Genomic DNA, 53948 nt, shown 5'->3' on the forward strand with positions numbered 1-53948 from the left:
CCTCCCATTCAGTCATGCATCCCTGAGGTCATGATCCATGACCTCGTCCCAGGTCTTCTTCGGTCTGCCCCTCGCATCCCTACCCAACACCCACATTTCTCACTTTCCGCACCCAATTGTCATCATCCTCTCCACATACCCAAGCCATTTCAGTCTGCCCCTCATCACAACACCAATACTCTCCAGTCTTATCCTTTCCTTTAACTTCCATCGTAAACCTAGCACCCGCAGGCCTCGCTTTCAAGGACGCACTGCACATCTACCTGATCATTATTATTTCTGTACGTTTGAGCCTCCGAATATCCTCTTTAAAATGCCCGCGACCGGACCTTCCGCCCCGCCACCCCCCACACCACCGGGCCACCACCACCCCACCACCCGAGGAGGAGATAACGGTCAGGTTAGTGACCCGGGACAAGAGGGTCATCCAACCACCACTGACCTGTGCCCCTTCTTCCCGCAACTACCTCAACACCAGGTGAGCCTAGACCCGCAACAAGTTACACGGCGGGTTAACCATCGACAGCAGTGGGGTGGGACTGATACAATATCAGTCCCTAGTAATTTTGTGGTGACGACCACAGCTTCACCCCAACGGGACAAGAGGTCCCTAGGTGAGCCACGAGGTGTTTACACCTACTGCCACCGCGAGCCACGGGGAAGTACCATCCTCTGCCGCAACAACCCTGGTGAGCCACGAGGGGCTTGTATCCTCTGCCACCGTGAGCCACGAGGGCGTAATACCCTCTGCCACAACCAGGACAGGAGGTCCTTTGACGAGGGAGAAGAGCCCTCTATAACAAACAGGGCAGGAGGCCCAATAGTGGACTATACGGGGCTCACACCCCTAGCCACACCAAGGGTAAGAGACCCTCACACAAAGCCACAAGTGGGTCCCAGGACCGATCAACCTGGTGCCACTGCAGTTGTGAAGACAAGAGAGAGAGTCGCCTCTGTGCGACTCTCTCTCTTGTCTCCATAAGTGCAAAAGAGACCACGGCCTCCGTGTTTACTCTAAAGTCAGCTAACTCCTGCAGGAGTAGCTGGACACCACCCGGGAGAGTTGCCCCGAAAGTGTCACCCGAACAGAGGCCCGGTCCCAGTCGGGACCTACCTCCCACCCCCGGGAAATTCTTGTCTTCCCCAGGTACCAGCAGGAGACGAGGCCGCAGCCCACACCTGACGGCGCATCTCCCAGCAGACCTCCGCAGCCCTCGGACCCCCAGGCGAGCCCAGCAGCCCGTCGACGCCGACCTCCCCCTGCCGCAGACCCTACGACGTCAGGCCCGTCTGCTACACCTGTTTGGCCCCAGTCCCTAGGGCCAACCTAGACAGGCCTCCCTTCACCGTGACCAGAGGAGGGCCTACAACAGGTCGAGACCCCAGGCAAGAGGGTCTCCCTGCACCGTGACCAGAGGAGGGCCTACAACAGGTCGAGACCCCAGGCAAGAGGGTCTCCCTGCACCGTGACCAGAGTGAGGACCTACACCTTATAGTGACAGAGTGATATCGCCCCAGAAACTCGGGCAAGAATAGTGACTTTTCCTTTCCTATAGTGAGACAGAGATAGTGATCCAGTGACAAAGTGAACCAGCGGGATTACACCAAAAAGTGTCCGTAAATACCTTCCCTTGGAAAAGACTATAAGTTCTGGGCTCGTACAACTAGTGCTATTCCCAAGTCCAGTCTAGAGGAGTTCCCCCCCTTGTCAGTGTACGCGCGGGCGAGAGTTGCCGCGCCGATCCCAAACAGTGAATTATAGTGATCTGCTCCCCTTGTTCTTTTATAGTAATAATCCCTCCCCGGCTCATCAAGCCCAGACATCTCGATTGCCCCAGTACACTAAGACCTTTTGGACTTTAATGCAAGTTAGTCTCATTCACTTATGGACCCTTAACCTATTGTAAACTATAATTATAGTGTGTGTGAACATCCCGTGTTGTACTAACGTAACTTTGTATATCTGTATCCTCTGCCCATAATATCATTCTATGTAATATTGTCAAGGTGTTAGAATTAAGGTAATAGATGTGTTAAAGGTGGACTGCCTAGTTTTTATGTCCTGTTCCTTTGTTAGTGCATTACTTCCGGTCCGGAAAGAGGACCCCGCTCAGTAGCTAGTGTTTTTAGTACGAGGAGTCGGCCTAAAAACACTCAGCATAACACTCTTAATTTACTGAGCAGAGTTCACTACCACACAGCATTATACTCCTAACACATGGCGCATACAAAGGTCCCTTAACATGCAGGGAGAGCCCTCTCTGTGCCAGGCGAAGCAACAGCCCCCTGAACTTCTTCCAACCACTCCTCACTCTAGCCACAGAGTGATGAGTGGTTGGAAGCCCTATCTCCAGAGCAGAACATGTCTCCCAAGTAACAAAACTCTTCCACACACTCTAGAGACTCCTCAGCAAGATCAGTCCTTCCATGCCGGACAATCTTTAGCCTACATGCTTTCCCCAATACCTCGCACACACGAAACCAGTATTATCTTGCAGTCTACCTCTAATACCACTACATCTTTTGTGAAACCACTTTTCACAAATACAGAACAGGATAGTGTTACGTCCCACACTGTTGTGGCATACCGCACATGGCCGCTTCCCCTCTGCTTTGACAGTAGGCTACCCCCAGCAGCCTAGATATCATTACTGGTTTTATCCATATTTACTCTCCTTGTGCTCCATTCCATCTCTCCACTCCCTAAATCTTTCCTCCACCTCCCGTTCATTCTCTGCAATCAACACTAAATCATTGGCATATAACATCTCACCCAGGAGTCCATTTCTGAAGTCACGTGAGTGAGCTTTACGCACCATGACAAATAATAAGGGGCTCAAGAGTAATTTTTGATGCACACCGGCATTCACGGAAACCTCATCACTCAAATCTCCATTCATTATCATCTGGGTGTAAGCACCCACATAAATAGCCATACCACTCTAACCTGCCACTTGATCCCAGGCTTTCTCCTTGCCCACTTCACCACCTCCCTAGGGATTCTGTCAAATGCCAACTCCGAATCAACAAATACAAAATACAACTCCTTTTCTTTCCTATACATTTCTCCTGAAGCTGTCAGATGATGAATATTTCATTAGTTGTCCCATTGCCTGACATAAACCCAAACTGCATCTCATCAATATCCATTCTTTCCCTTACCATACCTTATAGGACTCACTCCATTACCGTACATTATTTGGTCCAAAAGCTTTATGCATCTATAATCTCCTCTTTCTAGGGCACCATGACCACCCTCTGTACACATTTACAATCACATTCTCCATCCAATCACCTGGGACATACATGTAATCGTAATCAAATCAGCAACTCAACCCACTTCTACATCTCCTGGGGCCTTCAGCATTTCAGCAGTCAACCTAAACACACCTATCATCTCCCCCAACTGCTTCCTGTCTATTGCCCTGCACAAAGTAGCACCATTAACCAAAGGCCAATGGCCAAACACTGGATCTGCTAACAAACCTTCTGTTCTGGTTAGATTCCTTATTTAGCAACCAGACATCTTTAATATCCTGGCTGTCCACGCACACCAAAAAAGACCGCAGAAGACAGGGCGTATGTGCTGGGCAGCTCCTCAGGACCCCCCAGGCCCTGTCTTCCCCCTTGCTATGAAAAAGCTCACCCCCACCGACCGGGCTAATACATGGCCCGGCCTTCACTATTGGTGGAGGAAATCTTGAACGAACGAACGAACTGGCTGTCCGCCACTACCTTCCCCTCATCATTCTTCACAGTGCTCACCTGGCTTGCCACCTCAAATACCACATTCTTCCTTCAACACCGTTTTAGGTTCAGTAAACGTCTGAGACTCGGACTTTGCCGTGTATATCTCCTTTCCAGCCCTATGCATGGCAGCGAAGTATTCCTGTTACCACCCCTTTTTTCACTCCCGTAAAAAGCATATTCTCTTTAACTTAGGTTTCTACACCTACCTACCACCATGTTACCTTGTCTTAGAGATCCCATTGTCAATCCAAACACTGAATCAGTTCAGCCACAACTTGTCTCATCCCGCTATAGTAGGCATCCTTCACTGCTTGGTTTTTCAACATACAGTTTCCTCCCGGGCATTTGTCTTCTCCATCATCTTAAACATATGTAGAACTTGTGTTGTTGCACACTTTTTGCTCCCAGTAACTTTTAACATCCCCCACCATCCTCCTATCAGCCCTCCCGACCAGGAAAGTCGCTTTGGTTACTGTTTATCCCCCCCCCCCCCGCCTCATTTGACTCACTTATAATCAACCTACTCTTCCTAAAACGCGTGTTGCACACATCATGTTCACTGCCTCCTCAAATATGAGTATTCTTTTCCCTTCCACATTACTTATACCACATTTGCATCCTCCGTACACCCCTTCATAGCCTTGAGCTGCTTCACCCACATGATCACATAATTTCTTTTAAATCAGAGCAGCTATAATACAGGAGATTAAGAAAACACAGTATTATGCTTTGGTTATTTTATCTCGTGGCAATAACTGTGAACATCCAGCCTCTGTAAACTCATAAAATAACAAATTGGCTAAAATTATCACAACGATATAGACGGAGTTATTTAAAATTGACCTTAAATGAACTCGGTAAACGTTATTTCACTCATATCACAAAATATACTGACATAACACATCACCATTCAGTAAAACAACTTTCTGAACTGTTACAAAGAACACATATTACATTTGGCACTGTAAATACTTTTCCAGTATTATACAAAAAGGGCTGTAGGATGTGAACCACCAGTCATTGCCTGCAGGGGACTGCAGAAGTCCCGAGCAAATACTGTATGCTGACTGCAGTGCTACATACTCAACAGTCAAAAGAGCATGTTGCCCTACAGGGTTACCCAGTTAAAGGTCAGGCACAAACTCTATCACAATTCCTTCATATGGTCCCAGGGGCACCGCATCCAGCTTGGACGATCCTAGGTCCTCGCTGAAATAATCAGAAAAGGTGAAGTTAGTATTATCCCAGACGAAATTTTCTAATTACATTGTAAGTGACAAAGCATGATCGACGAGTAACTATATCAAGAGAATGGAGGGGAAAAAAAAAAATCCATTTCCCACTTAAAGATGAAGTATGAACCAGAAACCAGAGCTGTAACGTCAACAAAATAAGCTTACTTGACTACTGTACTTCAGTAATGTTTGTGGGTATCTACTTTCTAAAAAGTACAGATGTTTATCATTACTTTTACCTATGTATGGTTTGCAAAACTGCATTTGTAGTGTACTTTGTTACATTTGAAAAATTAGCTGAAAAGTACTAGATACATAAAATTCCTGTCATGGGTTTTGACTCTGGCCATGGACCAAAACAGGCATGGAACTGTCCAAATATGGATGCTGACCAATCACTTTCAACTCTTCGTAACTGAAACACACTCGGGCTTTCATATGTTTTTGTCTTGACCCTCCATATTTCCTTCCCATTAAAAAAGCTCCCAAAGTCTCTCTCACCTGATCATCATCATCTAACAAAAGGACAGAGTGAGGTAGGATGTGAAAAGCAAAGAAGTAGAAAGACTTGATGGAGGAAGAACTAATAACATCCCCAGTAAAACGGGCAACACACTTACTTGCTGTACTATTCAAGCCTCCGGAATCCTGACTCAACATCAATGCACGACCCTCCAGACATACATTTTTAGTACTGTTCTTTTGTGTGTTTCACATTACCTGTCAGATAAAGTTTAACTGACAACAATGTATTTGAAAAGGTGGCAAACCCTGCAAATGTACAATCAAAGACAACTATCTTCCCAGTTCTGTCCAAAGAAAATTTACATCTGGCAAAATACAGTGAAAACCCTATCTCTGCTAGTGTGTGTTTCAAATGGTTCAATTTTTCTGTTATATATTCGTCAAATTTTGGGAAGATTGTTGTACCTTTCACTGTACTTCTTCACACACATTTCATCCAACCAACTCGATCACATGTCAGTTCTTTAACCTCGCTTACTCACACTCAGTAATCATATCTATCCACCTAATCCATTACAGTATATGAAATCAAAAACACACGACCTATTAAATATTGGTATCTGAAGGTTGAAACAATACTTCGTACCAAACTAACATCATAAATCTGAATCATTCTGGTACTGGTGGTAAGAGGTGGCAACCATCATCCACTCACTTGATGCAGAGCAGCCTACTTATTCCTTTACATGTATCATTCTTTTTGTGTCTGCCCTCCTCTCTTCCTGTTCTCCCATCTTTCCTGTCACTATTTATTATTACTCTTACGTCTTCGGTAGCTTTGCACTGAGTGACAAGCCTAATGGTTTCCTGTAAGCCAGGAAACCATTTACAACGCTGGTTGGTAACCATATAACCAACCCACAAGTGTTCCCTACATGTCAGCAAGTGGGTTGCCAGAGGGTTAGCACCCCTCCCAATAAAACAACAAACAGCCACCCCTTACAGGATTACGGCGTCTGACAGATTCTGGTACAGCCTCTGAATGACATTCTGTGCAACCACCCTAAACCCGTCTCAAGTCACCCACAGAGATAAGGGGGCTTCAGGAACCTGAAAACTTCCTCTAGGAAGAAAAATGAATGCGAACTACCCTAACAAAAAGATATTCTGGAAAGAGGTGCGGAAATGTAGAAGTGAAAGCGGAAAGAAATGGGATGATGTGAAGGATGCAGGTGGTAGATTATTAACCCATGGAGATGAAGTAAGGACCAGATGGGAAGTATATTTTGAAAGCCTGATGAATGGGGAGAGAGCAGAGCAGCTGTAAACATGATTGGTTTTGGGGGTCTGCAAAGTAGGAATGCAGTGCCAGGAGACGTGACACTCGCACAGGTGAAGAGTGCTGTGAAGCGGCTGAAAAATGGGAAAACAGCTGGGGTTGATGAGGTGTATGCAGAGATGCTTAAATGTAGTGGAAAGAATGGAATGAAGTGCTTGTTGGAGATATGTAAGAAGGCATGGATGAGTGAAACTGTGCCTGCAGAGTGGAAAAAGGCTGTGATTGTACCCTTGTACAAAAATAAAGGTGAACGAAGTGAGTGCAAGAATTATCGTGGCATAAGCTTACTGAGTGTGGGAGAGAAGGTATATGGAAGAATTATTATAGTGAAAGTAAGAGAGATATCAGAAGTCTTAGTGAGTGATGAACAGGGTGGCTTTAAGAGTGGCAGAGGATGTGTGGACCAAATATTTGCAGAGACATATAGTAAAGAAGGCTTGTGAGATGGACCATAAGGTGTTTATAGCATTCATGGATCTGGAAAAAGCATTTGACAAAGTGGACAGAGGAGGATTATGGAAAGCTTTGCCCATGTACAGTGTAGAGGATAAGCTGCTAGGTGCCGTCATGAGTTTTTATGATGGTATTGAAGCATGTGTCAGGGTTAATGGGCATCTAAGTCAATGGCACAATCAGTGTGGGCGTGCGACAAGGTTGTGTGATGTTCCCATGGTTGTTCAATGTATATATGGATGGGGTGATGAGAGAGGTGAAAACACGAGTAATGGAGAGAGGGATGGAGTTGGTGATGAATGGTGATGGAGTATCTCAAATTTGTTGTGTGCTGATGATGCAGTACTGCTTGCAAGTACCGGACAAGAACTTGGTAGGTTAGTGCATAGTTTTGCTGATGTCTGCAAGCATCGTTCCTTTAGAGTGAATGTAGAAAAGAGTAAAGTGATGGTTATTGAGAGAGAAGGTGACTCCCAGTGCAATGTAACAGTGAATGGAGAGAGACTGGAATTGGTGAGAGAGTTCAAATACCTGGGTACAGTGATAGAAAGGAGAGGAAAATGTGCAAAAGAAGTTGAAAATACAGTGACACAAGGAAGAAAAGTAGCTGGTGCAATGAAGGCCTTGATAAGAAACACAGGCTTAAGTGTTGCAGCTGCACGAGGCTTACATGAAGGAGTGTTAGTGCCAACTTTAACATATGGATGTGAGACAATGGTGTGGCATGAAAATGAAAAGTCAAGAGTAAGAGCAGTGGGGATGGGACTGCTGAGGAATGTATGTGGAGTACAGAGGGTGGATGGGATACGAAATAATGTGATTTGTGAAAGATGCGGAGTGAGGAAGTCGGTGGACACCAGAATTGAAGAGGGTGTATTGAGATGGTATGGTCATGTTGAGAGAATGGATAACAACAGAGTGGTGAAGAAGGTATATCTGAGAGAATTCAAAGGAGGGAGGAGGCGAGGTAGGCCAAGGAGGTGGAGAGATATGGTGGATGAACGTGTGAGGAAGAGAGGTTTGGAAGTCGGTGAGGCTAGGGACCTGACACGAGATCGAGCTGGCTGGATGAATTTTGTGAGAAGTTCATGATCAGGGATTTTTGGCACCCCTTTTTAACGTGGCAGCGTCTGGATTGACTCTGTCGGATATGATTATGTGAAGCTACAGAATGTGGTGAATGTTTTTGGTGTATCCGATAGAGCCGGGATTCCGGGGGCTTGAGTGATCAGTGAATGGAAGCGTGGCCCATTGAATTAGGCAATTTTGGGCTGTCTGGACATTGCTACTCCTCACCCTGCCCCTGGGTGGGAAAGGAGGTCCAGATGATGATGATGATGACAAACTAAGCTGGCCATCTGCTGCATTTCTGCTGACACATACTTACTGCACATTTGTTCATGCACCAAGAGCATACTTACCATACACCTGAAAAAGGACAAGTGCCTTCCTGTACTGTAAATTGCAGAACAAGATGAATGAAAAAAAAAAAATACTGTATCAAGTGCCTGAAGTACCTTCCATGAACAACATCCGATTTCCTTTTCTTACCTTAAAAGTGTGGCATTAAGTAGCTTGAGTTGGTTGATACCCTTCTCTGGCACCCCCTCAATGGAAGTGAAGTTGACAAGGGTGCTGTTGTCACTATGCAAATTGACAGCCACAGCATAGCCCGGTGTGCCTTTTAATACCCTATTTAGGAAAAATATTATCATTAACTACGGTATATTCACCAGTTTGATTAAAACACACACACACACACACACACACACACACACACACACATACACACAGACAAAGGATACAGGTAGCAAACAAATAATTTATCCATTGTATTTAGTCACAGGAGTAAGATGGGATAAAACTAAACCATTATCTCTTTAAAGCTGAAATCCATACCAGCAAGTATGATAATGCAAAGCGATTCTCATTCACTAATAGCAGGGTGAGCAATTTAGGTCAATATCTTAAGTTCTCAATAATGGGAAAGCATACAAGTAGGAAAACTTTTGGTAGCACCCCACTCATTCAGTTGTTTTAACAAACAGCTCTTTGCACTAACTCACTCTTATCAATTCTGCATATAACTCAAATTCCTTTCTATTTTTCACCCTTTCCCAGTCCTGTTTGCATCATTAAGTACAAAATAAATAGCCAAATTAATAAAATGTTGTAGTTTCAATGTTTATGATACTGCATACTGCATGCATACTGTAACTACACTGGCTATGTAACTGCCCCAGAATTAATGAATAATGTCAAGGTACTTCAGAGGGGAAAAGAAAAATTACTATGCAATACTGATCATCACACCAAGCCATGCACTTCTGAGCCATGATCAGCAATTTAATTACAGGTAAACAAATTTAAAATCTCCAGGCAGAACAGAAAGTAATAAAACTGTTAAAAGGACTACACCACAGCAAAACTCAGCAGTAAACCTCTACATAAACTTGCCAGAAGTCCATTCATAATACAGTAACCTGAAGCACAAAATCAATTTTCTGAACTGAAAATAGGTTCACAAGCCTAATGTCAACATACTGTATTTCAAATAATGGCATTCAAAGAACTTACGGGACCCTGACAGCAGGAGGGAACAATAAATTACTTTAGATCAAATAGTCCATTGTATCAAATTTCAGTCACATGCATACATGATACATAATATTCAATTCAAATGTGTTGAAGCACATACAATAAAGGCCTCATGAATGGGTATTCATTTTCATTATCTACTGTACCTGCATAAATCGTCTCAATCTACTCTGAAATAAACAGCCTTGAGTTAAACAGGTTAAGAACAATCATTTCTAAAATCTTCGGCCTGAGGGAGTTATGCCCAGTGGAATAGCCCATGGGGTGGCCAGGATAACCCTGGAAACTCAAAAGGCCACCCCAAATTTCTGGAAGAATACCATCAAACCCTCTGAAGAATTCTTCTTGGGTCACCCCATAGGTAAGCTTGGCCACCCTATTTTAGAACTCCAAGCTACACCAGACCTAAACAGATTCTCTCTCTCTCTGTGTGTGTGTGTGTGTGTGTGTGTGTGTGTGTGTGTGTGTGTGTGTGTGTGTGTGTGTGTGTGTGTGTGTGTGTGTGTGTGTGTGTGTGTGTGTGTGTGTGTGTGTGTGTGTGTGTGTGTGTGTGTGTGTGTGTGTGTGTGTGTGTGTGTGTGTGTGTGTGTGTGTGTGTGTGTGTGTGTGTGTGTGTGTGTGTGTGTGTGTGTGTGTGTGTGTGTGTGTGTGTGTGTGTGTGTGTGTGTGTGTGTGTGTGTGTGTGTGTGTGTGTGTGTGTGTGTGTGTGTGTGTGTGTGTGTGTGTGTGTGTGTGTGTGTGTGTGTGTGTGTGTGTGTGTGTGTGTGTGTGTGTGTGTGTGTGTGTGTGTGTGTGTGTGTGTGTGTGTGTGTGTGTGTGTGTGTGTGTGTGTGTGTGTGTGTGTGTGTGTGTGTGTGTGTGTGTGTGTGTGTGTGTGTGTGTGTGTGTGTGTGTGTGTGTGTGTGTGTGTGTGTGTGTGTGTGTGTGTGTGTGTGTGTGTGTGTGTGTGTGTGTGTGTGTGTGTGTGTGTGTGTGTGTGTGTGTGTGTGTGTGTGTGTGTGTGTGTGTGTGTGTGTGTGTGTGTGTGTGTGTGTGTGTGTGTGTGTGTGTGTGTGTGTGTGTGTGTGTGTGTGTGTGTGTGTGTGTGTGTGTGTGTGTGTGTGTGTGTGTGTGTGTGTGTGTGTGTGTGTGTGTGTGTGTGTGTGTGTGTGTGTGTGTGTGTGTGTGTGTGTGTGTGTGTGTGTGTGTGTGTGTGTGTGTGTGTGTGTGTGTGTGTGTGTGTGTGTGTGTGTGTGTGTGTGTGTGTGTGTGTGTGTGTGTGTGTGTGTGTGTGTGTGTGTGTGTGTGTGTGTGTGTGTGTGACTTTAATAGCACGAATGTCAGAAAATAAGAATGAACCAATCTCTGAAGTCTTACCTGGCATAGGCAACAACATCCTCGCTGGAGTTAGTGAAGGTCATGTTGCCCACTTGCACTGATTCCTTCTCTCTGAATTCAGACATGGCCTTCATCAACAGTGAGTTGTCAGAGAAGTACGCCTCATCAAGTCCATTAACTATAGGAGTTCCAGGAACCATAAACACCGAGAGAGTAATCAGCTGGACGATGCTTGAATCAATGACTGACTCGGCCTGTTTGGGGTTGTACTGCAAGAGGACACAAAACTTAACATTAGATCAACCTATCATCATCATCATTATCATCATCATCATCATCATCCGGACCTCCTTTCCCACCCTAATACCTAAACACTGCTATTTTTCTGACATCATTGTGAAAGATCAAGCTCAGAGGAGTCAGGTGGACCAGGAGAGGAGCAGTCAGAGAAGACAGAGTGGAGAAGCTGAGGATTAAAGAAATGGCAGATAAATACACGACCAAAACAGGGCAGGAGTTAGAATCAGTGAATTGGAATGAAATGGATCTGGACAGACTGTGGAATGCATACATGGATTGCTTAGTTATGCTAAAGTGGTAGCTACGGCATGGTGGGATGAAGAGGTAATGACAGCAGTGGAGGAAAATAGGACGACGTGGCTGGAGTGGTTACAGGACAGGGGTTCAACTGAAATAAGAACTAAATACATCGAGAGCAAGATGCACGTAAAGAGACTAGTGAAGAGGAAGGAGGAGGTAACTCATGATTCAGGAAAAAAAATTAATGCAAATTACTCTGAAAATAGGAAATTATTCTGGAAAGAGGTGCAGAAATGTAGAAGTAATAAGCGGAAAGAAATGTGAAGATGTGAAGGACGTAAGTGGTAGATTATTAACCCATGGGATAACACAAAGACCAGATGGAAAGAGTATTTTGAAAGCCTGATGAATTGGAATACAGAGAGCAGAGCCACTGTAAACATTATTGGTTTTGGGGGTGTGCAGAGATGGAATGCAGTGCCAGGAAACGTGATGCTTGCAAAGGTGAAAAATGCTGTGAAGCGGCTGAAAAGTGGGAAAGCAGCTGGGGTTGATGAGGTGTATGCAGAGATGATTAAATGTAGTGGACAGAGTAGTAGTAGTAGTAGTTGTTCCCTAAGCAGTCTGGAATGTAGTGCTTGCTGGAGATATGCAAGAAGGCTGTGATTGTACCCCTGGACAAAAATAAAGGTGTGCAAAGTGAGTGCAAGAATTATTGTGGCATAAGTTTACGGAGGTAGGGAAGGTACCGTATAAGGAAGAATTATTACTGGTATTGAGAAAGTAAGAGAAATATCAAAGTCCTAGTGAGTGATGAACAGGGTGGTTTAGGGAGTGGCAGAGGATGCGTGGATCAAATATTTGCAATACGACAGTGAAGAAGGCTTGTGAAAAGGACTGTAGTGTTTATGGCATTCCTGGATCTGGAAAAAGCATACAACAAGACAGAGAGGGATTGTGGAAGGTTTCTGCACATGTACAGTGTAGATGCTAGGTGCCATTAAGTTTTTATGATGGCAGTGAGGCATGTGTAAGGGCAAATGGGCATCTACGTGAATGGTTCACGGTCAACGTGGGCGTGCGACAAGGTTGTGTGATGTCCCCTTGGTTGTTCAATATATATATATGGATGAGGTAATGAGAGAAGTAAAAACACTAGTAACGGAGAGAGGGATGGCGCTGGCAATGAATAGTGATGGATGAAATATCTCAAATTTGTTGTATGCTGATGATACAGTGCTACTTGCAAATACTGTACAAGAGCTTGGTAGGCTAGTGCAGAGTTTTGTAATGTCTGTAAGCCTTGAGGGTAAGTGCCTTGAGGGGAAGCGTAGAAAAGAGTAAAGTGATGATTACTGAGAGAGAAGGCGACTCCCAGTGTGATGTTATAGTGAATGAGGAGAGACTGGAAATGGTGAAAAGTTCAAATACCTGGGTTCTGAGACAGAAGAGAGAGGAAAATGTGCAAAAGAAGTGGAAAGTAGTGTGACACACAGAAGGAAAGCAGCTGGTGCTATGAAAGTCTTGACAAAAACCAGAGACTTGAGTGTTGCAGACACACAAAGCTTATATGATGGAATGTTAGTGCCAAATTCAACATGCAAATGTGAAACTATTGTGTGGCATGAAAATGAGAAGTCAAGAGTAAGAGCAGTGGAGATATGTTGAGTACAGAGAGTGGATAGGATACTAAGAAATGTGATTCGTGAAAGATGTGGAGTGGACACCAGAATTGAAGAGAGTGTACCAAGATAGTTTGGTCATGTGGAGATGTTGGATGACAACAGAGTGGTGAAAAAGGTATATCTAAGCGAATCTGAAGGAGGGAAATGTGAGGTAGGCCAAGAAGAAGGTGGACGGATATGATGGATGAGTGTGTGAGAGAGGTATGGAAGCTGGTGAGGCTAAGGGACTGACAAGAGACCGAGCTAGCTGGATGAATCCTGTGCGGAGAAGCACATAACCAGGGATTTGGCACCCCTTTTAATGTGACAGCGTTCAGAATGACTATCAGCTAGGTATATGTGAAGCTACGGAACATGGTGAAAGTTTTTGGTCTGTTTGATGGAGCCAGGATTCCATGGGCTTGAATGATGAGTGAATGGAAATGTGGTGCACTGACTCGGGCAAACTTAGGCTGTCTGGACATTGCTGCTCCTCACCCTGCCCTAGGGAGGGAAAGGACGTCCAGATGATGATGACTATGACGATGATTGTCATCTCATCACCCTCATAACAATGCTCTCATATACCTTTCTCTTTACAAGCAAGTAAACAATTGGGCTCTTATCAGCATTCTCTCAAGATTCTCTGTACCATGAAAATTTAAGTATTTGTATTAAACATAAGCACAAGATGGAAAAAATCTGCAACTCACCTCAAAGTAAGACCAATCATCTATGTGTTCTTCAAGGAATGCTTGATATTTCTGAGCATCAAACTGACTATTCAGTATGCTGCTCATATCAGTCATGCCATCAACAACAGCCCTGAGGAATAAAATGTTGTATTTATTATCTAGCAGCAATGCATTATAAGTATGGAATACCCAGAACTTAACTGCAAAAGATATACAGAGATCCCTTGGTTAAACAGTGATTCCTTGGTTATCAGGTAACTGGTACTGCACCCACGGCATGATAATGGAAGTACAGAACACCCATCTGGTAATGCACACTCCACTTATAAACCCAAATTTCCCTTCAAAAACAATTAAATGCATAACAACCACACTTAACAGGCTTCATACCACCCATCTGCAAGAATCACTCTGGCAACTGAAACAAACAGGAAAGCCTAGCCTTTGTCATACATTCCAAGCAAAACTCTTCCAACCAGGTCAATCCACTATTGGTTCCTTAGCCTCATCATCCTAAAACCCTCGCTTTCTGCACACTCATGTCTGAAGTATAAAAAATCTCTACCATTTTACTTAGCTACTGTCCCTAAGAGTCTGTATACTGTAGCCAACGTGCACTACTCAACACTGACCATGACTAACACTATCTGATCCTTTGGGAATGAGGAGTTAAAGAAGGGCCCTGAACTTGCATAAGATCATATGAACATACACTTGCAAAAAACTTGTACAATGCTGGAGAAATACTTAATCAATCCCTCTCACATTACTTGTACTGTAACTGAAAATTCATAAGTCTTGGCATAAACCTTGCTACCTTTTCTCAAACTGATGTAAGCTGAGCACAATGGAGAGAGAGAGAGAGAGAGAGAGAGACGATTTTGTATCAGAGAAAGACACCTATGAGTCCATCTGATCCCTCCATCCATTCCACAATACCTTACCCATCCACATCCTGTAGTCCTTCAATGAGAAAGAGAGAAAGGGGGGGTGGGGGATGTTGTATCAGTGAAAGACACCTATGAGTCCATTTGATCACTTCTATCCATTCCACAATAACTTACCCATCCACATCCTGCAGTTCTTCATTGAGTGTTATACTGGCATTCGTAAGAGCCTGATCATCAGTATCGGGCACCAGGAAGCCCTGAATCCCCATGTCATTCCACGTTCCACTCAGCAGGTCCTAGAAAAGTTATACCAATCTGTTTTACATACCGGTACCGTACATTAGAATCGGAGTAAGAATGTTTTCCGAGCATAAGTTTACAAAGACATCTCTAGTAAAATTACATATAACTAATCACAGGTCCTAGAAAAGTTACACCATTCTATGTCTTATACACATTAGAAACGGGGTAATGTTATCCGAGCATAAGTTCACAAAGCCACCTCTAGTAATATTACACATAACTAATCACTCTATACTTCTAAATTCAACTTGGTCAGGCAAATCACCCCAATACAGTAAAATTCCTATATTCCGAATGGCAGAGGACCAAGGGTCTTTCAGAATATTGGGAGGGACCTTCGAAAACATTAGAAATATGTACTGTATAATCATGATCAACCCTGGAACTGTCTCCCTCTGTCTGTATTTCCTGCTTCCTATGATCTCCAGTCTTTCAAATGCAGTGTGTCCAGGCATCTCAAAGTGAATGGATCTTGAATTTGGCTCTCTCTTGTATTTTGTTTTTCTCTTGGAAGGAACAATTTTGTGGGCTCGTTGCCTTTGGTTCCTTCTTCCTCATATAAAAAATTTTAAAAAATCATTGTAAAAACACTTAAAATGATAAGGGCTATTGTTTTAGACACTGGATATGCATTCAAGTGTACCTGAATAATTATAGGCAGGTACATCCAAGTCCAAGAGCAAGTCCAAGCCAGATTAATCCTTAGATAAAGCCCAGAAAAATTCCAAAAACCAGAAAATTTCAAAAAAATTTTGCCTTGAAAAATTTGAAGTACTGGGATTTTCAGATCACTGGTGGTTGGACTGGAGGACTTTTACTGTTCTTCAGTAGCAAAATCATTAAAGGAAAAAAACTTACGTCCAGAGCATTCAGAAGATTTGGGTTAGAGAAGTTCAGGAAGTTGGTGCCTTCTATGAAGAAGTCCGACAGGCTCGCATTCAGGTACCAGGAGTTTCCTGTATCCACCTCAGCAGGTACAAAGTCAGTCACCACATGCAAATTAGCTTCCTTGGCTCCCTGAGAATAAAGGAAAAGGTTAGTATTGGTCCAAATTTCTCAAATTACTTAAGTACTACAGCACTTACAGGGCTACTTGGAGGCTATGGTGTGGAATACACCAAGATATTCTTGAGGTGGTTTTATCAGTGTGTGTGTGTGTGTGTGTGTGTGTGTGTGTGTGTGTGTGTGTGTGTGTGTGTGTGTAATTCACCGGGTCGGTCAGGATCACTTGATGGTGGTGATCGTCAGCTTTTACCCTCCCGGAAGGGAGCTGAGAGCTCATATAGTCCGATCTAAGGGCAAGGCTGTGACCTTCACACACCCACACACCCGTCCCCTTGCTCAAGGGAGACAGTAACCACCCACTTCGTCAGTGAAACTTTTCGCAACCTGAGCGAGGCGCGAACTCCCATCTACCAGATGGCAAGCGAGAACGTTACCACTGCGCCAGCGAGCGGTGTGTGTGTGTGTGTGTGTGTGTGTGTGTGTGTGTGTGTGTGTGTGTGTGTGTGTGTGTGTAAAGGAGCTGTGTTTTGTGTTTCTTGATTTGGAGAAGGCCACTAACAATGTCTGTAGGAAGGTGGTGAAGTGGGCAATGAGAAAGCTTGGGATCAATGAATGGCTGGTTAGAGTGGACATGGCTATGTATATGGGTGCCAGGTGAGAGCATTGAGATTTGAGTGCTGATTTTTTTGCAGGTGTTGACATGCATCAGGGGTCAGTCGTGGGCTTATTGTCATGGTGCTTGAAGCCATCTCATGACTTCAGAAATGTACTGCCATGGGAGATGTTATATGCTGATGACTTGATGCTGATTTCAGAGAATGAAAGGATGGGGTTGAAAAGATTTAGGAAGTGGAGAGACGGAATGGGGCACGAGGGTTTGACAATAAATGCAAATAAAACAAGTGATGATATCTGGGTCTGGTGGTGGACAATGTACAGGGGATGCAGTGAATGTGACAAGTGGATGCATAAGTGATGTAATGGTATCAGAGGTAGGCTGCAAAATAATGCTGATTATGTGTGTCCAGTGTGCTGGGGATAGTGCTGTAATCAGCAAGAAAAACCCAATTTGCACTGATATCTGTGCTGGATGGGCAAGGTTATCCGATTTGGAATTGTATTTAAAAAAAAAAAAAAAATCACCCAAAGACCCTGGACCCTTACAAATCTTCTAACACATATTTCTCCACCATTTTGGGTGTGAGCAAAGGCTGTAGCAATAATGACTTTCCATAAAATGCAGTCATATCCCCATATCCTGTTCACTGCCTTAAATGGTAAGTGAACTAAAGCAAATGGAATATTTTAGACCATAATGTTACAGCACTGTAGTTACTATTGAAACTTAACAAAAACAATACCTAGAAAGCTGTCTTCTGTCAAGAAGCTGTGGCAGACAGGTAGGCAGGTAGGACCCAGCGAGAACTGCTCTCTCTACGTGCATGCAAGGACACGCGCGCAAACATACACAAACACACACACACACACACACATACACACACAGTAAAACATTTAAGTTCACTTTTTCTTTGTATATTTCAATATTTCCAGCCATGACTTAAACTCAACTGAATGAACATTTGCACCACCATAAAAAAAAATAAATAAATAAATAAAGCACTAGCAAAGCAGGGGGTGTGGGAAAATGGAAAAAATAAGCCATCAGCACCGGAAGTGAATACGCAACAACATTAATTTCCATCCGTAAAATTTAATCTTGAGTACTAGCTAAAATACAGAAGTACCTTACGGCATAAAAAGTGCAGGGCTGTTGACAGTACATGTATCAATTCACCACATCATTGAAACTAGACACACTTTTCCACTGGCAACTCATTATAATTACTTCCCCCCCCCCATAAACCATGGTTGTGCCTCAGAAGATACCGGTAATGTAAGAAAATTCTTCACCATCATCAGTTAGGACTCAAAAATGGTGTGATGAATTATGATCTAGGGTTGGGGTTATGACTTTACCCGGCTATAATCTTCTGCCTGATGCCTTGTAGAAAATTTCATAAAATAACTACAGTTATCAAAATCAGAAAAGCTATTCATCCCAGGCAAAGCTGTAATGTACAAATATGTACAGCACATACAACACTCTGAAGACCATAAGCTCAAAGTGTAAAGGTTAAATACCAGTATAAAGCTGTATATACAAATCTTAACAACTTACCTTCAGCACATCCTTGACATCCTCTTCCACATACACCCCGTTGATTTTTGAGAAGTCAAGTGGGTCAATCAGGTCCTTCATGTATACTGTTGTCATTCCCAGGTCTGAGGCCATTTTAATCACATCTACAAAAGTACAGTGCATGAACAAACTGAAATTATTAAAACTATCATTACCTGTTCCATTATCTAGAATCAAATTATCATCTACCTACCTAACACCTTCAGTCATGGTGATGTCTTGCATTTTTTACTGCTGTATAGGTACCGGTATAGTATATGGAATGAAATGTGTTCTCACACTGCTGACCAATTAGCATATTTGAAGAGCATTTAAATGTAATATCATACCTATATTAGAGCAGTGGTGGTGGGTTTTTATAATCTGCTGCAAACTACAATGAACAACTTGTGTGCCAGAGGATGGAATGTGATAAGCTACATCATGCCCAAGCATATGAAGCTACATCCAAGTGCTGAGTTTAAATATGTGAAAGTAAATACTTTATGTCAATTTTGTGTAATCAAATAGTGCTACTTGTTTAGAGCCTATACAATAAATCATTTAAACAGACAATGAGAGCACTGGTATCAATGCATGTGAAGGGTTTTCAACTTGATGGCAGCTCTCCTCATATCACAAAACTAAGCCAAACCCTTATCCTGAAGGTCCTCACAGGCGACGTGATCTTCTATCTACCACTGGACATTCTACCCACTACAATCAAAACTGGGAACCTCATCCAATCACCCTCCTCCCATCTTCTTAACAAGCCCAAACCATTTAAACCAAGCTGAACTGAGATATAATAAATACAGATGTACAGTATAATGCTAGTCCGCAAAAACATGGAACATGGCCTTTCAAAATAATGATTAATGTCTCACCGTACATTCCTGACTCAGAATGCCAATCTATCCCTGCCTCATCATCTTCCATATCACACCATATACGAGGTGCTATCCAAAATTTTCCAAACTGGGATCATGACACCTAAACAGGTCATAGTAGCACAATGCTCCTCTATGTGGCTGTACTAACATGCATTGTGAGTCAGTGTGCCACACAGCACAGAGCTTGGTAGATGTGAGGACTAGTGACGTTCGTTTGTTTCCCGTCATGCAATGTCAGGTGATTTTCGAATACAAAAAAAGAACAACAGATTTGCATCAAATTTTGAGCGAATCTCAGGAAAAATGCAACAGCGAACCTGGCAGTGATTCAACAAATGCTTGGTGAACAATCACTTGGTCAGACAGCCTCACCAAGACACAAAAAAGCCAGACAGGTGAAAAGCAATGGCAATATAGCATGTTGATTGTTTTCTTTCATGTCAAAGAGACTGTGCATAAAGAATTCGTCCCAGCTGGCCAAACTTTCAATTCCAACTTCTACTGTGATGTTTTGCGATGACTGTGTGATAACGTGAGGAGGCGATGCCCCGACCTTTGGCGAGACAACTGCCTGCTTCACCATGAAAACGCCCCGGATCACAATACGCTCAACACCCAGCAGTTTTTGGCCAAGAACAACATGGATATCAGCCACCACTCTCCTTACTTGCCGGGTTTGCCCCCGTGTGACTTCTTTCTGTTCCCAAAAATGAAGATCAAGCTGAAAGGGTGTCACTTTGATATCACTGAGGACATTCCGAAGGAATAGCAGGCAGTGCTCAACACTCTCGTTGAAAAGGACTTCCAGGAAGCGTTCCAGCAATGGAGGAAGCGCTTGGACTGGTGTATCAATGAGCAAGGGAACTAGCAACTTCAAGGGTGATGGCAGCCAATACGAGCAATGGTCCCGAAAATTTTGGATACCACCTCATACATTCTGTCAACACTTTCCACTCGATCATCCCAAACTTTGTACAGTACTAACTCTAAAATTCAAATTACAGCTTCCAAAAACCTCAATTTCACAAATATTTATTCATGGGCACATAATATGATGAAAATAAATTACAAGACACTTAACCATATTTCCTGTGTATAGTACGGTACATGACTTTCTCATTAGTAATTATTTTGATTCAACAATCCTATCTTTTCCATTTCCTGAAAAGTCCTTCGAATTCAGCATTTTGGATTGGAAAGGATGCGCTGTATCAGTATATCCCTCACCTTTGGAATCTGTGTCACCACTGCCATCAGCATCAATGGGCTTGTTGACATCATACTGAACCATGGCTGATTCCTGGACCCAATCAAGCGTTTTCTTGGCCTCACAACGAGGAGCTTGCACGATGATCACTATAGCCAGCACCAACATGGCCACCCATCCAGCCCTGTTTAAAATTTCAAGGCATGATTTCAAAAGATCATCTCCAGACATTTTAACTGATCTATACTCTGTATTCCCCATCAAACAGGAGAAGGAGGAGAATTATACTCATGGATCATTGCAAACAAACATTACTTTTCCTTTTGACAAATAATGGCTCAGTGATAATTTTTTCTATTACTCTTATGGTGTCACTAAATATAAGTACACAAATAATTCTTTGTGATCATCTAACATGAATTCCATTAGCAATGCAAAACCATAATTATCTCATTAAGCTGAGCCTCTCTTACAATTTCCATTACACACACACACACACACACACACACACAGGAAGGACCTAGGATCAAGACCCTACAAAGAATGTCCCTACAAATGAAAACCAGACAAAATGATTGCCAAATTCACAATCCATTCTTTCTGAGATGCCTGGAAACATTCAAATTTAACCTTTCACTCATGTAGGCACACACAGGGATTTAGGTCAGTACCAGGCTATTTTGTCACCCTAACAGCAATCGTGAGGCTAAAAACTACATAGTATGTCCTTTTGACACTTGGAATACATACATTATTTATGCAAACTACAGTACTTACAGGCAAGGGCACAGCCACAGATGGCTTTAGCAGCATTGGCCTCCCCTGAAATCACCATGGCCATTACAAATTTCAAGGAGGAATATCTTTAGACCCTCTTAATGGCTTCTCCTTGGCCATCCCCTAACTAGGTTTAGTCATCTCATTTTCTAAACTAAAGCTAAGTCCTTGGCACTAGGTAATTTTATCTACCCACAGAAATCCCAGCAGTCAGTGACAGCGGGAAAGACAAACTGAGAAAGATATCCAGAGCTAACCAGCTGCTTACGTGAAGGTTACTGCATCAGTTCACTCTTGCTTTTAAAAGCTGAAGAAAAGTGGCAAGAATCTTGCAAAAGTGCACATAGCTTTAGCAATTTTTGCCAGGCAATGCTTGTATACACCCCACAAATTTTCCAAATCCATCTGCTTTCCAGTCACCAGCATTATTTCTTCCACTGTCTCAAGCATCTACTTTCAAATATTTCTTGCTGAAGATCTGAATGCAGCTGCCTCAACTCATTTGCAATGGACACAAGCTGTGGTACTGCCTGATCACATCCACTTTCCTTGAACCTTTAACACACAATGCAGCACACATCACTCGTTTTATTTGCAGCTGGCAATGGCAAAGCAATACATAACTTATCTGGTTTTCTATATAAATTGGGGTTGCATGAGTGTGACTGTTACTCACTGATGGTCCTTCCTGAGTTTTCATGGTCCTTTCCCATGTATCAACATACATGGACAGTGTACAGATACTTTACTCTTCTGCTGTTAAAGACTGGCTGTTTATCAATATGAATTTTTAAAATAAAAACAGTGACCCACCCAGATTTGCACTGCATACAGTTAGTCTGGTGATAGTGCCAAAATGCTAATATCCAAACAGATAATGAATTTGGTTCATCCCTAATTTTCCTCACACAAAAACTAGTTGAAGCTACCATACTCTGTCAATCACCAGGTATTCTGATATATCCCTTACTTTTTCTATGATTATTCTTTCATGTATCTTTCCTACAACACTCGACTCTCTCCACAACACCCACTACCTTTCCATTCTTCATCTGCATCACTGCATTCTTCACTTCTGCTAACAGCTATCACATTCCTTGGCACTACATTCCTTCTCTGCAAACTCAAACCGATCATGCTTACAGCCACTCTGCTCTCACTGATCCCATTCATCAGCCTTTCAAAATATTCCTTCCATCTGTTCCTTACTTGATTTCCACTGGTTAGTATTCTTCCACTTCCAATTCTACAAACTGTATTTGCACCTCTTTCCAATACATCTTCCTATCTTCAAAGAAATATGCATTCATTTTTCTTCCAAGATCATAATCTACCTCTTTACGCGTCTCTGCAAGTAAGTTTTAATAAAACCAATCATCATGCAACAACTCACCAAAACAAGATGAAGAGAATCCAGCGCAGACGAACCCAAAATGGGTCATCAGCATATTTCATCAGGTCCTCCTTGCTAAGCCCACTGAAAGGCTGGGCAGTACCCACGTCAATCTTGGCATCTCCATTGGGTGGGTTGTTGCTTGAGGTGAACTTTACCTAAAGAAAAACAAAAGCTTTCAGTACAGAAGGCAATGCAAATTTTATTGCTCTACAACCTAGATTTCTCTAATACAGTGCTGTACTCTACCGTATTGCGTTCTGATTCCCTGCTCATCTGCCATGAAGGGTCTAACAAAGAAAGTGTCCTTTGTGGGGGCTGCATTAGAGACAAGAGAGTAAATTGCTTACAATCTGAAATTAGCCACACTATGATGTGATGCCACATTAGTCTGGTTTGTGGAGAGAGAGTTTGTTGGATAAATAACTCTTGAGGATTTATGCAGGATGTTATTGATTTAACAATGTATTCCTGACTATGGTACTGGCATATACTGTGTGTGTATATATCAGTGGTGGGCAGCGTAAACTAAGAAGGACCTTGCGCAAGTGCAATGCACCTTGCCCAAGCGCAAGAGCGCAATTTGACAAATATTTTGCTTGCACAATGTCGCAAAGCGCAAGCGCAAACTATCTGCATATATTTGTGGGAAGTACTGTAAAATATTGAGATATTTAAATAAAACAGCATACTTACTTTTATTTATTATTAAATATCTATCTATTGCCAGAAGCCTTAATCCCATAATGGGTGGCCACTGGCCACAAAAAAGCAACAAATCCCCTCCATGTCACCCTGTTCCCCGCCATTTCACTGCCCTGCTCACAGTGAGTCTCTACACTGTGGCCCTACTCCCATCTCACACCCCTCTCTCTCATATACTTCACTCCATCCCTCCATCTCATCCTTGGCCTCCCCCTCCCTCTCCCCACCACCACCTCACTCACACACACTCTCCTCATTAGTCTCTCACTCTCCATATGACCAAACCACCTCAGTGTGTTTCTCCTAACACTTCCCATTACATCCACATCCACACCACAACGATCCTTCACTTCCTCATTTGTCAATCTGTCTCTTCATGTAACTCCACATGCTCCTCTCAAATAACTCATTTATTTCCATAGCTCTCACTCTTGACTTCTCTCCCTCTAACAAGTTCAAAGCTTCACTTCCATACATTAGAGATGGTATCACCATACTGTCATGTAGTAACTTTTTCACTCATGGAAGTTCAAACAGAGGAGTGAGGGGCCGCGAAGCGGAGAGACAGGAAAACAAAGGCTGTGATGTTGCCAGTTTTACTTTTATCTGCATTTCGCAAGACGTTTTATTTAATAATTCAGTATAGATATACAATAGCATGTGTAATTCCTTGCATAAGTCATTAAAACATATTATTTAAATCAAATATCCACAGCCTAAATGTATATTAGTCTATCTATCTATCAATAGCCTGACGCCCTAATCCCGCAAAGGGTGGCCGCAAACAAAACGCCTCCAAGTTACTCTGTCACCCACCATTTGACTCCCCTCCCCCCAACTCACCCCCCCCCTCCCTCATATACCTCTCAACTCCATCCCTCCACCTCATCCTCAGTCTACCCCTCCCTCTCCCTCCCTCCACCTCACCTACATACACCCTCTTAGTCAGTCTTTCATTCTCCATTCTCTCCACATGTCCAAACCACCTCAGTGTATTTCTCCTAATCTTCTCAACCACATCCACATCCACACCACAACGTTCCTTCACTTCTTCATTCGTCAACCTGTCCCTCCACGTCACTCTACATGCTCCTCTCAAGTAACTCATTTCCACTGCTCTCACTCTTGACTTGTTCCCCTCTTGCAAGGTCCACGCCTCGCTTCCATACGTCAGGGTAGGGATCACAATACCATCATGCAGTGACTTCTTAACTTCCATACTCACCTCCCTATTTCTTATCACTGCTTTCAGTGTACCAACAACCTTTCTTCCCTGCTGTACCCTTTCACGTACTTCATCCCCCAAAGTTCCATCCTTACTCATCACACTACCCAAGTACTTGAATGCACTCACATTCTCCATATCCTCACCATCAAACCTCACTGCACACTCTGTGACTTCATTCCTCTCAAACACCATAACTTTACTTTTGTTTACATTAACTTTCAGATTCCTCCTCCTACACACTGTCCCAAATTCATTCACCAAACCTTGCAACTCCCATTCATCTTCACTCAACAATACTGTATCATCAGCAAACAGCAACACCGGAAGCTTGCAAATCTCACCCTCATTCATTAGGGCCACCCCCACATCCACTGCCCTACCTTGCACCTCCTTTACAACCCCATCCATATATATATTAAACAGCCATGGAGACATCACACACCCCTGTTTCAGTCCCACATTGAGATCAAAGAACTCACTCAGCTCACCACCCACTCGCACCGTAGCCCTAGCTCCCTCGTACATACTCTTCACAGCACTCAACAATTTCCCCTCCACTCCATATATTCTTAATACCTTCCACATACCATGCCTATCTATTCTGTCATAAGCTTTCTCCAAGTCCATGAAGGCAGCATACACTTTCCTTCCCTTCTCTAGATACTTCTCCACTAAACATCTTAGAACAAATATCTGATCTACACACCCTTTTCCCTTCCTAAATCCCCCTTGTTCTTCTCCAACTAGCTCCTCTGTCATATGCCTAACCCTATCAATGAGTATTCTACCATATATTTTACCAGTCACACTAAGAAGGCAAATACCCCTATGGTTACCACATACTTCTCTCTCCCCTTTTCCTTTGTACAGAGGAACAATTATACCTGATTTCCAGTCCTCTGGAACGTATATTAGGCTGTGGATATTTGATTTGAATAATAGTTTTAATGATTTTCATAAGGAATTGAATATGCTACTCATAATAAATAATGTATTTTTAATTTATTATTATTTACTAATAATAATTAAAAAAAATATTAAAATACATTATCCCTGTTGAAGCATTTTAAGAAATGCTACTACCCTCTGTCCCTCCTGCCTCCCCCTAGCAGAACCCTCACGACCCGCCCAAGCCTCCCCCATCCCTTGTCCAGACATACAGGAAGCTCCCAAGACCACGGTTCCCTTGGACTATGCAGTGCGCAACCCACAGGATGTGCGCAAGAATAAAATTTAGTTGTGCAAACACAAATAAATTTGCGCTTGCGCACCTGCCTTTTCATGTGCAAGAGCACAACATTGCGCATGGTCTTGTGCAGTGCGCAATGCGCAAACAATATTCACAGGAGTGCAACGGTGCGCAATTGCGCTTTGTGCAAGTGTTTGCGCACCTGCCCAGCACTGGTCTATACACTCAACCCCCTGCTATCACGCGTTCAACTATCAAGCTTATCTGCTATCACGCACACATCAAATGCACAACCATACATGCTATCACACACCCCAAGACCGCTATCACGCGTCGAGTTTGAAGACAGGCTAAGCGAAACTTATTCACACAGCACTTCATACGAGGTTTGCAGAGGATACAATGGTTAATCGGAACGGTAACATGGTAAAATTCCCGATTATAGCACGGGCATTTGGAATGCATCTGAACGGATTCCTGCCAAGGACACGACGGGCAAAACAGTGACCAAAACTCATTCGGCTCGAAAGAATATATCGTACTACAGCATTGAAATTTAGCCTAACACTGAATACTTATTAATATTGTATTTTAGAATAAATATCAATCGTTTTGAAATCCTTATAAAGAGTTAATATTTCTTATGCCGAAAAAACTGTGATGTCGATAAAGTAATCACGTGTTTACAACTGAGACGGGGCTCTGACGACAGTGTGAGGAACGTGTGTGATAGCGTCCAAGTTTTGTTCCACTTAAATGTTCCTCAGCCATTCCTGATATAAAGTACCATGTGATACACCCTTTAGCTGTGGACACTAAAGAAATGGAGACAACCAAAGAGATTTGGCGGCAACTAAGCCACTCCCAAGCCTCGGAACCCATCAAACCACCCAAGCCGTAATCCTTATAAAAGTTTGATGGCCTTTTGTGTTGTTTATTAATTCATTATACTGTTATTATTAATATAATAATGCTTTATTTCATGTTAGAGGAGAGATTGGCAGAAAATCGTAGGCATAAAGTGGTTAAAAGTTAGAAAAATGGGCCGCAAAAAACCAATTAGAATTTTTCCCAATGATTGTTCAGTTCAGCTATCACGCGCATTTCCTGTGACCAATTAGGCGCGATAGCAGAGGGTTGAGTGTGTGTGTGTATATATATATATATATATATATATATATAGATAGATAGATAGATATAGATAAATAGATAGATAGATAGATAGATATAGATATATAGAGTATATGTATATCGGTATATATATAGACAGATAGATAGATAGATAGATAGATATAGATAAATAAATATATATATATAAACAGTATAAGTGGAGTCTCTTTTATCCAAAAATCATGGGACTTTCAATGTTTCGTTTATTCGATTTTTTCGGATAAAAGATACTGTAATAATATGTAGGATACATGGGAACAGTATTGTTCTCTCCCATCACCCATTTCTGGCAACATCTAGCCCACCACCACCACCACCACCACCAGCATCCCAAAAGCCACTCAACCATCACCAAAACACTTAAAACACTGTAATAACTACATATGTAACAGCAGTTTTGTAACTGTAATAGAAACTGTCAACTTAAATAAATCTTCACTCAAATAAACTTAAATAAACCTTCACCAAATCAATTAATTCACTGGCGCAACCAATGCTCGCTCTAGTGACTAGCAGAGCAACCGTAAACGAATGCTAGTGGCGCGAAACAAGCCTGCCGTGTTTGAATTTTCGGATAGATTTCTGGTTTTCCTCGAAAGCAGTGATAAGAAACAGGGAAGTAAGCATGGAGGTGAAAACGTTACTACAGGGCAGTATTGTGATACCAACTCTAACGTATGGAAGTGAAGCTTGGACGTTGTTGGAAGGACACAAGTCAAGAGTGAGAGCAGTGGAAATGAGTTAAAGAGGAGCCTGTGGAGTCACATGGAGAGAGAAGCTGACTAATGAGGATATAAAGGAGCGTTGTGGTGTTGATGTGGATGTGATAGGAAGCGTTATGAGGAACACACTGAGGTGGTTTGGCCATGTGTGACGAAGAGAGTGTATGTGAGTGAGGTGGAGGGGGGAAGAGGGAGGGGGAGGCCGAGGATGAGATGGAGGGATGGAGTGGAGAGGTATACGAGACAGGGGGGTGCGAGTTGGGAGCAGGGCAGTGAAATGGCGGGGGACAGGGTAACATGGAGGCGATTTGTTTGTGGCCACCTCAAACGGGATTGAGGCGTCTGGCGATAGATAGATAAATAGATTTCTGATTTTTGCAGTTAATCGAAATGAGAACGTTTTAGTAAAACCTACGGTTAATGGTATATTACGGTTAAAAGAATTTCGGATAAAAGAGAACACTGTATATATATATATATATATATACTGTATATTGTGTGTGTGTATATATATATATATATATATATATATATATATATATATGCTGTATATTGTGTGTATATATATATATATATATATATATATATATATATACTGTATATGTGTGTATATATATATATATATATATATATATATATATATATATATATATATATATACTGTATACTGTGTATATATATATATATATATATATATACTGTATACTGTGTATATATATATATATATATATATATATATATACTGTATACTGTGTATATATATATATATATGTACATATATATACTGTATACTGTGTATATATATATATATATATATATATATATATATATATATATATATATATATATATATATATATATATATATATATATATATACATGTCAGTATGGGTGAAATTTTGGTCAGATGACATGAACAGCATTAAAAGCAAGAAAATCATCTTAAATATTAATTCAAGTTACAGGATATTGGCCTTGGTCTGAGTCACTGTCAGTTCACTGAGGAGAGGCGTTAGAATCAGCATCCTCTCAAAGTATCCTGCCAAAGAGGGAAAAAAGGAAGAGGGGGTTTTGTGAGAGGTTAAGGAAATATGGGTAGTGTACAGTATTCCCACCCTTTCCTATTCACTACACCCCCCTTCCCTATACTGTACAAGTCCTCATTTGCCAAATATTCCTCAATATCTCTAACACACATCTGATACTAAATTCCACTCATCCATTCTACTCAAACCTAACACTCACATTTCCACATCTTCCCCCCATTTTTCCTAAACTATCTCACATCTCACCACATCCTACATGTCCCCTCCTTTCATACCCACCACTTTCTAGCAACAAGTGTTCAACTGTCTTATTCTTTCCACTCTCACACATCCTACACAACTTGTTGCCCTCATACCTTCAACTATGCACAGAACTAATCAATTTCAGAGACTTCATTCTCACCTTAAACAATTCACTTCTCATTCTTATGATACACCGTACCAGTAGCCACTAAGTTTTTCTGATGGTTTGTCATGGGCTTCAAGCAATATCTAATGATAATTTTTTTCACAAATTTTTTATTTGGCCCTTGTGGGAGGAAGGGAAGGAAAGAGCAAAACAGGGAATTTCCAATAAAAAATTTGCATTAACCCGCGGCGTCCCGTCGACGTACTTCCACGTCCTCACGTTTTGTCACTACCAATCCCGTTGACGTACTTCAATGTCCTGCAATTGCAAGGTTCATAATTTCCACAATTTTCAAAATTCGCGCAAGATTTTCGATTTGCCCACCTACCCAAGCCTCCCCTACCTGCCGCCAGGCGGGCAGCGTCCCAGACCCCACGTGACCCACGCTCGCCCTTGTCTCGGTCACTCACCTGTTAGCAGTGACCCAGGTCAGACATGGCGCGGAAAGGTCTCTCAGACGACGAAATAGCATCCGCCCTAGAGGCCTTCACTGGAGATAGTGATTCTCCACTTGATGATGATGTGGTGGATCGAGATTATGTCCAGCCAGAGGAAGAAATAACAAGCAGTGATGAGGAGGTCCCTTCGCCCCGGAAAAAGCGGTATGTGACATATCGTAAAGCAAGGGAAGGCCAGCCTGGACCCAAACCACCTGCACGGACCTCTCTCCATCCCCTAGAGAGAGATTCTGATGAGGATGAGGACGAGGACGAGGACGAGGACTGCAGCTTAGGACGTGATGTTGCCTCGTGGTTGGGGAAGGAAAAAACCTCACCCCGAGGATCAGAAGGTGGGGCGAGAAGGCAAGCGCGGGGTGAAAGGGAAAGTGGTGTGGCGGGAGTGTGGGGTGAAGGGGAAAGTGGTGTGAGGGAGGCAGCATGAGCACGTGGTGCACGTAGGCCTAGGGGAGAGGAGGTGGAGCCACTCCCCAGCACGTCTTTTGCCACACAATATTCCCAAACTTCCTCCCCACAGCCCCAGGATGTGGGGAAAGGAAGGAAAGGGAAGGGAAAGGGTAAAGGAAAAGGGAGAGGGAAGAGAAGTGCGAGTGATGAAAGGCGCCGCTCTCCACCTCCCCAACCTCCCCCACCACCACCAATGTTGCGTTGTGCCTTCAGCCATGTTTCAGAGAGTACCATAACTTCCTACACTACTGAAACTGTGTGGGATGGCGATATGACACTCAGTATAATGGTAAGGCCAGTCAGTATTTTCTAAGTCTTATATAAAGTTGAAACGGGTGTAATGTTTGCAGGAAAGTAATGTACAAGTTGAGAAATAGTGTAAGTTGAAAGAAGTGATATCAAAAGTACACCCACTGTGTAAATCTGCGAAAATATGACGCTCAGTATAACACTCTGGTCAGTAAATATGTGATAGCAAGAATATAAAGTGGAAACGGGTGTAATGTTAGCATGAATAAAACGTATAAGTTGAAAAATAGTGTAAGTTGTAATAATTGATGTCACGAGTACACCCACTGTGTAAATCTGCGAAAATATTACGCTCAGTAGAACATTCTGGTCAGTAAGTATGTGATAGGAATTATATAAAGTGGAAAAGGTTGTAATGTTAGCAGTAAGGTAATTTTTAAGTTGAATACTAGTGTAAGATGAAACAAATGATATCGCGATAACACTCACTGTGTAAGTACGCGATAATATGACGCTCAGTTGAATCGTAAGGTCTGAAATTATGTGATATCAATTATATCAAGTGTAAACATGTGCAATGTTAGTGGAGAATTATTATATAAGTACAAAAATAGGTTGTAAGTTGAAATAGTAGTCATAGCGACTTCATCGTGTGTGTTATTATGCGCTATTATTACGCTAAATATTTACGTAAGGCCTGAAACTATCTCAAAACAGTTCTCTAAAGTTGAAAAGTGTATAATGTTATTAGGAAAGTATTATGTAAGTAGAAAAAACACAATACGAGTTGAAACAACAGTCACAGCGAGTTCACTCACTACATAAATAAGCGCTAACATTACGCTAAATGTTATCGAAAGGCCTGTGAATACGTAAAAACAGTTCAATAAAATGTAAAATGGTATAATGTTATTGTAGAAGTATTATGTAAGTAGAAAAAATGATATGTATCATGATTCTGGAATGTTAGCGATTCATCGTGACCAGTCTGCCCGATTTTGCTCGTTTCGGACGATGGTACAATGCTTATTTCAGCTCTATTTTTGTGTAAAATCCAATTTACTCTTTTATCACATGTTTTTATGTTTGTAATAAATACATATCTACTTACTTTCATTGGTTTCCCAGACTTATAATACCATAGAAAACATTAGAGGCTCAGACCACCTACAGAGAACACGGTGCCAGGTGTGACCAAGGCATACCTGTTTAGGGCACTTATGGACCCAGGGGAACAATTTCTTCGTGACTGACCATTGTTTCTGACCAAAAGCGAAAGTTTTAGCAAAAAAATTTGGGTCCAAAAATGGTCAGGATTGGGGGGTACCAGTGGTGAGAAAGTGGCCGGGACGGGGCAGGTTAATGAAATTTAGAAAGCATTAAAACCGGCCATACCACGTTGAGTACACCGCTTCCCGTCCGATCAGCGAAGTTAAGCAACATTGGGTCTAGTTAGTACCTGGATGGGTGACCGCCAGGGAGCACCAGATGCTGTTGGCATCCCTACGTGTCAAGTGGGGTTGGTGGAGGATTAGTGTCCCTTCCTGTAAAACAATTAACTCTAAGCCCTTGGCCACCCCGTCTGGGATACATGGCGTCTGGCAATTAAAACCTTTCAGGAGAACTCCAAGTCAAAACCATAATCAAGATGGTTACAAAATTCCAAGAAATAGGTGGTCTCCTACCAGAGATTTTAACATTTTAAACTTAAAATTCTATCCATCTATCTATTTATAGCCCAACGCCCTAATCCTGCAAAGGGTGGCCGCAGACAAAACGCCTCCAAGTCGCTCTGTTGTCCACCATTTGACTACCCTCCCCCCAAATCACCCCCCCTCCCTCATATACCTCTCAACTCCATCCCTCCACCTCATCCTCAGTCTACCTCTCCCTCTCCCTCCCTCCACCTCACCTACATACACCCTCTTAGTCAGTCTTTCATTCTCCATTCTCTTCACATGTCCAAACCACCTCAGTGTATTTCTCCTATTCTCAACCACATCCACATCCACCCCACAGCATTCCTTCACTTCTTCATTCGTCAACCTGTCCCTCCACGTCACTCCACACCTAAAATTGCCAGCAAAAACTTTCCCCAACATGTAAATGAAACGGTATTATTTTTGTTTCAGCCCACAATCAATCCAGTTATTTTGGGTGTATTCAAAAGTTACATCTCATCTTTGCAAACACCTATTCTTAAAGGACACTTTCGTTCAAAATCAATAACAACAGAACTATAACTTTCATAATCTCACTAGTTGGTGCCCAGGACGAGTCACGTGATTGCTCTGGTCAATCGCTGCCCGATTTGCTACTTGGCACGTCAGTTTTGCCATGACCTCTGAGCAACAGGAACGCTCCCATTCCTGTTCTTTTTCAGGACTGTGGGGCCGATATCTAAGGTAACGTCAGAATCTGTTATGACTGAGATGCAATGCTCAATCTCGATTTGGTTAAGTGAGGTCAGGGTACGTTGTTGCTCTAGTCCATCTGAGCAGACTCATCAAATACAAGCAAGCAAGTGGTTCTCTACACTGTTGTTGATGTGTCTGTGACTAAGTATGACATGTACTATGCACTGCCCCACTATGTGTGTTGTGTTGTACAAACCTATTTTACAAGCTCAGTATGTGTCATCTGTGATTCCACCCAACTCAAATCTATGCTGGTAGCTGAGGAGGGCATGGCAATATCCTGCTCTAAGCTTATCAATATGAACTTGAGCATATCTACTTAAGGACACAGCCAATGAACTTAAGTCAGGAGGAGTACACTACTATAATCGAGGTGTTGTAGTGACGTAAGTATGCAGGTGTTTCTTCATTGCTGGTGTTGGAATATCTGGAGGTGGGATACTATTGTAAAGTGCGAGATATTGTTTGTGTGGTGAAAGTTTTACATGCCTAAGTGTGTTGTATCATGTACTGAAGGGTTTATGCACTGGCACAGATTGCTGCACAGAACTGTGTCCCTCATAACAATGTACTCTCTGACAGGAAGGAAATTAGTTTCAGTGTGCAAGTGGACAGTGGGGATGGTTTTGTTGAAGCCAGTGTAATGATGTATAGTGGTGAGACCTGGGGAGTGAAAGAAAAGGATATTCGCAGTCTCAAACGTACAGAAATCAGGGTTGATGATTCTTTTTTTAATCAAAAAAATAAAAAATCAATTATTTATTCGATTTATTTGCTTTTTTATCTGATTTTTCTTTATTATATAGCTAATATATCAAAAGCAATATACTGAATACTGTTAACTTCCTGTCCTGTCCATCCACTGATAGTTCAGACTGAAAGCCACTGTCCAGAATCCAGATACATACCTGTTCAAGTCCTGTCTGTACACTACTGGTTCAGGCTGGGTTCCCAGAGATAATCAACAGACCATATTCCAAAGCTGATTATATTACCATACAGAAAAATCTTAAGCTGATAATATTATGACATGACCATGACCAAGCACAGCCTACCTAGTCTTATGGCTTTGGTTTTTGATTCATGGCTCAGTATTTCAGATGTACAAATAATTTCAATACTTAGTTACACAAATGTAAAAATATTTTTTGTCATACAATGTCGCAATTTCTAATGGCACCATTCTCCAAAATCTGCTAATTTAATGCTTACGTATCTGAATAAATGAATGCCAATATACACAACTTTTATGAACCTTCAGATTTTATTTTTGTGTCAACTTTTACATTACAAAATAAATTCATTATTATTTTTAGAAAAAAAAATCAATGATTTAATCACATAATTAAATCAATTTGATTTTGATTTAATCAATGCTAACCCTGACAGAAATGACACTGATTAGGTGGATGTGCAACGCATCCTTGAACGCAAGGCCAGGGGTGGCTAGGTTTATGATGGAAGTTTTAAGAGGAAGGAAGGGACTGAAGTGTATTGGTGTTGTGATAAGGAGAGATTGAGATGGTCTGGGCATGTGCAGAGGATGGGAGACGACAACTGGGTGTACAAAGTGAGAAATGTGAACAGTGGGGGTAGGGTTGCAAGACACAGACCGAAAAAGACCTGGGATGAAGTCTAAGAGTGTGACCTCAGGGATAAGCAACTGAATAAGGAGGCTGCCAGAGATCGAACAGCTTGGAGGGCCACCATGAGATGACCAAGGCCGATGCATGCATGTTGGTACTTTTATAAATGAAAAATAAAACAAATGGCTTCAAGTCGAATACAGTGATCCCTTGATTTATCATTCATTACTGGTGCTGTACTGGGTACCCCACTCCTAAACCCAAATTCTCCTTTTTACAACAATATGTACCCTCTAAAGACATGCCGGTACATTTTTAGTGCTATCAGAAACACACACAGGCATTGTTAGGTTAGCAGAACGTGATGAAAAGGGCACAATAAAGAAAGAACACATACCACACAGACCTATTTATTCTAACCTATTTTATGCTAGCTAGCTAGCTATCTGTTGCCAGACGCCAAAATCCCGCAAGGGGTGGCCATTTGACTTTGAGTTATTTGTTTTACAAGGAGGGGCACTAACCCTCCACCTTCCGACTTGTTGACACGTAGGAAGCATGCATGGTTTGGTTATATGGTTACCACCCAACATTGTAAATGGCTTCTTGGCTTACAGGAAACCATTTGGCTTGTCACTCAATGTAAAGCCACCTGTAAAGGAAAGAAAAGCAATAAGAAGTGACAGGAAAGATGGGAGAAATAGGGAGAGAGGACGACAGGCACAGAAAAAGAATGATAATGGCTAAGGAAGAAGTAGGCAGCACTACATCAAGTGAGTGGATGATGGTTACCACTACTTTAATGCTAACAACCAAACTAATCCTAACTTAGTCTACCCCATTCTTTGTGTAACCATATTTTCTCTGTTTATTGATGGATCCCCTTCTTACTCGAAAACACACTTCCATACACCTTTGCAGAAGTCAATTTTTTTTTTTTATTCTTACAAAGTGGCCCTGTGCCTCCTTATGGATTACCATTACTTCTTTTATAAGTAATGAATTGCATTTAAGACCATTCTTCTTCACAATTGCAACAGCTTCAAGGACATAAGGCTGCCATCTTGGAATGCCACCAATATAGGAGGGAAAAAATTCCCTGGCATACTGTCTAGCAGCAGAACCATTATGAAATGAGAATACATGCCTCACCTGACCTGGGGTTGCCATGCTGTCCACATAAGGTCATACTGCTGTGTAAAGGGCTCACCTACATGGTTCTCTTACAGAACTACTAGATAGAAAATGTTGCTGCTGACTGGCTGGTATGGCTGTCTTTATTTGCCACTCTATGGCACAGCACTATATTTCTCCTCAAGCTAAGCAATTTTTGGTGAGGACATCCAGAAGCGTCTCCCTTCTCTTTCTGCTCAACATTTTATTTTCAACTTAGTATCTTAACCTTAGGCAAATTGTATATAATAAAATTCCCTCAAATTTTCACCTTGGACGGAATTATTGAGAGGCATACAGTAGTGAAGGTATACAAGTATATACAACATGGTGGTGGGTGTTGGCACATACCAAATAAATTCCACACGTGAAAAAGATCAGTACACAGTAGTATTACGCATACCAATGGATATCATAAAAGTTGAGGCATACTGATACTACAAGTTATAAAACTGGAATGACTTCAATCACTGAAGCTTTGCCCCTCAGCTTAATTAAAAATAAATTCCAAGTTAAAAATAAGGAATTTTCTCTAAAGCTGATTCGATATAACATTTATTTACCACAATCCTAACATTAACATGATACTGACTTATCACGTGGGCACAGACAAAATTCAGACTTACCTCTGCTTCGTCATTTGTAAGAGGCACTTTGGTGCCATCCTCTTGTGGTGCCATCTCGCTGTTTGCTGGGCCGTTAGTGACCCCCTTCTTCTCCTCGCTCATGGTTTCCCGGGTTGGAGAGTCTCAGAACCCTAAAAATAATCCTGCAAAAGCTGATATCGTAGGGCTTCGTGCCAAGCTGACGTACGCTTCTCTCTGTCGTCACGGGGAATCTGCTGAGCCGCTGCCAGCCACACCCGCTGTTCCGTGCCGCGCCGCCCCGTCTTATTATGTCTACGTACATTATTGTGTTATATACATTATAAGAGGCTTTACATGTTCAATTCATAAACTAATTCAAGTAAATATGCACTTGATACTTCAAAAGACATTATTATTTTAATATTATCGTCAAATATTATCCTGAGGGAGGAAATTGGAACAGCCAGGGTGCTAACGAGTAGCTGTGAAGGGGCAGCGGAACTGAAACATGAAGTTTATGCATTGTCCTATTTAGGAATTAGATGATATTTTGTATATTAAAGCGATTCTATGTTTTATCAAAACTAATAAATATATGAACGCATTATAGCTTTGGTACTCACGGAAGCGAGAGGTAGAATACAACTTGATATCCTACACCCTTCGCTGCTCAAGTGAGTGGGATGATTGAAGGCCTCGCCTCAGAAAGATTTTGGGAAAATAATACAAGAATTCTACAGTTTCTGTTCCTCTTATAATATTCATACTTTAAGTTTAGCAAATAATAGGTGTGAAGGACATACATTTAATGAAATCATTTAATTGAAACAAGGATAGAAACTGCAGAATGCAGTAGTAAGCACCTATTCCGAAATTTTCGTCCATGTTGCATCATCGTTTTGATTTTATTGCAGGAGTTTTCTTGATCTTAATATTCCCAAAGTATTGCATCATATTATCATAATTTTTTTGTAGCAAGGAGGAAACATAATGAAAAACTACATATAAACTAAGAAGGAAAAATTTGGGCAGCTGCTTACGTGTCCTCGAAAATGTGCTTTATCCCATGCACTGTCATTAACACTGCCTTTCTTTTCTGCATTTGGCGTTTTTATAAACAGTATTACAACTAGGCCCGTACATTTATTTAACTATTGGCTGAAGAAGGTGTGAGGCAAGACCCACCACCTTCTTTTGTTGTATAAGCACTGTGTACCTCTCTCAACAATAAATATTTGTTCACTTTATCAAGCTAAAGTCAACGTCAGCTAAGGCGAACGCAGTCATGAGGCGACAGGCTGGCGGGGTCGTAATAAACGCATTAGCCATTAGAATGCATAATGCCTAACTAAAAGGAAACAGCAGTGTACATTTGAACTAACCATAAGGCACATATATACATCATTAAACATCCTAACACCAATTACAGAGTGTCGACTAAAATGCAGTAGAGTGCCCCCGAGAACACCCAGACGCCCCCACAAGGAGCCCACAGAGGAGCAGAGACAGCGCGCCAGGATTCGGTGCGACAACGGCCTAAATCAGCCCGGGCCGCGCGCCCCTATAACCCGGAGTTCGGCCGCCGTCACCATAGCAGGAATAAAGCACTACCTTCCGGGCGAGCCTTCATCAACCAGCTAAGGGGTGGAGCTGCCTATCCAGCTCCTGCCAGCACCCCAGAGACGGCCTGTAGCTGCTCACCCCTCTTTAAGGAGACGGCCTATAGCCGCTCTGAGGATTCAAAGGAGACAGCCTGTAGCCGCTCTGAGGATTCAAAGGAGACAGCCTGTAGCCACTCCCGCCTTCGTCAGGAGACAGCCTGTAGCCACTCTGAAGGTGTCTTCCTTGAGACGGCTTGTAGTCGCTCGCCCCTCGTTAAAGAGACGGCCTGTAGCCACTCTGAGGGTAATCAGGAGACGGCCTGTAGCCGCTCACGCCTTTGTCAGGAGACAGCCTGTAGTCACTCCGAAGGTGTTCCCCCTGAGACGGCCTGTAGCCACTTTGAGGGTAACGAGGAGATGGCCTGTAGCCGCTCCAACCCCCTCCCGAAGGAGACGGCCTGTACCTGCTCCCGCCTTTGCCAGACGGCCTGTAGCCGCTCTGAAGGTGTTCCCCCTGAGATGGCCTGTAGCCACTCACCCCTCCTGAAGGAAACGGCCTGTAGCCACTCTGAGGGTAACGAGGAGACAGCCTGTAGCCGCTCTGAGGGTAACGAGGAGACAGCCTGTAGCCACTCCCACCTTTGTCAGGAGACGGCCTGTAGCCGCTCTGAGGGTAACGAGGAGACTGCCTGTAGCCGCTCTGAGGGTAACGAGGAGACTGCCTGTAGCCGCTCCCACCTTTGTCAGGAGACGGCCTGTAGCCGCTCCCACCTTTGTCAGGAGACGGCCTGTAGCCGCTCCGAAAGTGTTCTCCGTGAGACGGCCTGTAGCCGCTCACCCCTCCTGAAGGAGACGGCCTGTAGCCGCTCTGAGGGTAATGAGGAGATGGCCTGTACCCGCTCCCGCCTTCGTCAGATGGCCTGTAGCCACTCCGAAGGTGTTCTACCTGAGACGGCCTGTAGCCGCTCAACACCCCTCCAACAGGAGACGGCCTGTAGCCGCTCCCGCCTTCGTCAGAGGACCTGTAGCAGCTCCGAAGGTGCCCCTGGGTTTGCTAGCAGCCACCCACCCTCTCAGGCCATGGCCAGTAGCCAGGCCTTGGCGACGGCCTGTAGCCGCGCCCCCAGGAAGCCATGGCCAGTAGTTGGGCCCTATGGCAGGAGGCAGCCTATAGCTGCTCCACCGCCTGGAATTGACGCCAGTTCCCCGACCCCTGACACTGAGGGAGTCTCGGGCGTAGAGGAGTACTGGAGGGGCCCTGTAGTCTCACCCGGCCCCTGCTTCCTACGACTGGCTCTGGAGGGGACCCACCTGACGGACCCTGACGCAGACCAGTGCCACAGCCCCTTCCTGTCAGGCTGCCCAGCCCTGGAGACCGCAGCCCTTGGGAACCCCAGACCGCCCCCGGAACTCCCGGGCGGGAACTCTCCACACCTCGACGGCGGAGATCCTCATCCTCCGACAGGAGCCTGAACGACCGGTTCAGGCAATTGTTCGGCCCCAGCCCTGAGGGCCGCACTCCTGTCCCCAACCCTGAGAGCACGGGACCCTTCGCCACCCACAGCCCTGGACGAGAATGGACGCCCCTGCGTGTGATCCCGTGCCCTCTGAGCACGGAGACTCCTGGTTGTGCTCAGCCCCGTCAGTAGCGGAGCTGTGTCGCCCCTCCGCCGCGCCCCTGACGCCAGATTCAACCGGAGTGACATTAATCATGCAATGATAGTGATCAAGCAGTGACAAGGCAGAATAGTGAATTGACAGTGATAGTACCAAAGTGCTGGAGAGAAGAACAGACACAGTGAACAGTGTACGGAATAATTCAGTAATGATATAAGCGTCAAAGCGGTGGAGTAAGTGATAATAATTGATTAAAAGCAACAGACGAGTGGAGGGTAACAAAGTAAATACGATACCATCAGAAACTACCTCGTACTACCATAATCATAATCAGACCCCAGAGCCTTACACAACCCTCCCCAGTGAGAAATATCCTTAGCAGCTCCACTCACATAGAGACCCTGGACTTCCCTGATTAAGAACGTTCGCCCTCAAGTGCTATTCATTGTGACCCAAAACAGTTTCCTGCGAGATACTACTAACCATATCTAGATATAAGAGTTTATAATCGCCCAGTATACTTGTGTTAGTAACATCTACTGATTCCCCTGTCCAACTAAGCAATTCACGTGTAAGGTTGTTGGCTGGAGTTTTTGTGTCCTGCCTCTCTCTTATTCGTCTAAGCCCCGGTCTCGAAAGGGAGCCCCGCAATACGCTAGGCGTTTACGGAACGGGAAGCCGAACCTAAAACACCTAGCATTACATCGACAAATAAAATGTAATAGTTAAAGCTAGACAGTAACATCAGAAGGACAGACGTCCCTTTTAACTAGGTCGTGAGTTATAGCAGACCAGCTTTGGAAGAAGTCATTTTCTGCCACAACTTGGTTTATTCACAATTAATTTCAATTATACAGTGCATACGCTTTTTCCTTTTTGAGGAACACTTTTAATCTATCTATTGCCAGATGCCTCAATCCTGCAAGGGGTGGCCAAAAAAAATCGCCTCCACGCCGCTGTCTCCCACCATGTCACTGCCCTCCCCCTAGCCCACACCCCACTCTCTCATATACCTCTCCACTCCATCCCTCCATCTCATCCTCGGCCTCCCCCTCCCTCTCCCCCCCTCCACTTCACTCTCATACACTCTCCTCGTCAGTCTCTCACTTTCCATCCTCTCCACATGGCCAAGCCACCTCAGTGTATTTCTCCTAACGCTTCCTATCACATCCACATCCACACCACAACGCTCCTTCACTTCCTCTTTTGTCAGTCTGTCTCTCCATATAACTCCACATGCTCCTCTCAAATAACTCATTTCCACTGCTTTCACTCTTGACATGTGTGAAGTTGCGCCTATCCAACAAGGTCCAAGCTTTACTTCCATTCGTTAGAGCTGGTATCACAATACTTTCATGCAGCGACTTTTTTACTTCCATGCTCACTTCCCTATTTCTTATCATTGCTTTCAAAGAACCAGCAACCTTTCTTCCCTGATGTACCCTTTCAAGCACTTCACCTTCCAAACTTCCATCCTTATTCATCACACTACCCAAGTACTTGAATGCACTCACATTTTCCATTTTCTTGTCATCCAACATCACTGACTTCATTAATTTTCTTTCGAAGGCCATAACTTTACTCTTCCTTACATTCACCTTTAGATTCCGTTTCTTACACACTCTTCCAAACTCATTCACTAAGCCTTGCAGTTCCCCTTCGTCTTCACTTAACAACACAGTATCATCTGCAAACAACAGTACAGGGAGTTTCCAAACAGGGGCGTCATTTGGGGGGGGGGGGAGCAGCGAGGGGAGCTCGCCCTCCCCCCCAAGCTTTCTGAGGAGGCCTCCAAATCAACTGTAATTAATGAAAAAAAATATAAGGTTTACATCATGAAATTAAAAATAATTTGTATTTAGCCTCAGTACGTTTTGAGTGAAATATATCTTGTGTGTGTGTGTGTGTGTGTGTGTGTGTGTGTGTGTGTGTGTGTGTGTGTGTGTGTAATAATCACAATAAATTACTAGGTATATTAAAGGATGTCAATGTAAATATGTTCCTAGCACCCTGTTCAGTTAACTTCAGTATCGAGCTGCCTTTCTTATTGTATGCTGGCTATCATTAAAAGTTTTTCTTCATCTTAGGAAGTACGTACCTGTAGGTAGGAGTCTTAAGAGTTCATTTAGATCAGCGGTTCCCGAAGTGGGAGGTGGAAAGATCCAGAGGGGAGGTCAGATACCATGGGACCGTGAGGAAAAAGGGGAGGGTAGAGGGGCGGCAGGGTGGCATCAGAACCAAATAAGCATTTTTTTTTTTTTTTACAAAATCTATATGACAAAATTTAAGTTACAAACACTTAAGTGATATGTATGCCTTACAAAATAAAATAGGATTATACAAGAACGCATAGTTTTATTTTATTTTGTGGTTCGACGTCGGAATTAAAAGTTCGAATGCTTTCTTTATATCTTGGTAACGTGGTCTGGACACGGTAGGCACCACAAGCCAGCAGCCAGCCAGTCGTACAGCAGACACCGTGGGGAGTTCATTCTGTAAGGGCTGGTAAAGCATGTATGAACACAGTTCGGTCTACCTATCTATTGCCAGACGCATTAATCCCGTGAGGAGTGGCCACAATCAAATCGCCTCCATGTCTCCCTGTCCCCCTCCATTTCACTGCCCTGTTCCAGCTCACACCCCTCTCTCATATACCGTACCTCTCCACTCCATCCCTTCATCTCATCCCTGGCCTCCCCCTCCCTCTTCCCCTCACCTCACTCATATACAGTCTCTCACTCTCCATCCTCTCCATATGGCCAAACCACCTCAGTGTGTTTCTCCTAACGCTTCCTATCACATCCATATCCACACCACGACGCTCCTTCACTTCCTCATTTGTCAGTTTATCTCTCCATGTGACTCCACCTGCTCCTCTCAAATAACTAATTTCCACTGCTCTCACTCTTGACTTGTGTCCCTCCAACAAGGTCCAAGCTTCACTTCCATACGTTACAGCTGGTATCACAATACTGTCATGTAGTAACTTTTTCACTTCCATGCTCACTTCCCTGTTCCTTATCACTGCTTTCAAAGAACCAGCAACCTTTCTTCCTTGTTGAACCCTTTCAAGCACTTCACCCTCTAAAATTCCATCCTTACTCATCATACTACCCAAGTACTTAAATGCACCCACATTTTCCATTTCCTCCTCATAGAACCTCATTGTACCTTCATTGACTTCACTTCTCTCGAAGACCATAACTTTACTCTTCCCTATATTCACATATAGATTCCGTTTCTTATACACTCTCCCAAACTCATCCACCAAGCCTTGTAGCTCCGCTTCGTCTTCATTTAACAACACAGCATCATCTGCAAACAACAGTACAGGGAGTTTCCAGACGCTGCCCTCTCTCATCAGGGCCGCTCCAACATTCACTGCCCTACCCTGTATCTCTTTTATTACCCCTTCCATATACAGACTGAACAACCATGGAGGCATGACATCCCCGTTTCAGTCCAACCTTCAAATAGAAAAATTCACTCAGTTCACTATCCACACGCACTGCAGCCTTAGCACCCTCATATATACTCTTCACGGCATTGAACAACTTCCCATCTGCTCCATATATTCTTAATACTTTCCACAATCCTTGTCTATCCATCCTGTCATATGCTTTCTCCAAATCCATGAAGGCCGCATACAACTTCTTTCCCTTCTCTAGAAACTTTTCCACTGAAGAGCTAACAATGAATATCTGATATACAGTATATACACAAACTCTTCCCTTCCTAAAACCTCCCTGTTCTTCTCCAACTAATTCCTCTGTTATTTCCCTAACTCTGTCAGTATGTATCCTACCATATACATTTCCTATTACCTAAGAAGACAAATATCCCTATGATTACCACATACTTCTTTCCCCCTTTTTCCTTTGTACAGGGGAATAATTATACCTGACTTCCAATCCTCCGGGACTCTACCTTCCTACCAGGGCAATCTGCACATCTTCCACATCCATTCTGCTACTATCTCTCCCCCATGCTTCAGCATTTCACCACACACTCCATCAATTCCCTGGGCTGTCCCCATTTTAACTTTCTTCATTGCTTCCACAACTTCCATTCTACTGATTTCTTCCTCTCTTTTCTCACATCCCTCCTTCTCCCAGCCATTCTCCAGCCACATACACTCTCATTACTTTCATTCTCTATGTTCAACAATACCCTAAAGTGTTCCCTCCATCTCCTCACTTTTTCTCCCTTCTCCACTAGTAATCTATCATTTTTATCTTTCACTCCCTAACTAACTCCTTTGACATCCTGTCTAACTCTCTTTACCTTTTTCCAGAACATTTTCTTACGTTCCCTCCACTTTACACTCAGATTCCTTCCAAATTCCTCATGCACTCTCTTCTTACTCTCTCTTACAAATCTTTTCACCTCTCTCTTCCTCTGTATATATAACTCTCTCACCCGTCTATCAACATCTTCCACACCCCTGTTTCTCATCCACGCGCTATATGCTTTATTTTTTTGTGCCACAACCTCTCTCACCTCTTCATTACACCATGCTGTTCCTTGCATCCCCTTCCGTCTTCTCTTCTCCCCATACACCACCTCACATGTCAAATGAATGTATGATATCTTGCTATCTATCTATCTATGTACCTAGGCTGCTTCCCCCAAGGAAAGGGATGTAGCCGAGACAGGACGACACACTCCCCATTTACTCATCCATTCAAACACATTCATTCGCACCCTGCTATGCAACTATAATTTTCTCTTGGAACTGGTACAGTATAAAGCTGCGCTAGGTCGAATATACGGCATTATTCACCATGGCACGTAGGCCACAAAGGGCACTACAAATAACTTTACAAAGCAGAGATCACGGAGATATCCACTGTTGCAGTAGTTTATTCATTATTCAGTGCAATAAATATATGTGGTTTAGTTTTCAATTTCCTCTAATGAATTCTGAAATTAATAAACTATTCTTACCTGAGCGTCTTCCAGATTTAAAAACCATCATTTTATTTCTCCCACCTCTTATTGTAAAGCTTACTTTTTCACATTACTTTATATGGTTCATGGTATTTTGGGGGCTAGTAAGCTAAAAGCTTTCCATTTTTAATTCAATTACAAGTTTACAACTTTTCATTCTCAATTTTATACTCATTATCTTTTCATTAGGCTATAAGAATGAAGTCAGTTTAAGCTTTCACCAGTACAAATATTTTAATTGCCATTTGGCCTATTATCCAAGGTCATTAGCATATAATGCAATGATATGTACTTTACCATGCACTTTAAATTACATATTCAACTTCACACAGAAGTACTGCCAGTGCTAGAATATCCATTAATGTGTGTGTCAGGAAGTAATTGGTTTAATAAATAATTATTTACAGCATATATATTTGTTTACTGATTTAATTCTCTAAATATAGCTTTGCATGTGGCTTCAAAATGCCTGCTGGCCACCCCGCCCATGTGGGGAGGTGGGAGTAGGGGGGCCTCCTAAATAGCCTATGCTCCCCCCAAGGAAAATTGAAATGACGCCCCTGTTTCCAAACACTGCCCTCTTCATTAGGGCCGCTCCTACCTTGTATCTCTTTTATAACCCCATCCATATACAAATTTGAACAACTATGGAGACATGACATCCCTGTTTCAATCCAACATTCACATGGAAAAATTTTCACTCATTTCACCATCCATATGCACTGCAGCCTTAGCATCCTCATACATACTCTTCACGATATTCAACAGCTTCCCATTTACTCCATATATCTTTAATATTTTCCACATTCTGTATCTATCAATTTCGTCATATGCTTTCTCCAAATCCATGAAGGCTGCAAACAACTTCTTTCTTTTCTTTAGAAACTTTTTCACTAAAGACCTTAGGATGAATATGTAATCTACACAACCTCTTCCCTTCCTAAAACCTCCCTGTTCTTCTCCAGCTAATTCCTCTAGCTTTCCCTAACTCTGTCAATAAGTATCCTAGCATATAATTTTCCCATTACATAAGAAGACAAATGACCCTAAGATTGCCACACACTTCATTTTTCCCTTTTCCTTTGTACAGGGGATTTATTATACCTGACTTCTATTCCTCCGGGACTCTACCTTCCTCCCAAGCCAATCTGCACATCTATATCCATTCTACTACGATCTCTCCCCCATGCTTTATCATTTCACCGCACATTCCATAAATTCCTGATGCTTTCCCCATTCTGAGTTTCTTCAGTCCTTCCACTACTTCCATCCTACTTATCTCTTCCTCCCTTCTCACCACCTTCCTTTTCCCAGCCATTCCCCAGCCACTTATACTCGCATTACTTTCATTTTCTGTGTTTACAGTTCCTTAAAGGGTTCTGTCCATCTGCTCACTTTTACCTCCCTTCTCCACTATCATTCTACCATTTTTATATTTCACTCCTCTACGAACTTCTTTATCACACTGTCTAACTCTCTTTACCTCCTTCCAGGAAATTTTCTTACATTCCCTCCACTTTACACTCAAATTCCTTTCAAATTTCTCATCCACTCTTTTCTTTCTCTTACTAATCTTTTCACCTCTCTCTCTCTCCCTCTCTACATATAACCCTCTCTTCTGTCTCTCACAATCCTCCATGCCTCTGCTTCCCATCCACTCACTATAAGCTTTCTTCTTTTGCACCACAGCTTGCCTCACATCTTCATTCCACCATGCTGTTCCCTGCACTCCTTTTCGTCTTTTCTTCACCCACACACCACCTCACATTCTGCACAGATTTCTTCTGTGAATATCTCGCACAACCTTCCACCTCCCCCATCTGCTCCAAATCATTTTTACCCAATCTCTCCTCCACTTCTCTCTTATATTCTGCCTTTTTTTTTTTCCATTCTCTTGCGACCTTTCTACCCTCCTTGTATAAACTACTTCCTCCTGTCCCTCTTTCCTTCTATTCCTCCATCGCACTTGAATTTTGACTTTTACCACCACCAGGTGGTGGTCCGAAAGCCCACTCTCCCAACCTCTGTATGCCCTTGCGTCCATTACATACGTTCTCATTTATCCACACACTTAATCAGTCATTGCCCTCTGTTCACTCAGTTCACTACACATCACTCGCCACGTATGCCTGTGGATCATATTGTGTCTGATATCACCAACCCCCTCCCCGCACAAATGTCCACTAGACTAGAGCACTGCCATTCTCATCCACTTCTGCAGGCACATCCCACTCACCAACTACTTCATCCACCTTCACAGTCCCTACTTTTTCATTCATATCTCCAACATTTTAATAATAATAATAATAATAAATAAGTACATAAGTAGTGCAGCTTCCTGTGCAATCAGATAAAAAACAAGGAAATTGCAACAATCCTGCTATGTGCATGGCGCTTAAAAGGAGTTGCAGAATTCTAGTGCATCATAAAAGACGCCCATGACCTACTAGGCATGATGGTCGATCTGTCAAGAGTTAAAAAATATGCTTGTTGAGGAGTGATAGCCCAGGGCGCAGTGTGTGAGTCATCGTCGTGGTAATAGCCTACTATTACTAGCAGTTGAAGTAGTAATAGTAGTAGTAGTAGTAGATGGCGGGCGGGTGGGAGCTCGTTCTACAATATGTCCTAACTATATGAAGGAGATATCTGGCCTTCTCTCCTTATTCTGCGTCCGTTTTAAGTTCTGGACGGGACTGACTCTAAAAATAATGGTGGAAAATGTTATACAGTAGAAGACTTTAACACCAGACGAACACTTGAGAAGTTTCGTTGAAATTCATGTGCTCATTTTCCTCTGTTTCTATCGTTTTTATTTTGGGGAAGGGCTGACCCCCCCCTCCCGAAAAAAATCACATTAGGAGTCACGCTCCCCAAACAATGCATTACGGATGAGAGTCCATTGTACAACATGTAGTGAGATATCAAAGCATTACCTGCCCTCCTTAGACTATTTCTGAAAATTTTAGATATGGCCAGGGGAGTGCGGGGAATATTGTGGAATTTGGATTCGTGGATGGACGAAGGATTTGCGTCCCTCCATCCAGGGGTACCATAACAGACACCACATCAAATTATAGTACTGTACTCGTAAATGGTTTCCTTGGTAACAGGAAATCATTAGGCTTGTTACTCAGTGTACAGCCAACTGGAGTGTAAAAAAGGGAATAAAACTGACAGGAAGGAATGAGAAAAGCAGGAAGAGGAGGGTAGACACCGAGATTGAATGGGAAGGAAAAAGTAGGTAGTACTACGTTAAGTAAGTGGATGATAGTCGCTACCACCAGCCACCTTGTGTGGGTAATAGGTCGTACCTTTCCTGGAGAGCTGGTCCTCCATGATGGGAAGGCCAACTAGAGCTCCTGGGGAGTCAGTCCTCCATGGGGGAATTGATCATCAGGGGCTGTAGTTAGAGACGGGTTACTGTGCAAGCTACTACTCCCTGCCCATACTGGAGTGCACGTACGTACATACAATTAAAAAATTATCATTACTCAGGTGATTCATGACTTCACAACGAGCATTGCTGCTATTCTCGTTTTCTTTCTCAGGCAAACAGTTCTGAATGGCATGTATAGACTTCATACCGTCCCTTGGTAAAGAATTATTCCCCAGTATCCCTGCTTATTGTAAGAGGCGACCAAAAGGGGCCATTTTGTCACCGGTCTTTCTCTCCTAACTGTCTTCTTCTGCTCTCCTTGATATTTCCGTGTTTTTTCCTGCCTTTCTTTTCCCACTACTCCTACAGTGCAACAGTCATATTATGGCTTGGTGCTAATGCTTCACTGTTCATTCGTTCATTCAAACTTCATGCTTTACGGTGTACTGATTGTAATAACTGGCATACACATCAATGAAAAGTGATCCAAGAACATTTTCAAATGGCTCGCCTAGGGTTTTAAAACGGAAAAGGCGGGAAAGTGTTATACTTTTTGGAGTGTGTGTATGTACTGTCACTCATAAAAGTTCATACGTCCTCGCCAGCCAGTTTTGTCCCCTTTCCAACCGCCTGGATCTGGTAACAGTGTAAACCCTACAGCCTGGGTTGCGATGTGAAAAATTTTTCCTGGCACGTAATATTATGCGAGTAGGACTGAATACATCTCTTTATAATACCTATCCTGTGTGTTTGTTTCATGACATACTACACTCAGTTATTCAGAGGTTTAGTATAGTACTGCTGTCTATACCAGTGAATGCATCCTTGCCGTATTCGTTATGTTTCGAAGCCGAGAAAAATTTATGTAAGATAGGCTACCCAAAGTTACTGTGTGGTCGGTAGCAACGCAAGGTAAGGATGTGCTCGGTTACATATATTTTATCTTGAAATGTAGTAATAAGGTGACTCGGTGTTTCTACCTGCTCAGACTGATAAGATAAACTTGTAGGGGTGGGTGATAGGTAACACTTGAAATATTTTTGAGACGCATCATTGCAGCATTATGTTGTCGATTAAATGAGAGACATGAATGTCATGTTGCAAAAACTTTTATAGATTGCATTGAAATTCATGGCGCTTTTACACTGACGAAATATCCATAGAATAATGTTGAATGAGAGTAAAAAATTAATGATGGCAAGCATTTTTTTTTTTTTTTTCACCTGTGAAAATATATAATTTTATCCCGTCTCGGGAAACAATGCCTTACAGTAATCTTGCAAATTTTTACATCAATTTATAAATATGGGAACGATATGCGGCCATAATTGCGTGAATAATAATGGATATTACATTAAAATGTGGAGTGACATGGAGGGACAGGTTGACGAATGAAGAAGTGAAGGAACGTTGTGGGGTGGATGTGGATGTGGTTGAGAAGGTTAGGAGACATACACTGAGGTGGTTTGGACATGTGAAAAGAATGGAGAATGAAAGACTGACTAAGAGGGTGTATGTAGGTGAAGTGGAGGGAGGGAGAGGGAGGGGAAGACCGAGGATGAGGTGGAGGGATGGAGTTGAGAGGTATATGAGGGAGGGGAGAGTGAGTTGGGGGGAGGGTAGTCAAATGGTGGGTGACAGAGCTACTTGGAGGCGTTTTGTCTGCGGCCACCCTTTGCAGGACTGGGGCGTCGGGCTATAGATAGAGAGATAGATAGACATTAAAATACGAACGTAAGCAACGACCAGAAGAGCTGCAAGCATTACTCATATCGGCACTCTCTACATCAGCATTTTATACAAGTCTACTCAGCTCTCCTTCTCTACCCCTCATTTACTCCTCCCTCCCTCACTTTCACTCACATTATACCCATCATCCCTACTTGTGTCACCCCCTCATTTACTCCTTCCAATCCACGCTCGCACTTCTACAGTCGTTCGCCCATCCTTTTCCACGCAATCGTCTACTTACTCTACATTTAATTTCACACAAATGCAACCCTCTCACACTCACTCCCTTTGTTATGCATTCTATCTTAACCCTTCATCCAGGCTTTCTCATTTACACAGAACACCAACGGTAATATTCAGCATATTATACAGAAGACTGAAGTGACTATATATGCATTATAGTAATACTCATCTACTGTTTAAAGATATGGAACGGCAAACGTATTAGACAACGTGGACACAGGCAATGTGGACGTGCTAACCAAGGTCTAGTGAGATACAAGTTATGGTTAATAAAGACCTCAAATCAAGGCAACAGTGTATTAATGCGAGAAATTTAGCAAATAGAGTCCTAGGATTTATTTCGAGAAGCGTGAACATCAGATCATCAAAAGTGATACTGCAACTTTATCTAGCATTAGTAAGGCCACATTTAGACTAAGCCGTGCAATTTTAGTGTCCTTACTCTAGAATGGATATAAATGCTTTGGAAAATGTACAGAGAAGAATGACAAAAATGATACACGATGATCGGAAACTGTCATACGAAGACAGACTAAAAAGACTTAGGCGTAGAGTAAGGGGAGACTTAATTGGGGTGTTTAAGTGGATGAAGGAAATAAATAAGGGAGATATTAGCAAGAAAGTGAGCTTACAGGATAGAACTAGAAGTTATGGTTTCAAACTAGAAACAGTCCGTTTTAGTAAGGAAATGGGTAGAAATTGGTTTGGCAATAGAGCAGTTGACGAATGAAATAAGCTACCTATAATGAAGTAGTTGCTGCCCCTTCCATTGAGAGTTTCAAGCATAGGCTAGATAAGCTTATGTCAAATAAGGGGAGGGTATAAAAAAAAAAAATCTTACAACCAGTAGGCTACTAATTCATTCTTTTCCCTTTTCAGGTTACACTATGATGGTCTCTTTTTCTCCTTTCACACTTTCCTACAAAATGTCTACACCAGTTTTTCTAGGCTGCGTGGTGTTCTTTCTTTTTCCTGCCGGCTTCTGCTGGAGGGTTTGAAGGGCGGGGGAGGGCCTTCATCTTTGCTATCCTTATCTCCTTCTAGTAGTTCAGTTACTCTTCAAGGAGCTGCTTAGCAAGGGCCAACAGGCCTACTGCAGTTGTCCTCTCTTCTTATGTTCTTATGTACCATATCCCGTTACATAAGCAGGGACTATATTCACATATATATATACTCGCACTCCTCTCTCTCTTATAACCTACATTTGTATTTGAAAGAACAATAGACCTTGGATGAATCTACTCAATTGTTGTCCTTCCCGCGAAAGAAAAAAAAAAAATCTGATATCGCGTTTTGTGCGGTTCATCATGGTCATAATAGACTCATACAGCCGCCTGACGCTCAACAAAACAGTCCCAGCCAAGGTTTAAGCAGCGTAGCAAGACTTGTGGTATCGCCCAAACCTTCCCTGTGTCAAGATGGTTTCTACGAAGGTGCAATTCCTTCCGCCTATCGTGATCTGCAGGCCCATTAGTTCCAAAGAATAGTTTCAAGGGTATTATTGCTGAAACGATAACCCTAAACTGAGCTGTTATACTGCATATTTACGGTGTTAAAGGTAGATTTCTTCGGTAAAACCCTTCCCTTCTTTGCAGGATAATTAATCTGGTACTGCTGACAACGATGGGCAATGAAGCTGGTACTACAGACTGTTATTTTCCAGGACTATCAGTAACGAATCTCAACAATACGACTTTACTTTCGACTGTTCCACTGGATGCTGACAATAACAAACTCACTGCCAGTTCGTGCGTCAGATTTCCCAGTTACTCTCCTTTAATTGCATATTTAAAGACAGAGCGACCGTGGGTAATATCCACATAATTCCCATTAGATAGAAGTAAAGAGTAATGCAGACTATGCTAAAAATATGGATAAAAAGCAAATGAAACGGGTAAAGTGAGGGGTTCACTATCTATCTATTATATCTATTGCCAGAAGCCTCAATCCCATATGGGGTGGCCATAAACAAATCGCCTCCACGTCGCCCTGTCCCTTGCCATTTCACTGCCCTGCTCCCAGCTCACACACCCCTCCCTCATATACGTACCTCTCCACTCCATCCCTCCATCTCATTCTTGGCCTCCCCCTCCCTCTCTCCCCCTCCACCTCACTCACATACACTCTTCTCGTCAGTCTCTCATTCTCCATCCTCTCAACATGGCCAAACCACCTCAGTGTGTTTCTCTTAACGCTTCCTATCACATCCACATGGGGTTCACATTTTTTACATCAATGATTTACAAATATTTGGGGGCTGCTTTCCGTGTAGTAATATCAGAGCGACATCATTTCAGTAAGATAAAGCTTTGTACACTCACGAGCACTTGTACCAGGCTCAGTGGTCCTTCCTGCCCCTGCGTACCCAAGGATGAGTGCGTTGGGGAGAAAGGGTGATCTCCATCTCGCCTCTCCTCCCCCAGCCCCAACCTTGCTCCCAATCCCCCAACTGCCTTTGTTCAGTGGTGGTTAGGCTATATTTTACGCTGCCTTCATGTACAAACTCATTCATAGCCACCCTCTTATCACACATACATAAACACTTAGAATGTGTAAAAGATCTAGGCTTATTTTATAATGAGTAATGAGATGCAGGCAAGAAACACAGTAAAACGAAAATGTTGCCGGTCGCCCGCCAGTCCACATAAGCAGGTCGCACTGTCAGCACACACACACACACACACACACACACACACATTTTTATTGTAAGGGATGGTGGAAACTGCTACCAAGGTTCAGTATTTGAGTTCTGATAGTGTTAGATACCAATGTCAATGGGGGTAATGGTGAGATATGGATGACGAGGATTTTTGGATGCAAGTTTTATCATTATTTCTTACTTCTGGCTTTTCGTTTCCAAATTTCCCAACGTAAAAAAAACACTACGAAGAAAACGGAGCCAGCGAATAAGTTGGAGCTGGTGAGCGAACATTAAAGAAAGGACTCTCTCTCTCTCTCTCTCTCTCTCTCTCTCTCTCTCTCTCTCTCTGTCAAGGACTCACACACGCTCACACATATACAGCTGCACACAGTCACACGCACAAACACACCAGTTACCCCAGCACCCATACACACACAAACACGAACAAACACACACAAACTAGAACTATCACTGTCGCTCATTCGTCATTCTCTCTCTCTCTCTCTCTCTCTCTCTCTCTCTCTCTCTCTCTCTCTCTCTCTCTCTCACACACACACACACACACACACACACATGCACTCGCTCACACAGACCCCACCACCACACAAACCCACCCTCTTGCTCCCACCAGCACAATCTTTCTCTCTGTTGCTGTGTGTGTGTGTGTGTGTGTGTGTGTGTGTGTGTGTGTGACAGACACGTGCACGGAGACAAAGAAAGTGACAGACAGACGCAGAAACAATGGGTGTGACAGTGACAATAGGAGACAGTGTGACAAACAGGCACTGACATCGGCAGTGAAGGTATATATAAACGATAAACAGGCGGAAGAGAACGAATGGAAGTGTGTGTGTGTGTGTGTGTGTGTGTGTGTGTGTGTTACAACAGTGCAGTCTACCTACAGGTATGTGGATGAGATGGGCGACTGGCAAACATTTTTATAATACTGTTAATATTTTACTCTTAATATTTCTTGCCTTCATTCCATCAATAATATGCCTGGATACCTGAATATTTTGTACACATACTGTTTTAAGTTTGTGTAATAACAGTGGAGGGGGAGAGAGGGAGGGGGAGGCCAAGGATGAGATGGAGGGATGGAGTGGAGAGGTATATGAGAGAGGAGAGATGTCAACTGGGAGCAGGGCAGTGAAATGGCAGGGGACAGGGCGACGTGGAGGCGATTTGTTTGTGGCCACCCCGTGTGGGTTTAAGGCGTCTGGCAATAGATAGATAGACAGATAGTAATAACAGTGTGGCCAAGAATTAATCAAGTGTGAGAGCAGCGGGAGACAAAACTGACAATGAACAAAGGCGGTTGGTGGACTGCAGGTTTGTTGGGGTTTGGGGGCTGGGGTGGGGATGGGATGGTTTTCGTCTCGCTCAACCCCTCCCATCTTCCCTAAGCAGGAGTAGAAAGGGGTGGGGGGACCAGTGAGTGGATTAATCACCAATTTTGTCCCTAGATTTACGGTCCAATTAAGGTGGGACTGATAACTCGACAGCAGAATGGCGTCACTTTTAACTGAAATTGTATAAAAATTGAATGAATCCAGTTAAAGATTTCAAAACCACCTCCAAGGAGTGCTTGATTTCGGGCGGTATTGTATGATATTGTTTGAAACTATAAAATTGTATGATCACGACATGACAGTGCAAACGCCAATGAGTTAGGGAGGGAGCTATCATAAGTTTGTTTG

The 53948-nt window shown here is 42.9% G+C and overlaps 1 protein-coding gene and 1 pseudogene across 1 annotated transcript; one reads left to right on the forward strand and one right to left on the reverse strand.

Moving 5' to 3' along the window:
• Positions 1 to 4472: 4472 nt before the first annotated feature.
• On the reverse strand, positions 4473 to 36337 carry CD98hc (CD98 heavy chain). Its single transcript, XM_080282209.1, has 10 exons — positions 36129 to 36337; positions 22704 to 22861; positions 20554 to 20717; positions 18434 to 18558; positions 16108 to 16266; positions 15121 to 15242; positions 14075 to 14186; positions 11197 to 11426; positions 8794 to 8934; positions 4473 to 4959 (listed from the first exon to the last, which is right to left on the reverse strand). The coding sequence occupies exons 1-10, from the start codon at positions 36228 to 36230 to the stop codon at positions 4875 to 4877; spliced, it is 1398 nt and encodes a 465-aa protein (XP_080138335.1). The 5' UTR covers positions 36231 to 36337; the 3' UTR covers positions 4473 to 4874.
• On the forward strand, positions 31708 to 31826 carry LOC145412279 (5S ribosomal RNA; annotated as a pseudogene).
• Positions 36338 to 53948: the final 17611 nt, after the last annotated feature.

Source organism: Coenobita brevimanus, chromosome 92 (genome assembly GCF_032717465.1).
Source record: "Coenobita brevimanus isolate Jiangsu-jjx chromosome 92, ASM3271746v2, whole genome shotgun sequence".
NCBI classification, from domain to species: Eukaryota; Metazoa; Arthropoda; class Malacostraca; order Decapoda; family Coenobitidae; genus Coenobita; species Coenobita brevimanus.

Coding starts and splice junctions, on each gene's coding strand:
- CD98hc (XM_080282209.1), bottom strand. CDS start 36,230: ATGAGCGAGGAGAAGAAGGGGGTCACTAACGGCCCAGCAAACAGCGAG. Junction 14,187..15,120: donor GAACTGCAGGATGTGGATGG/GTAAGTTATTGT, acceptor TTTATTCCTCAG/GGCTGTTGTTGATGGCATGA. Junction 11,427..14,074: donor ATGATTGGTCTTACTTTGAG/GTGAGTTGCAGA, acceptor GTCCTCTTGCAG/TACAACCCCAAACAGGCCGA.